Source organism: Chamaea fasciata, unplaced genomic scaffold, assembly GCF_029207755.1.
Source record: "Chamaea fasciata isolate MVZ Bird 193981 ecotype frontalis unplaced genomic scaffold, bChaFas1.0.hap1 SCAF_9, whole genome shotgun sequence".
Taxonomy (NCBI): domain Eukaryota; kingdom Metazoa; phylum Chordata; class Aves; order Passeriformes; family Sylviidae; genus Chamaea; species Chamaea fasciata.
Window position 1 is genome coordinate 17,219,456 of NW_027094094.1, and position 71,453 is coordinate 17,290,908.

Consider the following 71,453-nt stretch of genomic DNA (forward strand, 5'->3'; position numbering starts at 1 on the left):
ATGCCAGCCTTATCTGCAGGATGAGAATTCTGTGGCCACTTTCTTTTCTCACAGAGAGTGTTTGAGCCTTAACCTGCATGTATCTGCAGGAAACAAGAAAGCCCACAGACTCTCAGCCTAACCATCAGCACTGGCACTGAGCCTTAGCAGCTCACCCATTGTGGCTTGTAGGCAACAGCAAATTTGTCTGTGAGTGGTTGCCACATCCCAGAGCACCTTCAGGTCTCGTGTGCTTCTCCATACACCCAGTTGGTTTTGAGCATCAGGGAAATGGTGACATGGAGACACACCTCTTGGAAATGTCTTGTGGCCATCCCGGCTAGTAAAGAAAGAATATTTTATCAAGGTAAAGTCAAAACTCTGCAACAGGCAGAAACCTGACATGTTATTCTCATGTCACCTAGGTGACAAGTGAGCAGCTGTCTGTGGACACCTGATCTGAGCAGCATGGGCCTCCATTTCTGTTGGTCTGGGGCTTTGTACCCTGTCACTGACAATTTGTCATGTTACACGTAGATCTAGAAGCTGACCCTGTGTAACACAGCATAAAGCAGTGCAGGGAATACATTGGGATGGGGTGGATCCTAATCAAAAACATATGTGGAATATTTTTGCCCTAGTCAAAACTGTCCTGTCTGGAGACACGTCTGTCAAAAGAGAAGGCAGTTCATTAAATGCTGAAGTATCCCTGGGCTGGTGGGTCCCGGAGCCTGAGAACTGTAGGACCTGAATTCCCCTGTTTTACAGCTGTGGATATGGTATAGAACAAAGAGTTAGGGCCAGGACAGAGCTGGGATAGAAGGGGAGGCTGGTGATGGGAATCAGACACTGGGACAAATGATCCTTGCATGACTGCAGCTGCTGTCAGTACTTAGGATGATGGCCATGGCAAGACCTGCTGTTCCTTTTTTCCAGCCAGAGTGGGAAGAACTGAGAGACTAAGGAGTGATCCTGTTACTGCCCTCCCCATGCCCACTGTGAACTTGCAGCACACCCTGGCTAAGATTTGAACACCTGTAGGCCTATTTTTTAGAAGATAGTGGTTTTAAAATCAGAGGAAGTGCTTGTGGTCTCAAAAGATTTCTGCCAGCCATGCTTCCCTTTTTTTTCGGGTGCTGCAGCTCCAGGCCACCCCTGGAGAGTGTATCAGCTGTTCTGTTCAGGCACATTTCTTCCTCTATATGACTCCTCTGGCAAAGAAAGCTGTAGCTTCCTGGCTCTCAAGTTCAGGGGATTTCCAGCCAACATGGTTCCATTTAAGAAACAGTAATTAGCAGTGAAGACTTCACACCACTGTCCTGTGAACAGGGAGCTTTCACAGCTGTTTTATTTTGGTGTCACATGTAGAAATACATGGTGTGAAGAGGGATTGCTACAGTAGAGCAGCACCTAAACCTCCATATCCCACCAGCCACTGGAGCCCTCGGAGGCAGGGCTGAGGCTCAGCACTGCTTTAAGGGAAGATAATAATATCAGCAGGGGAGATGGGTCTCTCCAGAGGTGTGCCAGTGCAGAGTGCAGATCCTCACATTTTGGGGATAGCATAGCAAGCTTTCAGCTGAGATTCTAAGGGTGATTCGTTTCAACCTGGTGGTATCCCTCTCACCCTTCAGGGCACTCTGCCAGAAGCAAATGCTGTTACTGGAGCTGTTTTAATGGCCAAAATATGGATGGCATCTGCCCAAGTGATAATTAACCATGAGCTCAACTCTGCTCACAAACAATTCTGTGGAAGTTTACTTCTCAGAGAACTCAGGCTTCTCAAATGCCACTCCTGGACTAAATGCAATGCTTTTATAATGTAGCAAGCCTCAGAAAAGTCAAGGCACAGAAGCCAGTGCCATTTTATCTGTAACTTCACAACCCTCAGCTAAAGTGGCAACTTCTTTAATTCACTTTGCACAGTGATTTTTGATGTACTTAAAACTTCTGAGATGTACTTAAAACTTCTGAGATTTTAGATGCAGGGATGACAACTTTGAATTATTTATTTCATGGGGAGAAAGAAAGCATTGTTTTAGAAAATACTGCATCCAAAAACTTGCTGGGCCATAGAACTGGTTGTTTTTGGGAGGAAAGGTTGTTAGTGTTTGGTTCACAGGTGATTTTTTGAAGAGCATCCCAGAACTATTAATATAGTTATAGTGTTTGTTGATTTAAACAGAATTCTAGGATTTAAGCTCTTCACTTTAGCTCAAGTGTTCCACATATGTGCAGTGGAGTTGCTACTGAGTTGATCCACACACTTGTGGAGGATTTCTGGCTGTGTGGGTTATTGCTCTTCCATGGAAGTGTTTGTCCTGGCAGTATATTAGCTGTCTGCACAGCCTGGGCAGTATTTACTCTGATAAAGTATCTCGCTGGAAAAACAGCTGATTTCCAGGGAAACCCAAGTGTTATTTAGTCTTAACTGAAATGGGCAGTACCATTTTCATGGAGCTTCAAATATTTAAATTGGGATATTATTTTATTTTAGAATTATTTTAAAATTAATCCCTTCCTAAGGAAAGACAGAAGTCACTATCAATTTGTGTCTACCCAGGAACAAAACAATTCTCCTATGTTTCAAGGTTTTTGCATTTTCAATTGAAAGCACTTTACAACTTGTCAGTTTTGTTTCTTTAGGCCTAGAAGTCCTTTTTCACTCTTCAGAGTCACTGCTTTACTGTTACCTTGGATTTTTAAGCTCATGAGATTTTTATTCCCTTTCTTAAGACTGTGTTCATGCATTTTCTTATGTGATAAATACAGAAGAAAAAATTATAAAACACATGTTACTAATGTACTACTCAATGTTGTGGAATCGGATAAGGCTTTTTCAAATGACTGACATTACAGACGTCTTTCAAGGATGTGAATCATATGTAAACCACATGTTTCATCTATTTCAAAGATTGTTAAAGAGTAAATATTGTAATGAAATTAACTTACAATCATGGTTTTGAAATGGATATGCAAGTATTGGTAACAATATTTCTCAGAAGTTCCTTAGGTGGAACTGAGAGTAGCTTTCAATTTTGTTTTTAGGGTAGTATTGTGGTTTAAGCCCAGCTGGCAACCAAATACCACAGAGCTGCTCTCTGGCTCGCCCCTACGTCCCCCAGTGGGATGGGGAGAAGAATCAAAACAAGGAAACCTGTGGGTTGAGATAAGAGCAGTTTCATAATTGAAATAGACTAATAATAATAATTGCAATGAACAGGGAGGTAACAGGTTGAGAATAAACTCCAAGAAAGACAAAGGATGCACAACACAATTGTTCACCGTCTGCAGAGAGTACTTTCTTCATTTCTTATTTTACCTAGAGAACTGCTTAAAGCAACCACCCCTTCAGTTTGCAGCCTCCCACTTTCACTTTTCAGACAAAGTATCTTTTGGTTTTTTATCCTTCGTGGAAAAAAAAAAAAGAAACTGTCAAAAAAATGTTTTACCAAGGAAAATGTGCCCTGCTATTACTTCAATGTCATGGAGAAGAAAATTGGGGCAGAATGAGTCTGAATTACAGTGAAAATGCTGAAAGCCTCAGTCCCTGACTTCTGCAAGATTCTCTCACAGACCTCTCATGTTTTAATGTGTGTATATTTTTTTGAGGAAGAACTTGTTTGAAATAACAGGAATTATAAGGATGTTTATGCAGATGGAAAAGTGTTGAGCTCAAGGTTTTATATGTCTGCACTTTATGCATTTTCTGTATCTGCTCAAGTATTTTTTTTGTTCATAAAAATTTATTATGGAAAATTAATGAGGAGCTGGCCAGTGAGATGATACAGTAACTGTAGCCAGGCTAAAAGTGAGTTGTCAGCTCTGGACCTTCCCAGTCCAACAGGCAATTGCAGGACTGTGTGACTGAGATACAAAGGGAGGCTCTGAAAGGTTCAAAGAGATTTATTGAATACTTCAGACCACAAAAACACATGAAACAAAGTCAAAAAAAGTTCCAGAAACAGGACAAGAGGGACCTGTTGTCAGAAGCAGCTTGTCATATGGTTATGATTTACTGTCTTCTCCCAGGTGATCTGTGCAGCCTCTGTCAGCAGCAAGGCAAACAAATGGCATTTGAGGGGGCTTGAGATGAGGGTGTGGGAGGGAAGGCAGCAGTGATGAAGGCCACAGCAAGCTTGGGCAGTGGAGCCTGCAGAAGTCTGAGCAGAAAGCACAGAACACTCTTTTTCACCTCTCCTTTCACTGTGAAAGAACAAACCCGGGTCAACTAAAGGAAGTACCCAAGTATAAGAAGAATTGAACTTAGTTATTCCCAGCTTCCTAGGGAATTTAGGTAGTTATTAAAATTAATGGGATGGTGCATCTGAACCATGGTACACTGTAACTTTGACAATTCCAGTCTAAGATTTTTCAAAGCCCACCCTTTCTCCATTTCCAGGTTTTGTTTGTTTCTCCTTTTAGCCAGACGTGAACTTGTGCTTTAATATGATTTGTATGTGAAGCAAAAGTCAGGTCTGTTTAGATTGAGTACTTTGAGCTAATGATTCCATCTCTACAACTTTTAAAACAGACTTGTTAAACTATTTTGCTGAAAATCTCCCCCCATGCACACTGCAAGCTGCATGGAAGATTTCCATTAATGCTAAAAGCATGGAGGTTTGAAATGCATATGTTTTTCTTGATATAAAGGAAAATCATCCTGATAGTCTGTTACTATATAAAACAAGAGAAGCTGACTGGAGTTTCTTTTGGGTTTTGTTTGCTTGTATTTTGGGGGGGGGGGGGGGTTGGGGTTTTTTTGTGTGTGTGGTGGTAGGTTTTTCTTCAGTGAACTCCAGTTCAGAAACTAGTAACTGAACTAAATGATAAATTCTGAAAAAGTCCATTTTCTGCCTACAGTGTTGGTGCTATATGCTTGGCAGGAGACTATAGAAATTTTGCAATAACTCATGTCAGAACAGACATTAATTATGAGTATAAAAATAGTCTAGCAAATCATCCTCCTTTATTTGTGAGTCAGCTACAGGTATGTTTCCACTGGTAAATAGCTTGCCCCAGGTGTGAGTGTGTGTCTGTGTTTGGGTGGTTTTTGAGAGGCTTTCACATTTGGACGGAAGGTGTGGTTATATTACCAGTGGGGCTGTTGTAGTCCATGTGTGCTCCTCAACACCTCTGCAAGCACAGCTTGCCTCCCAGGTTGATGCCAATGTACTTCCCTGTACTGAATTCCTCGTTCCATGTTCCCCATGTCCTTTCCCTGCCCTCCCCACTTGTCTGTCCTTCTCTTTCTGCCTGTTCTTTCCTTAATGTTTTTACTACTTACTCTTTTCTCAAGCATCCTATTCCATGTCCTCTTTCATCCAAACCCCTTTTTCTACATAATAGACTTTATCTTGGCCTTCTCAGAGATCTCTCACCACTCCCTTCTTCTCAGGAAACCTTTCTTTTCAAACCAGCTTCCTTCTGCCAGCAGGGAGGTGTGTTCCCACCTGCATATATGACTAAGTCACATGGAGCCATGGCCAAGGGCAGGACAGGCATGTTTGGCTGTGGATTTGGCTGAATGAGGGTCAGTAGCAGCAAGGAGGAAGGAGACCTGTGAAGACACAACCTTATGACTTGCTTTGGTCTTTAGAAGCACAGCTACTGATGTTTTCAAGGGAGAAACCTTTCTTCTCCCAGGAAGACTTCAGGAGAGCAGTCCTGTTTTTCCTGTCTGATGGTTCCTTTTCACTCTGTGGAAGGGGACAATTCTCCCTCTAGGTTTCCAAGCAGGCACTAATAACCAGCACAATGACCAGCTCCAGGCAGTGCATACAGCACTTGAAAGGTGGATGCATCACTAACACCCCTGCTTTACGCTGTGCAGCACACTTCCTTTTTACAGCAGGAAACAAGGCTCAGCAGCCCCTTTCTCCTTGGACTGGCCTGCTGGCACACAGAGCCTTTGTGAGGGGAAAGATGGAGCTAATAATCCCTTTTAGAAGTAGGCCTGGTAAGTGCAGTCTTGGCATTCCTGTCACCAGCTTGAGGTGAGGGCAGGAACTGAAAAGCCTGAACAACTGGCAGTGCCCATGACACTTGATTACCAGCACAGCATGCTTCAGATTCCATGGCACAGTGAACTGAGGTTACTGAGAAGCTTGGCTGCATCCCAGACTTGCCCCTGGCAGAACTGGCAGATCACGTAGCACGTGTTCCTTTCCAGGACTTGGCCAGGCATAACCCTCTCCTTCCCTCACCACTTGGCTTTGGACTGTATTTGTTGTTTGTTTGGACTGGGTAGGCTGCCTCCTGACCTGTGCGTTCACAGGGTTTGATGCAGGGTGGAGCATCTATCTCCACAGTAATCTAACTCCATCTTTCCAGAGTCATGTGACTCAGTATCAGAAGCTGCATCTTTTTAGACTGATTTTTGGCCATAGCTTTTATAGGAAATAGCTATTACAAGGTTTAAATCCAGTAGACTTAAAACAATCTTAAAGCTAGCAAAATATATTTTTGCTTTTTCTTAACAGAAATTAGAACTAGAAAAGTTCTAGTGATAATTGAAGTGATCATGGAATGCTTGGGCCAGGACTGTTGCCAGTGCTACAGTACACTTTTCTCCTCGCTAAAAAGCAGCTTCAGCACAGGATTGGCATTGCCCTCCCAGACTGTGCTGTCATACCAAGCTATCCAGACTCTTCTGGAACTGAACACATTCTGTACAGGGGCTTTAAATGTGTCCTCTGCACCCACACAGTGCAGCAGCACCATGTTCCTTGTCTGTGCAGGCTAGGAGTGCGCTCCAGACCTGGCCCTGTCTGAAATGGATGTTCAAGCATTTGGAGAGTCCCTAAACACTGGGGCTAAGGTTGTGGCTGGCAGTCCTCTGTGTTACTGGTGGAAAGCAGAGAGCCAGGGCTAGTTGATAGATTTCTGGTTCATCAGTGGCTTCTTAGAAAACTCCAGAAGGCTCAAGCTAGGGCATTTCATTGAAAGCAAGCCTGATTTGATCTGTGTGCCCTGAGCTGGGGGAGTGTCACTAGGCATCACTATGTCTCTTGATCATCGCTGAACCTCCTTGTCTCCAAGAGACAGCAGATCCTGGGGGCACCTAAGGGCTGGGTGCAAATAATCCATCTGGATAGCACTTTTTACACAACAGGGACCTGCAATTTTATCTGAATTCTCCTTGCATTTTTATGAGTTATGGAGGATGGTACCATTGCTAAATAATTAGCAGCAGCAGCTTGCCAGCAACTATCAGACAAAACATAAAAGGTTTGGTTTTAGGATGAAAAGAGGTTGTAATTAGCAACTTACATTTACATTTCGACTACAGAAGTGGAGTAATTCCAGCCCAGCAGTGATGCCTGTGAACTCTTTGATTCAGAGTCAAAGGAGGGATCAGCAGGCCTGTTACAATCTGTCACCAAAGCTGTCTAAAGGGCTATGCTTGGGCAGTCAATATACAGTGCCACGGTGCATACCACAGCCCTTGGATAAAAGCAGATGGCTGGTGGATTTTTATCTTTCTCCAACGTGAGAGACAACTTTTTCTTTTGAGGATCAAAATGTTTCTGACTTGGCTCTCTTGTTACTTACTGGACATTTCCTGTATGTTTTCCTTTGAAATGCCTAGCTGCGTGCAGGGACAAGACAGATACGCTGCTTTGGAGTGCACAGGTTTCACATAATAATTTTTATGAGAGTCCTAATTGCAGATGTTAGAGATAAGGGATTGTGGAGAAGTCTGTTCCCCTTGACCCCTTTACGCTGAGGTAGTCACCAAAATCTTACCACAAGCCTTGTAACAACTGCCATTTACACCTAACGGGGCTGCTGAGTATTAAGGTTTTCTCTCAACAAAATTATCCTTCCTTTCCCCCTCATCTACATCCCTGAACATGGTCTTGTTTTGATTCTTGTGGTCCCTTGAGCATCTGGATTTGGCTCATAACTCAGGAGGCTATTTTTTTTTGTTGTGTGCTCAGAGTTGTTTAGCACAATTTTATCCTCCTGTGGCTGTAAGCCCAATTGAAAACACGTGGGCTGGTTAAAGACAGGTGGAGGCATTTCTTTTGTTAATTAGGCTTCAAATTCCATTGTGTTCCTTGTAACTAGTGGCCAGGCTCTGATCTCAGTACCACCAGACAAACCCCATTAGTGAAGGAATAACCCAGGATTTGAACTGTTTATAAACCTCACAAGTTTGTCTGGGGTTGTGGTGTTTTGGATTTTTTAGGGGTTGGTTTTTTTTGTTTGTTTTTGCCTTTCCCTTTTTTTTAGAAAAAAAATCATTGCCACATGCAACTAAAAGCCTTTTCCAGCCTGGAGGGCATGAAGTGGAATTTTCTGGGGCTGGCAAGGCTGCAGAGCCAAGGCCAAGGTGCAAGGATCAGACAGGAAAAGCTAGGGCTCCTTTGCCACCAGCATGTTGTCCTCCCTCCCCCACCAGCCCATTTCCCTTCTGTTCTACACCCAATCACTAATTTGATCTCCAAATCAAGGGGCTGCCACTTCGCACTAGGCTGGGAGCTGCTCTTCACCCCCTGTGGGCTCCACCAGTAATTAGAATAACACCTTGTGTGGTGTTTAAGCAACAAATGCCTGTTGCTTCACCCACTCTAGCTATAACTCCGCTTCACCATCACCTTTAAGCTCTGTTAAGAGGTATAGTGGGGTCAATCTTGTTACAAAAGGGAGTTACTCTTCGGCACAGTGTGTATGTGTGTCTTGAAAAGATGGCACAGAAAAAAATAGGCTTTACAAAAAGTTAAATATAAAGGTTTAGTTTTATTTCCTCCTTGGCAGGCTGGGTGAAAGCAACTGTGCAGGTAGCTCAGCTACTTCTTTGTGTGCATAGAAGACCTCAGGCTTAACTCCTCAGCCACACTTGCATCTCCTGTATTCCTGTATCACAGGGAGTTTCACTGAGTTAGACACCTTGAATATATTTACTGATTTGGCTGTTGAGTATTTGCTGCCCATTAAAATTGGCACATCTTACATGAAAAATTTAAGTGCCTCTGAGGCTTTCTTCTTTTGTCTTCAGGGTTTTCACTACAACACTGCCTGCAGGAGTGGTTGGTTTTGTAGAGAAGCTGCTGCATCACTAAACCTCCAGGGTATGGAGAGTTTTCATGGTTGCCACCTTTCTCTTTTGGGCTGGGGAGCTGGTGTATGTGCCTCTGTGCTGTAGTGCCTCTGTCACGTTCCTGAGCTGTTTGACAGGGCTGCCGTTGGCTGCCATCCCTGTCCATGGAGGCAGCAGAATTTGGAGTGTCAGTGCATGGACGAGGAAGGAAAGAAGAGTGGAATGGGAGCAAAGCTCCTTGCTTGTGTTTTGTTGTTGCGTTGGTTGTTCCCCCCACTCCCCCAAATTAAAATTAAGACCATTTGGAAATTTTCTTGGGGACTGCAGGGGTCCTTGCACTGCACCCAGTGCCATCTGGAAGGGTGACATGAGTTGTCAGGGCAGACTTCAGTGCAAGCAGCAGAATCCAAGGGACAGAGAGAGGTGTGGTCACCATTAACACTGAGATGGAGAGGGGGATACAACCCTGCCATTTGAATATCAGACTCCAAAGGCTGATGCTCTTTATGGATTGGACTAGATAAAAAGATAGCTAAAACAACAAAGTTCTGTGATAATTCACTGCCAAGTGCCAACTGAGCCACTGAGCTGAGCCAGTTTGACACAAGAGCAGCAGCGCAGTAGTGAAGGATCACAGAAGTGACAGAAATCACAGGAGGTGGGGTTTTATTTGCTAGATCAGTGTTTTCAGTGAAGAGGCCTAAAGCAGCTGTACATTTGACTACACTGACTCTTGGGGAATTCTTGGGGGCTGAGTCCTGCTCCCAACATCATGCTCAGAAGAGGAAAGAGGATGCTGAAGTCAAAACCTTGCATCCTGTTTCTTTCTGCTCTGTTACCCACTTCCTTCCTGGGCTGTTCTCAAGCTCTGGACCTCTGGCAATAATGTTAAACAAGTAATAACTTTTCACAGATATGTACCCTCTCCAGTGTGAAAGGTAACATCTTTTCCTTCCTCTACTTTCTGTCTAAACTGTGAAGACTATAGAATTAACAATCCACATTTCCAGTATGCTTACCCAGTACAAGGAGATGGTTGAAAGTTTGCCTCAAAAATACTTTTCTGTGTCAAATTTGTGACTTAAACAGAAAGTCTTCAGCTGGAGAAAAATGGTCTGTTTCCTTTAGAAATTTCTAACTGTATTCATCCAAGCATTCTAGGTTATCTTAGGCATAACATCCTTGCTAAAACACAGTATTCCATTTTGAAATGCTCTCATAGTGTCTTATGGGAGCTGCTGGCTTCATGTGCCTGTGCAGCTCTGGTGAAGGTGCTATGCTCCTCACACATGGAATCATAAGTTTTTAGAAATAAGAGGAGAAAAAAATTTCATTTAACAGGTCACCTAGACCATCTCACTGCCCTAAAGCAAGATTAATTGCACCCTTCCTCTTCCTTACATGTACTTATCAATCTGTTTCTAAGAATCTGCAACAATGTAAGCTTCAAACATTCTTAGGTTATATATGCCAGTATTTGTTTAATTACAGCTATTGTAGATTTTTTTTCCCTCATATTATTTTGAAGACTTGTGGCCTTCAGGCTTTTCTTCCAAATATTAAATACTAGTTTTAAAATCCTTTTCCTCATGAAAGGGGTGGGAGTTTTTGAGTTGTTTCTTTGGTTTTTGTTTGTGTTTTAGTCTTCTGATTATTACCACTGTTTTTGGAGAAATGTCCCAAAATTGTCTGTGTCCTTAGTTTAGTGCCTGAAACTGCAGGCCTTATTCCAGTTAAGACCTTGCCACTACTGAACAGATTGGGGGACTTTCTTGCAGAGTCTGTCGTAGGGCACTTCTTTCCCTTTCAAGTTGGCTTTTCTCACAGCAGGATGGGAGTGTTGGCTGACTTTCAGATTTTTATCCAGTGCAGTCCCCAGAACATTTGCTGCCGACCTTTTGTATTCTTGGTCATTCACCATCTCTTGATTTTTTTAATTCAGTGGGTTATTTCTGCTTAATTATGGTATTTGACCTTTGTCAATACAGACTTGCAACCAGGCAACCCACAAATTTTCTTTCTAATAATCGCTTAAATTGGTCGAGTTTTGTGTTTTGTGGTTTGGGGTTTTTTAACTTAATCACAACATCCAACCTTTATTCCCTCTGTTCCATCTCACTACTTTGGTATCGTGCTTAGGCTTTAAAAGGTAATCCCTATTCCATTGCCAAAATCATTAACAGAAACAAAGAGTAGTGCCAGAGCCAGAACAGACCCTTGAGTAATGCAGTTCTATATATCTTTGTGGGGTGAGTCTAAGCAATTTAAAACTGATCTCTAATTTATTTTTTTTTTTAACATTTTGGCATCAGATCTTGAGAAGCTTCATTTTAGACTGTGTTTTCATCACTGTTTGTGACGATGTCACCTGGGACAATGTCATAAGCCTCGCTGAGCTCAAGATGTGTCATCCCTCGCTTCTTGTGTCAGCCCCAAGGCCTGAGACAAGAAGAAGAGGAGAGAAGATCATGCATCACAACAGATCTAGCCCAACCTAGGATCATGCCCAAGGGAAACCAGGAGTGTGAAATACGTGAAATACAGCTCCCGGAAGGTCCTGCAGGGCCTCCATGACAGAGCTGTTATGGTTTCCAGCCAAATACTTTCAGATTTCGAATTTTTAGCATTTAAAAAAGTGCATCAGTAGCATTTTAGCATTTTTTTAAATGGCTAGAGTTCATTCCTAGACACTGAGTTATTATTTACCAACATACCCTGTACTGTACTGAAAAGCTGATTAGCACTCTGGCAGAGAGGGTGCTTGACACACAGGTCTGGTAAAATGAAGTACACACAGAAGCCTTTACTGAGACTCGGCTGCACTACAACAAGAGGCAACAGAGTGGTGTCCAACATTTTCCTTGCCATGAAACTGCTGATGTTCATGCACTTACTGATAATTTCTGGCTGTATCTGGGGCCCAGTGATTCCTGTGGTAGACTATCAGGTTGAAATTTATCCTGAAGTCCCATACATCTTCACTTGATGAATCCAAGCGATTCTTGAAGCAAGTTGCCCTGTCATTTGCAAGGCCTGTGCTGTAGGGAGCAGTTCTGCTGAGCAAGCAGTTAGAGGAGTCTTCAGAAGTACAGCACACATTCTGGTCATCAGATGTGCTCCTGTTTTTCTTGTTCAGTATCTGGATGTGCAGTACTTTTGGGACATTGTCAGTCACTTGATCCTGAGTTTTAATATGGAGGAAGAACAATATACCCTGGAAGATTGTTTTTCATGTATGGGGGAAGGAAGAAAACCTACTTCCTGCCCTATCAGCTTGAATGCTGTATTTCTATTCACAAACAACAACTGAAGAACAATGAATTTGAAAGCTCCCTATCAGTGTTATAACACAATATTTTTCCCATTTTTCATCTACTTGCATTAGATAAAGTTGATGCAGATATGCAGGCCAGGAAAAGGTAAACATTTTAGCTCCCCATCAATGAATTTCTTTTCTCCCTTAGACAGGAGAAACATCAGGTTGAAACAGGGGGAGGATTCATATGAGAGCTTTTGTTTATGTCCTGTATTTAACTAGTAGCCTTTCAAAGTGGCTTCTTGTAAGCATGAAGGTGTAGAAAGAAACAGCTCAAAAACAAGAACTCTTGACCATTGTTTTGACTGTGTGGGGCCAAAAGGACTGTTTGGAGAAGGGTGCTGATACCTGAATCTTCTAAGAAGAGGCAATTGCTCTCTGCACTCTGAAGCCAGGCATTTCTTGTTTTTCGAATAAACCTACAAGGGAAGTGACATGCGTTGAGAGCGTGAATGGAGGGAGATGCTCCCATGTGAATTTATTTTGCTTAGCGGGTAAGATCAGAAGAGGCCTAAACAAGGCTCTTTATTTTCAGCAACACTGATCATCTGCTTTGAAGTAAGATCCAAAGAAAACATACTCCTGCCTTCATCCCAATTAAAAAGCAATAAAAACTCTCTTCAGATTTTAAATATTGAAGGTAGGATATCTGCCAAGAAATCCTTTTCCTTTCTAGAGGGGCAGATGTCAAATATTGTGAGGCCACTGCATCCTCCTCTGGTGTCATCCAGCATCACCCAATTGAAGACAGTCAGTCAAAGTTGTGCTGCCTTAACGCCTGGCTCCTTGTCTGGCTGTGCCATTCAGATGTGCAGCTCTGCAGAGGTCATGTGCAAACGCAGTATTTAGAGATAATGGCCCAAATTCATTCCAGCAGTTTCACTCAGCAGATTATATGACCTCCTGCCTTTTGGTGCTCTTCTTAACCTTGATAGTTCCAGCAGCAGAAGAGCAGTGCTCTGTGCAGACTGGAATAATTTGGGTGATAGGAAGGGGCAGTTGACCTTAGGTCACTCTAACCATTTTCTAATGCCTAGCACAGCTGAGAAGAAGAAAAATCATTCCTCCAGGTAAAATAGGGCAGTTCACAGAGGGAAAAAGCCAAAAGCACTGTTTTCCACACTGTTACATCTATGAGATTGAAACTGGCCCTTTATCTACCAAAATATGATTAGAGATTCAGTTTTAGTTACCAGCAACTTCTCCTTTCTGTCCTGGAGTGTTTCTATTCTTGTATCTGGTTTAGTTTCCCTTCCTGCCGCACATATTAGGATCACCAATGAGAATATAAAGGATTTGCCTGAATAAAAGAGTGAAGAAGTTGGTGGACATAAGAAAAGGGGCTAGGGAAGGAGAGAAAGGAATTATAGGAACAATCTACCCCGTTGTCATGGAAGACAAAAAAAAAAAAAGAGAAATGTTTATCTTCTAGTTTCTGTGACTTCGTAATTAACCACAGATGGATACATAGGATAGTCTTTGAGGTAGGACTGGGTCCCACTGCAAGTGAAGCACTCTCCCACTGTTTCTTTCCATCTCCTGCCTCTCTTTATGGAGGAAGAAGAAAGCAGTACAGCTGCCCACAGTGGGATAAGTCAGTAGGATGGAGCAGCACAAAGAGGCAGCCAGAACTCTTCATGTTGTTGTTGCAGAGGTGTGTAAATCTATCTGTTATTTATCCTCAGCTTTATTGGTAGCAAACTCACTGGAGACAATGGGAGAGGACCGAGTTAAAGCCAGTCTGGGGGGGAAGGCAAACAAAAGACCACTATTGCAATTCTAAATTAATTCCTAACAAGAAACGAGATCCAGTCTGATCATGTTTTCTGAGCCCCTACAGGTTTTTTTTTCAGAGGTTGGATCATAAGTTGCTGCTGCTGCTTCAGGTGTTCTGAACTCAGTGAAGAACAAAATGCTACAATAAATCTACTTGATCTTGTATTATGTGTTGGACACAGATATTGACAAATCAATGTATACATTTAACTCCCTGACTTCTAGAATACAAATCAAGGCTTGTTCTTCTATTTGGAGCTGTCTTTACAAGTTCCTTCAGGAAGGAGGAGATGCAATTGGTTTCTTCCCTGTCCAGCCTTCTCTTCCCCATGTTAGAAAACCCCAGTTCCTTCAGCCTCTCATATTTCATCTGCTCTAGACTCCCAGCTGACTTACCAGCTTTTCTTGGGACTCCCTGCAGTTGTCAGTATCTCTCATACAGGGTGACACACAACTTCAACATATTCCAGCTATTGATCCTGACCAAATGACATCTGAGTTTTGCGAAGTTTGCCCACCACTTGCAGCATGAGAAAGTCTGCCACGCTATTGTCTTCCTTGTCCTATTCTACCTTATGTTCTCCTGATAATAAAATATTGAGGAAACCTAAAAAAGATAGTTCTGTGTGACTTTTTTTTTTTCAAGTTACCACTAGCCTCTGCCCTGATAGTGTCACTATCTTGCATATCTCTACTCCCTGTGGAAGGGATGAACCCTGGTGTTGCCCTGAGATAAGCAAGAAGATTATCAGACCCATAAACTGCATGGGAGACCAGGAAGCTGTTTGGTCCATGCATTCCTCTTCCCCCCAGGCTACTTCTTTCTGGAGGAAGCCATTGATCTTTGGCAGGCAGACACGGTTGGGCATTCAGTCAATCTATCAGTGACAGACTAACATAAAACAGTGGCAAACTGCCTCCAGTGGTTTTGGGGAAGGGCTCCTTGGCTGGAGAAGCACAGATTCAGCATTCATTCATTCATTCAAACTAACTTTTAAGGAATTTTTTTATTACAGGAAACAACAATGATAATAATCTGGGGAATCTCTGTCAAGAAAGAGCCTTTGGATAATCTCAAGAAAAAGATATCTAGGCAGGAAGTCCCACTTGTTTTTGTTCATTTAACAAGATCTTACAGGTCTCCAGAAATATCTTTTCATTTTATTCTGAACGGAACTTATGGTGGAATGCACAGTGGTAGCTCAATGTTATTTAATTCGACTTTGCATAAATTTGAATGAGCACTCCAAGGAGAGCCTGAAATTTCAGAGAAACCTAGAGATGATAGACAGCAAAGTCTTCCTGATATCTTTCTTTTTCCACCCTTGAAAGCTGAGTCCAAATTGCTTTTTCTACTGGATATATAGATATATAGTATTTTATCTGGTTTAGTTTTATGTGTTTGAAGCAGGGAGATTATTCCTCTGAGTAACATCAACAAATTCCTCCTGACAGCCATGATGTCTTTTTAATTTCCTTTCTTTATCCCATTTTATTCATTTTTCTGGCACCTCAGTGAATTTGCCGGTCCTCCATGGTACTTGCACAAAAGCATTCAATATCTGCAAATGACTACAGTGTCTCCACACCTTCCCTAGATCACTTTGTCAAGCTAAGCAGCTCCAGCCTCAATCAATCTTGCAGCTCCACCACAACCACCCCTGAAGGATTACGAGATCAGTGGCTTTACTAGTCAACATCTTCTACTTCCTACACTTCTGGATTGCTTTTACTGAAGTTTAGGTCCATCCTTCAGAGGAAAGCATTGGTCAAATGTACTGAGCTGTGTGTGGCCATGCATTGTCCCTGCTCCCCCACCTTTGGACAGGCTGCACACACAGAGACTGTAGGGACCTGTGTTTAGGTCTGAGCTGACAGGGTGAGATTCTGTGATGTGTCTCCAGACAATACAACACGTGACTCCCATCCTTGGGAAGAGCTGCAGGGCAGTGACTTTAAACCACAATTGTGCCTTCCCAGCCTCAGACTACTCCAGGAGCTGGAGAAAACTGTGCTGTAGCCCAGGCCAAAGCTGAGGCAGCCTGACTGAACACATCTTCCAGACCAGCATGTAGCTCAGAATCATCTCAGCATTGTACACAGAATTTGCACACCAGAATTTATCTGTCATCCCCAGCCTGAAACCCTCTGTGGCAGATCCTGGAAGACAGCAGGTGTCCTGGGACCACAGGCCTCCCCCACTGGGGTGGTTGTTGGCCCAGTCATACTGCTGTGATCCTCTGTAGGATGTAGAGGTAAGCACAGGAAGAAAGATCTCACCCAGAGTTATTCCTTGTTTGAGTAGATGCTGTAAAATATCAGTATAGAACTCACTATACTATCACCTGGCTAAAACTGGTATTTATTAACATGATCTTCCCTGATCTTCCCTCTTCCCCAACAGCAGGTTTGTTGCTTTATTCCACTGAACTCCCCTTAGATCTTTTGATTAGGAAAAAAATGCTATAAACATTGTAAAGCCATGTCTGGCCAAGGACGTTTAAGGAGATATTTCTGCCCAGCACACACTTCTAATATCACGAAACTCATCTGAGAAGTCTCTGTTGCAGGAGCAAGTTTTGGGGCTTAGTCTCATTGTATAAGCAAGAACACAGTAGAAGTGTGTGTCTGGTTGGACTGTCTGGGCTAGAAAGAGGTTGTGTTCCTGTGACCAGCTGAGGGGACAGTAATGCAGCCCATATGGCAGAGGATGAGGGAAGCTGTAAGAATTTAAACATGTTTTATGCAGCACACTAGCTTTTCCCACAGCAAGCAAGGGCGGGGAATCAGTAGGATGAAGGCTGAGGAGTTCCCTCAGCTGTTAATTTGTTAATAGAATGAAGACATTTTCTGCTAAATTGATGGGTAGAAGTGCCGCCATATTTTTGGTGAGTTTGAGGAATGGACTGATCAGGAAAGAAATTCCTATTAACAAGCAAAATCATACATGTATGGGCAATTTCAGCCAGTGATGCTGGTAAACAGTTATTTTATGTCTTGGCATGTTTTTCACCTTTTAACTGCGACAGCCACAGTCTGGTCTGTGTACACAGACACACATTTACATATTGATTAATGTTCTCTGCCTATGGACTGAGCGCTTGGTGGCTCTTCCCCTTCAGCCACTAAACTGCCTGTGCCTGTGATCAGAAATAACATCAGAAATAAAATGGTATCACGTTCTCACTGCACATTTGCAGGAAAGAAACTGGTTGCATTACAGGGACCTGTGGGATCAGACTCCTTGGAACATGAGATGTGTGTGGGTGAACTTGGCCAGTGAGGCAGCCAAGAAGACAATTTACTAGCCCACCCCTGAAGAGCATGATGGGACTCCAGAGAATGGAATTGGAGGCCCATACAAATACTTAGAGAAGTTATTAACTTTTTGGGGGTATTTTGGTGCTAGAATTTTAAGCCTCATATCAATTATCCTTCAGCAAAGAGCATTTTACTATGGAAAAACAATTACATGCATAGTGGGAGCTCTCCTGACTCTAAACTGAGGCAGCAAGGGTGTTAAAATTTTAATGAAGACCTTTGTTTCATGCAGGGTTTCTCAGGTGTTTAGTTAAACCTCTTCTAATAAAAAGCAAACGAAACCTAACACAAAGTAAAACTGTATGCCAAAACCTAAGTCCACCCTGATTTCAGAGAGAGACTGACAGGGCCAAGAGACAATCTAAGTCAAGTGACTTTGAGTCTGTTTGTTTTCAGTGGAGTTTAGGAAGTGTTGACTGTCCACATTACCTCAGTACCGCTCAGGACCTAGGACTATAGCACTTACAAAAGTGTGTATCAGGGCTTACAGTGTCTAGTGGAGACTTTAAACCTCCTGGCTGGTGTGCTCTGCTTGCCTGATCTTGCAATTCTTCTCCAAAATTCATATTTCTGGCCTTCCATCTCGGTCATCTTGAAGAAAGAGGAATTTTCCCTTTGGCTCCAGCAAGGTGTATATGACATTCCTTACACAGAAAAAAATTAGAAAAATAAGTCAAAAAAAATTTCAGGTCTAATGTATCCATAATAAGGAACAAAACCCAAAAAGGGAAGAGCTAATACATGGTTCATTTGTTTGTTTGTTTTCCTCGGTTATTTGTAAGCAATAGGCTTCACCAGCATGCTTTAAAAACATTAGATGCTTCTGATAAGAGTCTGAAGAAACGATTCAGGGCTCTGAAAGCTGGGGCACTTTCGTCATATACTCTGGGTCATTGGCTCATTGAAGTGCCAAGGGAAAGAGAAGCAATTTGAAAAGGGTAATGCAGAAATAACTCATGGAAATATGTGCTGGACTCACTTTGCTGGGATTCAGACAGAGGCATTTCCATTTCCGTTTCCTCCCTAATCCTAGATGATGATTCATGTAAAAGCAAGGCATGGGCTGATGGTGGTATTTGTCAAACAAATCTCTGCAGTCTCTCCAGCCACTGTGTGCTCAATATTTTTAAGTTTTGCCATATCCAAAGAGGATAGGGCAATTAAAATAATTGCGCACCTCTGGGAAGTAATCTATACCTTGAGGCTTTTGAGGAAGGGAAAATTCCACAGTTGCACCTGGTCAAATGGTTACACATGAAGGAAATGACCCCTTGACCCTTTTAGGTGCTCTGAACATAAAACTTGTTTAACCCTCTCTTACCTGCTGAGCTATAAACAGTATTACTGCTCACAAATCTATGCACCCCCATCCACCAAAAAAAAGTGGTATTTGACTGACCTTAAGCCACAGGGATTCTTCTGGGTGGCATGAGAAAGAGCTACAGAAATTAAAATTGACCTTATCTTGACTGTACTATACAGTCAGAAACTGCCTACTCTGTTTGTGGGTGCCGGATTTAGCAGGACCATTGGGGAAGTCTTTGGGGTGAATACAATGCAAACAGTGCAGAATCAGCAATGCTACAGCCATGCTCTTTGTCATGATGAGAGAGAGGGCTGTCTTACTACTTTTTTTCCTGTATGATGTTACCTTATTGTCAGGATTTTTTGTCTTTGTGTGGCTGAAGGCAGCAAACCAAATGGTCATTCCATTCTGAATGATTTCATCAATAGTTTATGGCAGCACTATAACTATCACAAAGCCTTTGAGTGAAAAAGCATTGTCACGCTTTGTTTATTAAGAAGATTTACATTGGTAAAAGAAGGTCCCAGAGGGAGCTCAGATTTGTGTGTGCAACACCTTCCTTCTGGCTCCCCATTGTATGTGACATGGGAGAGGGTTGCTGTGCACTCTTCCATTATTACTTCCACTTTGATTCCTTTGTATCACCTCCAAATTTGACCTGAATTGTCTGTGAAGTTAAGGGTAAGAGTGGTATCATTCATAGATTGGTGTAATTCATCACCTGAATGTGAAAGAAGTAAAGAGTAAAAATAAAAAAATATGTGAAGTATGCAAAAGATGCCTGCCAGAGACAGGTTTTCTGTCTGAATCGATGCTTTGCTTTGCCCTAGATATATAATGAGTAGTTTCCCTACAGGCCTGGGCTGTAGGTAGGTGATAAGAGCATCATAAGAAGTCAGTCTTATACTAGCTTGTACATCAGTCTTTGAATTTGGCCTACAAGGAGATGTAGGAACTCTAATTACTGATTACTAAAAATTAAAAAAAATGTAAAGAAAAAGCCCCTGTTCTCCCACTCAGCCCAAACATATGCCTCAGAATAAATATGAATAATGAGGTATGATAGGGCAGCAGTCAGGAGAGAAGCTGTGAGGCTGTGTCAGCCCATCACAACCCATTTGTGAGGCTGGGCACTGGCACATCAGGGTTACAGGTCTGCAGTTTCCCATGGGATGCGCTCTGTTCTCAGGCTGCAGGGGAAGAGCCTGCCACTCTGGCAGCATCAGTCCTGCCTGCTAGATGAAGACCCTGTCACTATGCCATTAGTTCTATTTCAGGGCACATTCTGTCTGCTGACATGACTTGTCCAGGCACAGGGGATCTTGAGCCAAAAGCAAAACTTCCTGTCCAGGGGAATCTTTCATAGAACAGATATTTTAAAAATCAGCATCCATTCCCACTGCAAGGCTTTCCCGCTACAACCTGCAGTGACACCAGCTGCAGCACCTGAGAAGAGCACTGGATTATAGGAAGTGCATCAAAGCTGAGGGGGAGCAAAGTGGCCTTTTCTGTGCATGGCAAGGTTTTCAGAGCAGATGGCACCTGCTGGGAGCTTCAGGCTTTAGCAGATAATTACCAGATCTCCCTGGTTCTCTCTTCTAGCTGAGTATGAGATTACTGACTGAATTTGGAGTGGCCACTGTGTAATGGGCATGATGAGCAAAACTGCAGCTGAGTGTGATTGGGCTGATCCTTGCCAAGTACAGACTTCTCAATGCTCTACAGATGTGTAGCCCCTTCTTTCCTGGGCAGCCTGTTCCAATGCTTGACAACCCCTTTGGTGGAGAAATTGTCTCATATCCAATTTAAACGTCCTTGGCATAACTGTAAGCCATATCTATCTGGGGCTGGTACATCTTGGTTAAAATCAAAGAGCATTTTGTCATAAAACATTTTAAAATTATAGCTTATTTCATATATACCTCTCAATTGTGTCAGGACAGTTCGAAGAGAATGTGAGGGAAGATGTGAAGATTTTGAATGTGGTAGAGATTGTTGCATCTCAGGTGAGAACCAGCAATTTTACCTGTCTCAGGGCCGAACAGTGTCAAATCATTTTACAAAACGTTCTGTGCCTTAGCACAACATTGTATAAGAGAGACAATGAATACAACCAATTAGCCAGAGAAATCGAGCTATGCAAAGAAGTGAGCACCTTTGTGGAATGGCAACGTCTTGGGTGCCTTATGGGTCTCCAGTTGGAAGAACATCTCTCCTTCATCAGTAGGGTCAGCTGGGGTCACTGCCAGTCCTCCTTCAGCTGATGTCCAGTGTCAGGCAGGAGAGAAATGGTGTGAACCAAATGGCTCGGCCTGTATTAACAGAGAGGAGAACATGGGCTTTGCACAGCCCTCATTTGTTCTGCATTTTTACAGTCCAGTATTGCAGACTTGGAGGGGTTTGGAAGATTTGGAAGGGTTTGAGAGGTGCTTTCCCAGAATTAATTCCTCACTCAGTGGGAGGGAAGAAGATTGAACTCTAGCTTGTGTTTGTTATTATTAAACATCTCTTCCCTTTGATATGCAGTTTCAGTTCAGAGGTGAGGGGGTATCTTTTATGTGATAACAAAAAAGAGCCCAAAAAAGGAGAAATCTGAAGACCGGCATTTTCTGCTTAAGTGAGCCCAAAGCATCTCAGCTTTCATAATCCCCTCTCTTAGTGTAAGGGAAGAAAGAAAAAAAAAAAAAAAAAAAAAAAGGTAGCAGCAGAATATTACATACCTGAAACCCATACCAGGTTCTGCTGTCAGAAAAGCAAAATTTAGAAGTAAACACTCACATTTCCACCAGGAGACACTAGCTGTAGCACAGACAAGGAGCCAGGCTTCTTCACATCCCCAGTTCCAGTATCATCTTATTTTGCTGAGCAGGGATCTTTCCCAGCTTGGAACACAGACACACCAGCTGGCTGGACTACCACTGTGAGTGAATACATTTGGAAATGGCTGTGCTATCTCAATGCCTTACGAACACATCAAAGTGTGCTGCAAGCACAGCTGGGGTTTGTCTCCCTGCCTGCTGCCAGGAGAAGTTCCAGCTTCTTCTCCTCACTCTCTTTATCCATATATATTCCCAGTCCTTCCTCCACCCTTCAAAAACAAGCAAAATGGTGTATTGTTAATGATCTTTGGTTTAATAGCCATGCTATTACAGAAAATCTGAAAAGAGAGAGTTCCATATGCCAATAATCTGTCCACCAATTCTTCTCTTTTAGTGTCAGATGAGCATGCAAACTATTACTTTTCTGGTTAAATTCAGTTCTCAGGCAAATAAGAGGCCCTGACTAGAGCTGAGGGATAGTGCTGGCAAACAAAATGAGAAAGGACGAGGCGTTTCAATCCCAAACTTCATACTTAGCAAGTGATATCACCTTGGGCTGCTGACTGTGTTAGGATTGGTTCAGCAGCCAGGCCTGGGGAGGAACAGGATAGCTGAGCATCGGGGGATTCTGTTTTGAACCAGGCACGGAAATTTTCAGGTCTCTTGTAAAATCTGTTAGCACTATGGTGCAGATGACTTCCTGTAATCTTTGTGACACAGTTTGTGCTCCAAGCTCTGGAGAATCTTTTTGTCCAAAATGCTTCCCTTGGTGGATTTCCAGTGATGCAGCTGGGAGGCAAACCCGGTCCATCTCACTGGTAACAAATATTATTGCAGTCTCTGTTAATTCATGTTTCCTGTGTTAATGATTTCTTTCCGACAAAGTGCTCTGAGAATTTTTTCTTGCAGCACAAAGAGATGAACGCCCCCCCCTCCCCCCACTGCCTTGGATCTGTTGCCAGTTTCTGCTGAGACAGAATGAAGATGGAAGCAGAAGGTTTTTGTCATTCTGAATTTCTTGGACAGTGGTTTTTTAGTTTTTGTTTTTGCTGTTCTCTGTAATGTAGGATACCTTTTACCCATTTGGAATTCAAGCATCCCTGTTGCCTATGCTGGTGATCCTGCTGCCTCCAGCTGTGAATCTGCAATACAAACTATTTACAGAATTAAATGCTGGAACCAGGAGTCTTTAATTGCCTGCAGATGCATCTTCACCCCCCCAGCAGCATTAGACAGATGCCTAAACTATGTAAGCTGGTGCAAACTCTAAATTGATCTTAAGTGCCTAGACAGACCTTCCTGACACTAATCTTTGTCTGGTTCTAAAGTAGTGAGGATGGTTCTCTGCCCTCAGACACCCCTCGTCTGACCAGTCATGGAGAACAGTGCAGACAAGCCCTGGAACAGAGGCATGTGTCTTCGGAATTGGAGCGGGAAGATCTCCAACTCCCAGCATACACAGCTGTTTTGACACTCATGAGGAGCCTTTGCCATCCATGACCATCAGCCATTCTGGCCCAAATCAGGTTGTCAGTTTGATTATAATCACAGCCATTAAGGGAAACATTCATAAATTTCCTATTCTTGTAACCAAGGCTGGCACTGATGTTTAAGCCCCAGAGCTTTGAAATCAGGGCTGCCTTCAGAGCACTCTGAGAGTAGATAAAGAGATGTCAGCACTTGATATGCTGTAGTAACATTGCTGTGGGTTGCTCAGAAACATCGTAAAGTTCATATTTCACAATCATTAGCCTCAGCAGTGCCCATCTGTTAAGCGTTGGTAACAACTGAAGTGTTTCATAGCAGATGTTCTCCCTGAACAAGTGCCTGCACAGAGTTTGCTGATTTCCTGGATCATAACTGTTTATCCCAAATAACTCTGCACATAATTGTCAGAGGTCAGTTCAGAATGAATGTCCTGTTTTCTGGGTTTACACTGGTAAGAGCAGTGCAGAGCTGCACCCACTGCACTTTAGCCCTGCTCTCAAACACTGGTACAAATCAAGAAGGGAGTCAGTGGAGTGTAAAACAGATGGAAGTGAGATCAAAATAAATCCTTCCACTTTTACTTCATAACACTTCAGATCACAGATGAGAGCACTGGGATGCAGACGAAATATGACAGGAGGTTACTTGAACATCTGGAGTCTAAACAAATGCCTCTTTATACAAAATAACATTTAGCAAAAAATGCCTAGAAAATGTGAAAACTGGACCCAATCCTGGTCCCATGGAAGTGGCTGCCAACACTCTTGTTCACGTCAGCAATTCTGCTCTGATGATATTACAAATGTCATGTCTGAGTTACATCTGATGGCAAATGGAATTTTAAAAGCTTTCCCCAAATCTTTCTGGTAGAATTGTCTTTGCCAAAAAAAACTCTGCAAGGATATATAAGGCAGGAGCTAAATGTCCAGTATTTGGATTCTCTCTTCAAAGCCACAAATATCTATGTGGCATTGAAGTTGCCATGAGAGAGACTGGCACTTAATTCTGCTTTTTACCTTTGGAAATGTCCCATCTGATTTAGGTTTTGACATAACTGTAAAAAGGCCGCGGCAGTTTAAGGTAACACTGTTGTCCAACCATTTGTCATTGAATCTCTTTCAGTGAGAAGAGATTTTCTCACAGTTATCCAGCTGTGGAACAGAGCTGGTTGAGCACTCACCGTGATTGAGCTGCAACATCAAGCTGCTGCTCAGGGATGGCATGAGCTGATCTGTTGGCTTTGCACTGGAATTGATGAATAGCATTGGTTGAGCTGTTTGAGACTAAAATAAAAGAGAATGTCACAGACATTCTCTTTTATTGCTGCTGCATGTCAGGGTCTCTGCAAGTGACATTTCTATACTTACCCAGATAAGAACATCTACACAGAGAGCCAGCTTCTTTGGGAACCTGGTCTCTTCAGTTCAGTTTGGAAAAAGATGAGAATAGGATGAAAACAGAAGTTAGTTTGTATAAATTTTTTGGAAAGGACGTTATAAAAAAAAAAATCTTTGGATAACACAGGAGGAATCTGGAATTCTTGATAGATGATTAGAGTGGACAAGCTCTGGGTATACCAGTGTGTGTTTATGGTTCGTATAATGAAGGACAAATAGGCAGCCCTGCCTCTTTCCAACTGGAAATCTGTGTGTGATTAAGGAAGGGAGATGTGCTCCCTTCACTACCATTAAGTAGATTTCTCCTTTATATCACTGTCATGGGCCGGGATCTGATTTAAACCACGTGCTGTAGCTAGTAACCTCTGATAAATCAGCACTTTGTGTCTTTCCAAGGTGTTGTCTGTCATTGCAAGGACATTTAACAAACTGCCTGTGTGGGAATTGCTTGTTTAATCTAAAGCAGAAATACAGACATCTTGGGGTGGGAAGGCAGGAGTGAGACCAACAGGACTCATAACAAATATGTGAAAAGTATTAAAGTAGTCAAGACCTTCGACTGCAGGTGGTGGTCTGCATGCACATGTAGGGGAGAAGTCCTCTGTATGGAATGTCTGATAAACTGTGCAGGTGTACCCAGCCAGACCACATCAGCTGGGCTCAGTGCTTTCTGCAGGGTGTGGGGCATGCTGACAGAGCTTCCTACAGCTTTACACCACTGTGTGGCACCTTGCTGACCCAGCTGGAAATGGGAGCCTAACCAGAACTACCCCAGCTTTGGTGATGGTCATACTGCTCTTTTGGGTGCTCCTGGTATTTTAGTCAGACTATGCTGATCTTGTAAATCTTTCAGGCTTGGGTGGTTGTTTGATCTTTTGGTGGGATTGGCAGGGGGATTATACACTTAAAATTCACAGATATCTTTTTCATGTTGCTGCAGATTTAGATAAAGAAATTTTATGAGATTCAGATTTCAGGCAACTTTAGATAAACAGTATTCCAAGCTGGAATCTCAGTTAACTCGTGAGAAGCAACACGATGGGGCATCATAGGATGTTAGAATAATTTGGGTTGGAAGGGACCTTTAAAAACCCTAGTCCAAACTAGGGTCTTTAGTCCAAACAGAAATAAATAGGGACACCTTCAATTAGATCAGGTTGCTCAGAATCCCATCCAACCTGACCCTGAGTGTTTCCATCAAGGGATGGGTCATCTACCTCTTCTCAGTAGAGTGAGAGTGTATATATGTATGTATAGAAAATTAGTGTGGACAGTTGGGATTTTTTTTGTCTATTGCCTCTTCAAATGTAAAATACTCAGCTGTGATCCAAGGGGAGTAGCTGCTTTGTGTTCAGGTGCAGCACAGGGGAAACACATGCCTGCTCCTTAGACAGCTCCTTGGTTGTTCATTCAGCTACAACTGCATCTGTATTTTGCATTTCAGCAGCTGACTATTTTAAGCAACCAAACTTAAGTGTGCCAAAGCCAGAGAGGGCGTCACTAGAAGAGACATGTTATGTGCAGTGTGTGTGTGTTGTTAAATGCTGTTAATTGCCTTGGCTGGGCAGCCTGCTGTTCCCTGGTAGGTCTCTGCTGGGATCCCAGTCTTTGCTCCTCTTCTGCAATGGAAACATTTCTCCCTTATTTATTTTTGTGTGAGAAAACATGTTTCCATTCTGAGCCTCTAGATACCACTCGAGTGCCCCCCTGACCTCTCCTCGTGGGCCCAGCCCGTGTAAATGACCAGACGAAGGAATGTGGATGAAGGAAGTGCTATAAAGTAGAAATATTGCTGGCTCGTAAATTCCCTCCAGCACAGCAAGTTTTCAAAATAAACAGAGCTACAGTCACATAGGACAGCATAACTCAGCGGTGCAAAATTCATCACTGGCTTTTGCAAAGGAGGGCAGCCTGACACCAAAATTTAACTCCTCCAAGAGTGCTGTCTGCCCTGGCAACAGACCTGCATTACATTTCCATACAGACTTCAGCTGTCTTTGTTCTCCAGGTTATTCCCCTTTTCAAAACTTGTGCCAGGCTAAATCCAGGGTGGGAAGCTGAACTACAGTTCTTACACGAGTCACTGGAATTTGGTGGCCTTCCTATCCTCTGGGTGACTTTTATAAAATTTCACAAGTTTTGATATTCCTGTGCTCCTCCAGCCTGCAGCATGAATGTATCCATATCTCCAGTACCTGGGAGCCCAGCCACGAGTACTGCCTCCTGCAGGATGCCAGGATTGCCAAGGTGTGCTTGGTGCCTTCCTGCCCCTGCATCTGCTCAGCTGGAGATCACTCGTGCTTCTGCCCCAGTGACACTTCTGTGTCTGGTTATAAGGGCTCAAGAGCCCTTACTTCTGAAAACAGTTTGTCCACGTGCCAGGTGATTTCCAGGTGTTTGAAGAAGCAGCTTATGCACTGCACAGATTGCTTTTAAGTGCAATATTCTGGTGTTTGACATGCCATGAAAAGGAAAGTTTCTCCTTGGATTGGGAGCTTTTTGAAGAGAAAGGAGCTTTCTCCTGACACACTCTGAGAAGTAGTGCACAAATGGCCATCTGACAGCTTCCTAAAATCCATACTATGTCAGGAAGTGGGGTCAAACTGAGATTCCTCAAAACAGGATTTTAATTTTGGAACATAAGTACGAGCACATATCTCAGCTTCAGACACCAGTCCACTCAGAAGCCTGTCTTAGGGTTCAAAGCAATGGAGTCAACATGACTGGCTAGCAGAGACAGACTTACTTTTCAGCATTTTTTTGCTTGACATTGGAGATTTTCAAAAGTTGAATTTAAGGAACTTTTGATGATCTTGTTGAAATATATTCCATTTTGACACAAAACATGCTGCCTTTCCACTGAGACCCAGTATCCTCCTGCTTTTCTCCCCCGACTCTGCTGTTCTTATCTAAAAATAATTTGGTTTGTTTATTTAGTGGAAAATTGAGTGTTTCCTAGGGCACTGAGACTCTTTTCTCTTCACCAAGAGCTCAAATATCTACTGAAAAAGCTTTGATGCGAAATTTTCAATCAGATTCAATGAAAAAAGAGATGATGGAGGAAATGATGACTTTTTTTTTTTCTTTTAAAGAGCACAAGAGAGTTCCTTAAGATCGGTTGTGGGAATAAAGAAGAAAGTGACTGCCTTTGATCTGAAGGGAATCCTATAGTTTTCCTGAATTTTGCCAGCTGCTCCAGTTCTGTGCTTCCACTCAGACAAAACCCTACATTATGATTGCGCCTGAAACCAACGTAAACAATTGTCTGCCCTTTTACCCCTGCTGTTAGAAGATGGAGTGTCAGTGGAGCTGAGAATTTACTCAGTACATCTAAATGAAGTGTAACCTTCCAGAGTTAGATGCCACCAGCTAGATAACCCTGTTCAAGTGGAAATAGATGAAGGATGACACTGAAGATTGCATGATGGGGCTGTAGCTGATAGTCCTGCTTGTGACTTCTGTGCTAACTGCACTGGACATGTAAACACCAAAAGGTTTGTCATTACCAGATCTAGAAAAATACTCAAAAAGACTAGCTAAAATTTTATCTGTAAGTGAGGGAGCAGAGTTTCATCATGCCATAGATGGTATCATGCAAGAACAAGTTATTGATAAGTGGATGAAGAATAAATTGAGGGTGCAATTAAGAGAAAGTCCTTAACATTTCAAGCGAGCTTTGAAAGACTCTGTCAGCAGACTGGATTAAAGAGGTGTGGAATAAGAGGGTGATTTGTGTGATTATGGGATCTCGACTGAGACCAGAAGATTTTTTCCTGTATTGTATAGCCTTGGAGTCTGCAAACCTTGATGTATTTTTTAACCTACACAGTTTTATAACTTTTAGAAATTAAATGTTTTCTATGAAATTGAGAGGACCTAGTACTGGCCACACAGAACTGCTGAAAGAACAGTCTGATATATCCCACAGAGTAAAGGACACAGACCGCAGATATTTCTAAGTCCTCCCTCATGAGGACAAGATGGCTTGGACAGTATCTTGTTAAGGTGCAGGTTTCATGTGCCCAAGGACATTGCTAGTGCTTATGCATCTCCACTGGCTGTGTGGGACCCAGTCCTCTAAAAGGTGCTTCCAGGGAAGTGGAGCATGTGGGAAGAGTGGGTTGAGATAAAGAGAAGGCAGAACAGAAGCAGAGCAGGACAATGAGGAGAGGAAAGGAAGGGAGAAGTAGGGAGCTGAAGGAACAAAAATTTAAAAAAATGTGGAAATGAACTAAGAGTAAATGTATAAGATGAGCCAAGGGAAGGATGAGAGGGTGGCAGAAACAAAAAAAAAAAATAGGGAGATTAGATGGGCTAAATGTGGAGCATGCCATAAACAACCTCTGGGCTTGCAGACAGTGGAAATTATGGAAGGTGACTTCTCTGAGTAATTTCCTAGTGCAAGTACCAGGTAGCTCTTGCTCACCTGTCTGTGCCACTGCCTCACAGCAGTGTTCTACCTTGATGCTTTGTGCTGTTTTCCCTGATGAGTGTGATCCTCTCCTTCTCTCTTCCAGCCTCACAGCCCTAGCAGAGTAAATGTTTGGGAAATTCCTTTTCCTCTTGTTTTGTAGCATCTGGAGTTAGGGCTGAATACAGCCCTTCAGGCTGGGAGGTTTTGGAAGGAAGCCCCACACTCACTGGGCCCTTTGCCAGTGAGTTAATTCTTTTTGTATTGACCCTTCTAGAAGCAGCAGTCCCAGGCCACCAAGGATCTGATAGCCTTGAACTCTCCATGCCTGAAACTGCGCTTGCTGCTTTTTAGTGCTGTTCTTTTCCCAGTAACTTTCCCCCAAGGAGCCAGGCAGCAAAGCAGGGGCAGTACAGATCAGCTACATCAGTCCTTATTCTCTCCATCAGTGCTCTGGTGCAGCTGTCATTGTGTCAGTCAGGACAGAAGATGTAGTGCCATGTGCTTCAGCCCCTTTTGTTTTCCAAAGGCTGGAATGCTCACACCAGACAGCTGGACCTGGCAGCACTCATCTGCAGCGAGCAAGATTTGGCCTTCCAGACACTGCTTCACCCCAAATGAAAGGACACTCTTTCGGCAATTATTCAGAGGAACACTTTGCCTTGGTTCTTCCATCCGTAAAATGCGAATGAACCACCAGGATAGAATCCTCTGTGTGGGATTTGGATGCCTAGATATAGGCTTCTAATGCTGTTTGGATCAGCTCACATGTGCAGCGTGCCTGTCAGGTGATAAGAAGCTCATAGACCCAAGTATTTCTGAGATGGAAGCTGGAGGCCAGCAGGTACCGCACAGACCTACAAAGAACATTGCACAGCAATGTCTACATAGACATATATTTCATACAGCCAACCCAGCTGCTTTCTTCTTCACCTGTATTGTAGACAACTCTCAGGCAGGTTCATTCTCATGGCACATGTTTGGAGGAGTGCAGAGAAGCATCTGCCACCTGGGTTTTTCTTCCACAAATAAAAGCTAAGCCCAAGGGGTTTTATGGCCTTTAAACAACTTACTCTTGCTCCTGCGCCGCAGCTGCAGGCAGTCCACCTGGTCAGGGTGTTTGCTAGGGAGGAAAAAGCTACCTTCTGTGGGAGATCTGAAAAGCTTTTGTTTCCACATCAGATCTCCTGTTTGAAAGTGCATGCAACACGTCCAAGAAATGTAAAAGGGAAAAGTACAGCCCCCACAGAACCAATGAGGCTGTAAATCCAGAGAAAATCTTCTTGTGTCATTTACGAGCCAGCACATCAGATACTGGCCTCTTGTGCAGAGTGTCTTGGTCCAGGCACATTCCTTCTCCTCATTTCCTCAGTTACAAGAGAAGGGGATGTTTGCTGTGGTGTTATTCTGGGAAAGGGGATTGCAGAAAAACAGGATTTATGTCCTTAGATGGGCACACTACAGAAATTAGTTTTGTTCTTCTTCGCATGAAGAACTAGTTGGCTATAATTTGCTAACTGGACATAGGGGGAAACAACATTATAACCTCACAGATGTAGCATTCTAGGACTGATCTTTCAAGCCTAAAGTCTCTCTTTGCTCTGAATTCCCATTCTGATGCCTGCTGTCGTCTTAGTAGCTCTACCATTTGGGCTTTTCCAGTGAGGTTATTGATAGGTACTTTATTGCACAGGGATATTGCCATGAGCTCCTGCTGGGCAAGGAAGGGACAATATTATTCTTGTTTCCAGGTGTTCTTGACTTTATCTTCAGGGCAGACATTTATTATTCTGTAAATTCCAACTGCAGTTTTTCAGATATTACAGGAACTAAAAAAGGCTGTTTGTAATCAGTGTGGGGTGGGGAAGAAAGCTGGATTTTGTTTTTTCAGGGAGAACAGTACAAAATTTTTCAAAAATCAGAGTCTATATCCACAGTTCTTTCTTTCTACTGAAGTTTCTGATTCCCTGCTAAAATCAAATGATGCGAGACCTGCTTGAAGCTGCTGAAATCAGTGGGATGTTAGGAGCTTCACATCCTTCTTGGAGCTGAGCCCAGACTCTGGGCCATGTACCGGGAGGGCTTGCTGCAGGGAGCTTCAGCCAGGCTTGCCCTCCACTCTTGAGCATCTGCTCTTCAGCATGGTTGGAGAGGGGACTCTGAACTACACAGACCTTTGATCTGAAATAATGCGGCCTTTGTACTGCTCTCATGCATCTTCCTCTGCATCCTTTGCATCTGTAAATGTCACAGTGGCTGTCAGCTGGTTTGCTCTCTCTGAAATCTCCCTGTCCTGTAACACACCAAGCTCAGCTCCCACACCAGACCTGCCCCCAAACACCACTGAGGGAGCTGCCAGGGCAGGATGAGACCACCAGGCAGACCTGTGTTGGGCACTTCACTGCTCGTGGGGAATGTCCAGCTGTGAGGCTCTAACAGATGTTGACACCTCTGTGCTGTGTTTGCTCTACAAAATGGGAGCGGGGCCAAGGATCAGTCCCTCCACCTTGGATACACTGTCAGAGCTTTGTGTACATGCTAAATTAACACACACCAAAAAAAGTTGTAGTAAACTGTGCTGCATATGCTGGGGAATTGATTGTATGCATGTGTGAAGGGGGTGACTATGCCAAGTTTAAACACCTACTTTATTCCCTTGTGGGAGACTGAAGTTCTTAGAGCTTAGTTTAATGTATGTGTCACATTCTTAGGGCTTAGCTTAATGGACATGACACAAAACAAGAAGGTGGTGCAGGGGTTTAAATATATATACACGCATTTTGAGCTAGTTCTTTTTCCTAAAAATCAGAGAAATTACTGTAGATTAGAGGAAATGCAAACTGTCTGACATTTTTTCTTCTAAACTGCCTTGTTTAGATCTCAGTGTTTTTTACTGAATGAAGCAAGTTCTGAAGAACCAGTTCTGAAGAACCAGGCATATAGTTATGAATATACTGATTTTTCTGAGGTTAGTAATTTTGAGAAATTCCTATAAATGAGATTACAAACCCCTACACAGATGCTTTTGTCAAATGTTTGCTGTTTGCACATTCGTGTTCTGATCTGGTCAATTAAAATCGTGGCTAAACTTGTTGACATGAAACTCAGTCTGTATGAAACTCTAACCTATATGGTCTTTGCCAGGGTGAAAATGGCATGCAAACTGCTTTTGGTGAGCTAACAAAGCCACAAAAACTTAAAAGTATAAAACCACCTACACAGTAGCCTACCTCAGTGCCTTTTTGTGAACTGAGATACAACAAGAGCAACATTTTTAAAACTCATGATATAGGACAATGAAATAACATAGACATTTATCATTTATTTCTGTGGGTCATAGAGGAAACAGAAACCATCTCCAGAGAGGAATATTGTAAAGTAGTAAATTAGCATAAATAGATTTTTTACGCTCCAGAAGGGAGGATTTAAAAGTAGAGACATTAGGAAGGAAAGACTTCTGATGGTAAGTCATATTGGACTATAGAAAGACCTCCTAAGGGAAGAAATAGAAGCTGAATCTCTAAAAACTTTTAAGCACCAACTGAACATAATGGCAATAAATCTTCAATCAGAAACAGCCCTGCACTGTGAGAAAAAAGGGCTGTATTTGCTTTACTGTACTTCTCCAAGTCTTGTGACTGAATGACTCTGATGCTCTTTGTGGATGGTTGAAGTTTTATAAGCAGCTGGGGATCCATTAGCTTGAATGATACTCTAGGAGTACCAACTGGCCTTGCTCCCTCTGTGTTTTGGTATGAATGTGATAATCTCCTGAAACATGTATTCAGGCCCAAAATGCTGAAGCAGAAGAGAAGTAGCTACAGCCACAAGACCAGAGCTACTCAAAGGAGGAGAAGTGACTAGCTGATATTTCATGCTGGGGGAGCGGTGGGTCACGGCTGTGTCCTTCAGGGACTCATTTCTGGCCGAGTGTTTCCCTCTAAGTGAGCAAAGGTTTAGGAGCTGGCTTTGAAAACCTCAGTTATGCAGTCAGCTATTGGTTGTAAGATTCAGGAAAGCTCTGAGTAAAACATCACTCCAGCAAGTGAGTGAATTACTGCATTTGGTGTGTCCCAGTCTCCACACACCAGTTAGGCCTGGACCTGTAAGACACATGTTCTTGTCATGTGAGTGACATATATCTTAAGTGATGTTAATGATTGTTTATTGCAAACTAAACATTTTTGCCATCTGGCAACTTTACACAATGAATGTCAGAACAGTTCCAGCAAAAGAAATATTTCCATCACCAGAAACAATCAGTTTGCTGGATCTTGCTTCAATGTGAGAGTAATACAGCTGCTTATAGCCCAGAGAACAAATCTCTAAACTAGATTTAATTTATCTGCCTAATCAGCAGGCAAGTATTTTCTGAATACGCTGCCCAGGCTCTAATGCCTGGCTCTGGGCACATATTACACTGGCTTTTCCCTCGCACATCTTTTTTTTTTCCCTTGGTCATTTTTTATCTTACCAATTACTCTGGGCTTTTATGTGATGTGACTCTGTGGTTATTTTTGTCTTTTATGTAATGTCTTCATTTAATTCTGTGGTTCCTCTTGCCCAAAATGACTATATTCACAGTTTTAATTGGCTCTAGGACTTTTGCAAAGCAACAGTATAATAATGGATTTTTTTTTAATGTATAAAAGGGTGCTTATAAAAATTCCAATTTTCAAATTTTTCCTGAATATTTTTGCAGAAAGGAGGAGGTTAAGAAAAAGTGGGAAAAAAGAGGAAGAAAAAGAAAACGGGAAAGAAAACGAAGGGAGAAAAAAAATAAAAAGAAAAAGAGGACAAATACAAAGGAGAAAGAAGAAGAGATTTAAAAGCCGAAAGCGGGGTAGAGCTGGAGTGTGAGGGGAGGATTTCCCGGTGTTTCTCCCAGCCGGAGCCGCTCTCCAGGCACTAGAGGGCCCCCCAAGACACGCAACCGGCGGAGCCCGCGGCCCGGGCGGTCGGGACCCGGCTGCCGCTCCGGGCTCGCACCTGCCGTCCGGTCTGAATCGGGATCCGGGACCGGCTGTCGCCGTGGAGTTTCTGAAGCCTTATCCCTATTTGCTTTGCATAGCAGACCTGTCTCTGAATGTGTGAAGGAGATTGGTTTAGGATGAAAAAAAGTCATAAAATTGACTCCAGAAGGGCACATAGTCTTCTTGCTAAATAGCAAGTCAGTTCTTAGGACAAAACTACAACTAAACTAAAACAAATGAATAAACAAACAAACCTCCCCCAAAAAACCAAACAAACAAACCAACCAAACAAAACAGAAACAAAAAAACCCCACCCAAAACAAAACACAAAAAAAGCCAAACCCAAACCTTCAAATTAAATGGAATAACTGCTTTTTTTCTGGAGATCTGTTCTTACTGCACCTCGCAAGCTGTTAATATTGACAAACCCCTGGTCTTTGTTGAGGAAGAATGCAGCTGGAAGGTTTGTTTCAGAGTCTGAAAATCCCCAAAGTCTGTAGATATTTGGGTTATGGTGTTTTGTTCATGCCTATCTAAAAATCAAATAATAACAGAAAAAAACCAAATCCCTAGAGGCACGTGACTCATATTTGATTAGTCAAATGAAAGCCTGTAAGAAATGAGATGGGTGTTGCAAGGACTGCTGACCATTCTGACCTGAACACTGGGCTAAATCTTTTCCCTGCAGACTCTTAAACCGTTTCGGTTCTAATGCTCTGGTTGTCTGTGCATCACTTTCCCATGGAGAGAGTATAAAGGCAGAGCTGAGCTTGGCCCTGGCCAGACCTCCCAGGTACCTCCTCTTGCTGGGAATACAGAACCTTTACTGCTGAGGTCTGGGTTCCTTGCAGTGGCCTGCAAGCTCAGTGAACCTGAACAGTCCAAGCGAAACCCAAGCAAAGCCACACAGTTTGAAACACTCTTGGAATAAAATCGCCTCTGTGGTGTCAGCTTGGTGCTCAGAGGGAGAGGCAGAACACGGCAAACTTGGCTCTGTTTTACCCCAAGCTTTCAGGAAACTCCTTGCAGCGAGGCCAAGAGCTATGTTCGTAACAAAACCTAAACCCAAGCAAAATTTATCACGTTTTGAGTTTCTTCATGAAAGGTTAGACCAAGTTGGGATGTACTCTGCTGGGATAAAAGAAGAGATGGAGTCTGCCCTTAAGGGCCAGTTTCATATCCACTGAAATCACATGCAGAACTCACAGGGAAGCAAGCTTAAACTTTTAAATACTGCTACAAAAGCAGCTACCATAGTTCTCTGTCATTCTAGTTAACCATCTATAAACAGTTACTCACTTGACCTCTATTTGATCTCTCCCTCTGCCCTCGGAGGAATCTTTCAGGGCCAACATACATTATGGATATCTCTGTGTACATGAATGTTGGAGGCTATGTTACTACTATGAGAACAGATCTCTTGCAATTCTATCTGAAATCTGGTTGTTTGGGGAAACTGTTTTTTTCTTTGTACAGGCAAATCCAGCAAGTGACTTCTCCTAGTTTATACTGCTCTGCTGAAAATACTTAATTACTATAAGTCCTGTTTGCCACAGGACCTTTGTAAAGGATGATTTTGGAACCCTGCCATGGCAATAAGGAGGGAAAATAGTCTTAGCACTTGAAACAAGAAGGTCAAAGACAGGAGTCAAGAAAGATTTTCAAGCCACACTACGGTTGTCTTTTTCTAGCTGCTGCTTGAATGTGCAGCAAGATGACAAAGTCTTCAAGCTTCCACCTGATTAATAGTCTTAGGGGGAAAACATTCTGTAGGAACATTGCAAGAGTAAGACTGCTATTTAAAAAAAAAAAAAGAATTCTTAAGCAAAACAAAAATGACAGTAAGATGGAAATAAGTTAAGGTCGTATAGTAACTAGAGGAAGAATTTTATATGGATGCCTTGGTTTGGTTGGTTTTTTTGTTGTTTTTGATTTTTTTTAATATGATAAAAAATTTCAGAGTTAAGTTACAAAATAATATAAATACATAAAAATATTGAAGCACTTAAAATCTCCAAGTACTCTTAATTCTGCACACTAAAGATAGAATGCAGTAGCTAATATAAATTTCAATATTTTAGCATCTTTCATTTGCTTCCTGTCACAATATCTTGCTATAAGGAAATAAGCTGTATAAACATGCTTTAAAAAACATAATCTTGAAAAAAAGAGAGCTGCATCTAGAGATGATACTAAACTGCTGTAGTTGTTATTGTGTGGACTAGTTGATGCCCAGACAGAGAGATTTTGTATCTTTATTGTGCAGTCCAACAACCTAATAAATACAGATTTCTAAATGTAATTTTCCTTAGCTCTATAACCCACAGGAATGTATTATAATGTATTTTTCTTGAAATTGTTGAGGTGCAGTGTTTATCTTAACTCCACTTAAATATAGATTCTGTGTGAACACTATGGCCATCCAAAAAAGTGATGCATTTAGTTACAGATAATAAATCCAGGAAACTTTAAGGAAGATTTCAGTGAAACATGATTAGTGAGAACAAAGTGAAAACAAGGTTACTATTTTCCAACCTGAGGACATTCAATTTCATTCTTGACTCACACAAAATTTTCTTGATAATAGGTTGTATTGGCCAGAAATTACTGGTTTTAGACATAATCTATGGGAATTTAAAACAGTTTCAGATAATAATGATTTCATTGCTGTGTTATGCCAGTCTAAAATTCTAAGTAACAGAAATGTTGCCATCTCCTCATTTAAGAGGAAATGTAATTTGATACAAACACACTAAAAATTTGGAATCTTTTATTATTAGAAAAGGCTGTCTCAAGCTGTGTTGAAGTCAACAGTAGGTCTATTTAAGGTTTCTGAATTCATCCTTTCTTTGTTAGCATTCAGATAAAAGATTGAATTTACTGGCTGTTGAGGAGTTCTGGCTGCAGCTGGTTGGGGGGAGAAGGGGGAGAGGGAGGTATTCAACCACCCAGATCATCAAGGGATGTAGACTGGATTTTTTGAGCATTCAGATAAACACTGGTCAATTCTGTGGGAGTTAACATTATGTTGAAACGAACTTTTCAAGGAATTTAACACTTGGCAAGTCATTTGACTTGCCTTTTAGATGTTCAGTTCGTTCAGATCTCCCTGAGTTCCAAGTTCTAGTTTGGGGCGAGGGGCAAACCACGAGACTTCCATTGAGAGGGGTTTTTCATGTTTTGTTTTGTTTCGTTACTTTATACTGCTTAAATCTTAAGGTCGTAGTTGTTGTACTGTAGGCAGCAGTTTGTACTTGACGGGAAGAAAAACCAAAAAATCGTCGTCCATTAGAATCGCTCGGAGTTTATTCAGACGAGCTCGGTTGTTGCCTGGAGACCTGTTCTTCCCCCAGGAGCAGGATGGCAGCCGTGGAGCCGCGGTGGCAGCCCCGGTGCGGGGCTGTGGGGTGCTGCGGGCTCCGTCCCTCGCTGTCCCCGCTCGGCTGCGCTCCGACCCAACACGTCCCCTCCGCTTGGGGATACCGCCGGGACACGTCCTGTGCTGCTCCGGGAAATCGCCCTGCCGAAATAACCCGCATCCCGCCCTGGTGTCCCTCTCTGCGCGCTGGGGAGCCAGCTGTGGGTGCGCGCAGGGCGGGCAGGGACACAGCGCGGAACGCCCGCGGTTCGCCCGGCAGCCGTCGGGCTGGGGGTCAGCACTGCAGGGTGGCCTCTCCGCCAAGCTCCCGGGGACTTCACCAAGTACCTGGACCCCCCTTCCCTTCCCCGCCAGGATCCCCCTCCCGGGCTGGCTGGGGGGCGTCGGGGAGGCTGTGGCGGGATGGTGCCGGGGGCGGTGTCCCGGTCCTCCTGTCCCCTTCTCCTCGGGAGACTTCATCTGCCACGCAGAGGCGGCTGCGGCTGAGGGGGAGCACAAACGAGGCGCACGGAGATCGAGGCATCCTCCTGCCTCGCTGCTGGTTCACTCAGCGATCCCGAGGTGTAGAGAGGAAGCCCTTTCATTTGCGTGCTGTGACTCTTCTGCAAAGCTCCGAAAGTCTGTCCAGACATTTCCTAGAACCCAACTCGTTTTGACCTTCTGTTGCAATATGCCTGCATGTCTTGGGATGTCGAGGACAAGACTGCTACAAAGATTTGGTTCTGATTTTGTTCCACATTTATCCAGTCTCTTTGATTAGATCCTTGAGATGTTTCTCTCTGTGGCAATAGAAACAGCAAAGACACGCTATTGCTTTAAGTGATATTACTCCAAGTAATTGTGACTCTAAGTGCGGTGTGGACATAACAGTGTCTCTGCTAAGTGCAGTGTGTGTGTCCTCGTGTGCCAGTGGGAGCACTGGGGGGACAGCAGCACTCCTAGCAGTGTTTGCAATTACAATGAGCTTCTCCCATCCCTGCAGTGTCACAGCTGTCACGGCAGCAGTAGCCAGGGTCACTGAACTGGTTACAATTATTGGTCCTTTCAGTGCATCAGGTTTGTGCACTACTGTGCTACCTCACCTAAAAGAAAGGAGGGGATCCGGGACCAAGATCAGCCTCAACAAATTCAGTGCTCTTTGGTAAGAAGGGGCTAAGAAGTACAAATAACTAGATCTAGGGAGTTGGATGTGTGTCAGGTAGGGATCCTGTTCATCACCAAGCATCACTGCAAGCATTTCTTCTGGCCTTTAGAAACAATCTTTTCTCAGTGAAACAGCTACAGCTTAGCAAGATGCAATATTTGAACTCCTGTGCCCAACCTCGTGGGCTGTGGCTGAGAGAATTAGCAGTTACACGGCGTACAAAACAACCATGCTGGTGCTTTTGAAGGCGTCATGAACCTGTCCTTTAAACATCTCCACACAAGGGTTAGCTGTACCCACTCAGCCCCACAGTGGACCAACCGAAGGTGTCTGTTTAAAATACAGACAAGGAGTCCAAAGTGAATCAAAGCTTCGATGTTTATTTTAAGTTTTTAATGCCAACAAACAGGGCCCTATGGGCTTGGGCTGCAGACAGCATGAACATACTTAAGTCAGTTGCACTTGACAATACTGTAATTAATAGCTGAGGGCAAGCGACACCCCCGAACCTCTGAGCACTGCAGGGCTACCAGGGCTTTCAGCCGAGGTGCCAGGGAGCCCAGTGGCATCTGCAATACAAAGAAAGTGGAATGTTGGCAGCAAATGCACTACTGGGTGGATTTAACACAGGGAAGAGGTGGTGTTTAGGGGCAAACACGCCAAAGGGTAAAAAATGAAGGCCTCTCTCTCTGTCCTCTCTCTCTCTCTGCCTTTTCTCCTCTCAAACGCCCACATAAACTTCTGGGAAGATGCTTCTTATGAGGCTCTGTATGCGATGCCCAGGGCGCCAGTGTAAATTTAGATTCGCGCCCACGAAAGTGAAGGGGAAGTTTTCTTCTCTTCGCGGTGTGAACACTTGAGGGATGCGTCCCCCACCGCTACCCCGGGTCCAGCAGCTCTTGTTCAGGAGCCTCCGAGCCGGGGTGCCGGGGTGGCACAGTGTGGTGTGGAAACAACTTTCTTCCCCCGGCTGGGGCTGGACGGGGTGGTGGTGACGCCGGTCACCGCCGCAGCCCCGAGCCGCCGGTGCCGCGGGGGACTCGGTGCGCGGGGCTGGGGGGGACAGGCGATGTGCCTGGGGAGAGGCTGCCGGGCTGATGGAGCGAAGCGAGGAGCCCTCGCTCTTTTGGTTCCTTTCCAACCATTTTTAGCAGAGGAAGGATGTAATAACATGCCACGGGCAATAAATCACAGTCTGGCTACTCCCCCTGGCTCTCCTCCCCCCGCCCCCGGCCCCTGTATAGCGGGAGGGGCGGAGGGGCCGCCAGCAGAGCGCTTCAGCCGCCGGGACGAGCAGAGCAGTGCCTGCCCGCCTCCTCCACCGCCCCAGCATGGACCTCCGCGCCCTGGCGCTGCTCGCCTTCGCCCTGGCCGTCATCTCCCTCTCGGAGGGTAAGTGAGCTGCGGGGCCGCTCCTGCCGGGAGCGATGGTCCCGGGAAATCCCCGCTTTCCCCTCTCCTCGCAACTGCACCGCTCTCCCGGCTCGGGCTCTGGCCGCCGCTCAGATGTGTCTGGCGAGCCGGAGCGATGGCTGCGCTGAGCGGGAAGCAGACAAGGCTCCTATTCCTCCATCCCTCCCTGGCTTTTTTCAAGAAGCTGGCCAAAGCGGTCCTCTCTGCCAAACTCGCCCCAGATTGAACTCGTCTGGGGAAAGACTTTACACAGCGCTTGGTCTGCAGGGAGGTGGTTTGGCTGCAAAATATGCATATCGACTTTCCCTCTAACAAAAAAACCCCAATCCTAAAAGTTACAAAAAATTAGAAACAGGCGGTTGTTCGGTTCCTCTTCTGTCCCCTGTCGTGATCTATCTTTCCTCAATCAGGGCAGAGCTGAGCCAAAGCGGTCACTCGGCAGGAATTTACCGCACCCCCGGAGCGCTGCGCGGGGAGGCTTCGGGGGCGCGGGGAGCTGCCGTGACGGGAGGTTTGGGGCATCGCGGGCTGGCGGCGTCGGTCGCAGTCACATTCTCGCTGCAGCGCCGTCCCACAACCCGCCCGCCCCACGCCGGTCCCCGCCGTCCCGCGGGTCGCGCCCGGAGCCCGGTGGCAGCGACAGCTGCCTGGCTTACTTTGCTAGCTGTGCTCTGTGGAAGCCTCCGCGTTCGGACAGCCCCGGAGACAGCGGCAACCCGCGCTTCTTGCCCCGCATGTCGCGGGGAGCCCTGTGCCCCGGGGCTCGGTACAGCGGGGACCGCGGGCGGCAGCCGCGCTCCCCACGCGTGGCGGGGCGAGGGTTCTGACCTCAGCCTCTGGGCATCCTCCGGACGCTCCTCGTGTGGCTGGCAGAGATTTGCCATCTCTTCTCCCCTCGCCAAAAGTCCTCTGGCTGGGTTTTCACACCTCCGATCCCTTTCTGTTCTCCCATTCTGGCCAACGAAACTTGGGTGTTCCCCACCCGGGGAGGCAGAGGATGTGCCCCCTCCGGTGACCTCGTTGTTTAGGGTGAGAGAGTTAATTTTCCCCAATAATTTCCCCCATGCCTTTCCGCACAACAGCCCCGTCCCGCTGGAACACGAAGCCGGCACTGCCCTGGGGAGGCTCCGACGTCCCGGGCAGGTGGGCTCCGGCCCCCGCCGCGTTCCCCGTATCCACCACCCCGGGGCTGCGGGCTGCGAGAGCGGCAGGGAGCGAAGGCAGAGCCGGGGGACCACGGGTGGCTGTGCCAGCTCCAGCCCCTGGCCGCCAATGTCATCAGCTCCCGAGCGGCTGGGGCCGCCGGTGCCTGGGCACCTGAGCGGACTTCGCTCGTCTCTGCAGGCGAGTGCGGGTCTGGAGGCGCAGGAGGAAGGGACCGAGGTTCGGGGGCTCTCCTCCCCCTTCCCTGCCGCCGGCAGAGCTGCCCACCTGCAGCTCGGCTTGTTCCCAGCGCGGCTGCTCTCCTTTGCTGGCAGCGGGTGTCTATACCGGTCAAACCGTGTGGGGACCTGGCTACCTAGAGAAGAAAATGGCTCACAAGGCCTGGAGAGAAACTTAGCATAAGGAAAGTGACCCCACCATCATGTGGTGTTAGGACTGGAGGTTTTTGCCTACTTTGCATGTCATGTAGTGCTCTCACCCCTGATCCAGATGAGGGCTGGCAGGGCTGCCTTGTGCTGGGGGACAGGTGAACTCTGAATTCTTCTTAGTTACCTGGTAAAGCTGTGTCTGTCAATCCCAGCCTCACTTTCCAGGGAAATGGAGCTGTTCTGCACTGAAAAAGTTACCAACCATCTCCTGATAATGACAAATGCACCCTAGAACAGAAGTAAAATGATGCTTCCATCAAATGTTTTGTCTGTTCATGTCCATTCTGCTTGCCTGGATATAGCTTCCCTCTCTATTCAAGCATCCAGAGCTTCCTAGTCCACACAGTAAGTTACTGATAACTTTGCAGCAGAACTGGCAACTCACTTCTTCCCTTACTATCCAATTTCAGTGTGGGTAAAGAGAAGCAGATCCCTGTGGGATGGAATAGGTATTGTCCAGGACTGACATGTGGCCACTCTGTGAGAGCATTTTGTGTGTTTGTCTCCAGAGAGAATTTGTCAGCAAAAGTAGGTGTTCACAGCCAACAAAACTCAGCTTGAGTTAGAAAACAATTAAACTATTTATTATTTTAAGAAATTCCAAAACACAAAACCCCCAGACTCCTTCAAACTCTTGTAGTCGAGGCCAAAAGAAATGTTCTCTTTTTGTCTAAGTAAAATTAGGCTGAAGGAATGACATTGAGATGTCAAATTAGCATCTGGCTGTTCTGTAACTTTTGACTCTATTCCTCCATTTTAACCAAATGTGCCAGACAGATAAAAGTCTCAAAAGCTTTGTGTGCCGTCAGTTATATGTTTTCATGCAATAAGGCAACAGATTATACTAATTTGCTGTACTGAGAGAATGGCTTCAGCTTGTGCTCAGTGTTTGATAGATGTCAGAGAACTCGCAGTACAAATTGGTAGATTAATTAATCAGCTTAGTCAGCTCTAATGTACATGCAACAATAAGTTTCAGATGCTGAAAGGAGATAAGGAATGTGTTTGTCACCCTCAGAGTAAGACCAGAAATGTTCTCTTCCTAAGTTATGGCCTTCAAACAGCCCCTTCCTTCCTACTTCCAGAAGACAGGGGTTCATGTGGTGGAAGATGCCACATGCACCAGTTTCCCCTGATTTTCAGCCTTGTTGATAGCACGGTGGGACAAGGGGCAGTGGCAGGCGTTACTGATTCCCTGTTGGTCTTACAGAGAGCTGACCCAGTGGGTGCCTTTGCTTCCACTGCCTGGGGCTCAGTGCTTGCTCCTGATGGCTGAGAAAGGACACAAATACCAAAGGGATTCTTGTGTTGAAGGGGATTTGCCATTTCACCTCATACTGGGCTGACAGAACACTGAATACTGGGGCTTCCCCTCTTCCTTGCTGTGTTAGATGCCTTTTCTTGGGCAAGAAACAACTTCGGGACTTATATGTTTAGTCATGGTTAAACTTTCTCTGCTCCTCATTTCAAATGGTATGGGATTGAAAATCCCACTTCGAGTCTGAGAGAGGACAGGATTGCATTATCAAATCATGGATCTGAACAGTTCATCTCTTGCACATTGTTTAAGTTAAAGCTGGCTTAAATTTGGTTGGGACAAGCTTGCAGAGACACTATCACTGCAGCTGTGCTGCGAGTTGTTGTATGATTGTATTCAGTTTCAGCCTCCCTCTCCAATACAAATTCACAGATGTGTAGCTATCAGGCACAGATTTGCAGGGGAAAATCCTAGCGCCTTCCTCACTCATTTCCACATTAACACTAGACAGTCTAATCCATGTTCTTGAGGCTCACTATGTAGCCCTCCTTCCTCCTCCCCCTGCTGATTATTAACTCATAGGTGGAACCACTGTTTGGAGTGCCAGAAAACTGATAGAAAAGTTCTTCAATTTTTTCAACTGATAGTCTAGATTCTGGTGTGAATCAGGAGAAGTTCTGCTCCCACTGATAAATTCCTCTCCTGTGGGATCTGATTCTTCTTCATCTCTTGGTAGAGACACCGGGGAAAAAAGGGTTCCCTCGTCAAGACGGGCCAATTTCACCATGCTGTCTCTGGTTATGTGTTGCTAGAGACAGGCATCGATAAATGTGCAATGTATGTAGATCTGCTGCTCTTGTAAACCTGTCTCTTTTCGCACCTTCCTAGACAGCTGTTTAGGAATTCCAAGCCTTTCCCTTGCTCTTTATCTCCCCATTTGCCTTTAAAGGGAGCTGGGTTTGGATGCTGCAAGTATTCCTGTGTGGTTAAACAAACAGGAATGGCAGATTGCCATATGGGATCGCTAGCCTTGTCAGATATAGATCTGACCATCTACAGCATGAGCCAGATTTTAAGGCTTAGGTGTATGAATTTAATTCCGCCCAGAGGCTGAAAACAGCTCCACTGGGAAATTCTTTAAAATCTTATGCATCTCTCAGACTCCCAGGCAAGGCTTCTGTGTTTGTATTTTATTGTGCATGGAGCTTTAAAACTTACACTCCGAATGAGTTATGTGAACTTGATTGCCAGTAATTAAGTTGTCCCATAGAGAAATTGGGTACCAGAGGCTGTGGTGGGCGCCAGGCTGCTTTTCCCAGTCCTGCATGCATATACATGGCAGATTTTTAGCCTAGGGGGTTAAACTTCATTCTGTCCCTAGTGATGCCAGTGACAGAGCTCTCATCCAGTCTGGTGGCCCCTGAATAGTGTATTGAGGACGCTCTGGCTGATAACTGTCTCCTCGATTGCCTTACTTAGCCGCGGGCTAGAAATTCAAAAGACTTCAAATGTCTTCTGTGAAACCGCTGGGATCTCGCATCTCTGAACCGCACCTTCTTCTGAGGGTACCTCTGCTGGGAGTGAGGGCTGGCTGCGGTGGGGAAAGGTCAGCTGGGCCCTGGGAACGCCTGCAAAACCCGAGCTTTTCTGTAGCCACTAAGTCCCCTGTGAAAAGCCTGCACCTGAGCCGAGCCGTTTTGATCTGAACTCCCTGGAATTCGTCGCTTTCTTCTGGCTACCTTCTAATTTGGCCTCGGGTCAAAATCGTTTGAGTAGAACAACACCGCGAACAAGTGCCCCCTCTTTTGGCCTTTATCTTGTCTAATTACCAGGAGCATCCCTGAACAATGGAGCGGCTCCTTATTCTAATCTCTTCGATTTTACTTATCTCTATTTTCTCTCCCTCTTCTTTTGTCTTCCAAAATCCCACGCACCCTTATTGAAAGGCTGGGCACTGAGCTGAAGGGATTGTGCTCTGAGCTGTGGGCAAATGCTTTCCCAAAGCTACAGCTTTTCTGCTGCTTTTTTCTTTTCTTTTCTTTTTTTTTTTTTTTTTCCACCTGCATATTTGGAGGACACTTCTTTCTCTGAGCCCTGATCCTGTGAGCCCTGATGGGTGTATCTGTGCTGCTGAGCGGGAGCAAGAGGTAACGTGTCCTTTCCCTCCCTTTGTCCCGCAGAGAAACCCGTCAGCCTGACTTACCGATGTCCCTGTCGATTCTACGAGAGCAACGTGGCAAGAGCCAATATTAAGCACCTCAAAATCCTCTCCACACCCAACTGCTCACTTCAGATTGTGTAAGTCTCTTGCTCTTTTCAACTGGGTGCAGATCTCGGGTGTCAAAAAGAAGGGTCACAGAGTTGGTGCCTGCTCTGGTGATTGAATTTCAGTCTGCCTCATGCCATGACTCCCAATTCATCTCTTCACCCCTTGTGTCAGACAGCTGGTTGTTTCCCAGCTGTGTTCTCTGTGATCTCCCTATTGCTGTGTGATCCCATGTCCTGTTCCCCCGTGCGTGTGTGAGCAGGAATGTCAGACAGGCTGTCCACTGCCTTGGATATGGAGCTTCACACCTTGGGGTAAAAAACTTCATAGAGGTCTGAGTCTTCAAACGGGTCACTTCTGCATAGAGTGGAGCTAAACAAGCAAAAGGAATTCCTGTAGTTCATGTATCCTCCACGGGAGGTACAGACCATAGAAATCTGATGGCCTGATCTAGGGATGCTTGCCTGGCAGGGACTGACTCAGTAAATTGCAGCAGAACAGAAAGATGGGTTCCCAATGGAAAATAATCTCTTTATTTTTGCTGGAAAAGCAACCCTCATTTTCAGGAAACACTGGGATTTTGTTTGTTTGTTTTCATAGATTTGTGTGTGTATGTTTTAGGAAGGTCTTTTTTGTTCACTTCTTCATGGGTGACCCCCTCTCAAAATTCAAAACCTTCTGAAGAAAAAAACCCCAGCATTCAACTTTTCATTGCAGGGGAACCTTACTACTCTCTACTTCTGTTAACCTTTATAAGAGGGTGTCAGGGACTAGATTTGTTTTCTGTGCAGTGATCCCATTACTGTTTCTGTCTTTGACCCATATGTTGAGCCCTTCCTCTTGCAATTCAAATGCTGCAAAAATCAATTTTTATCATCCAAAACATTTTTGCACTCAGAAAACTGACACGGTTTCACAAGATTGCTCAGGAATGTACGTGAGTGTGTATCCATTCTTTATTAGTATGGTTTTTTTTCTGTTTTAAACCACTCTGTGTTGATCATACACACTTTATCATTGTGCTTCTGCATTATGATTTGGTGGAGGACAGTGAGAAAAATGTAAGCCTCAGCTGAGAAATAATTTCTTTCCAGAAAAATGGCAAAACCAGCTGTGACTAACTGCGATCTCTACCTACGAACAGTTTTGGTGGAGAGCATGCAATAGTGCATGGATTTGTGCTCTGGGACTGTCAGTGATGTCATAAGAATCCCAGTGCTAAGGCTTTTTAGAGGATTTGGAGTTTTCTGGAGTAGTTTCAAGAAAATGACAGCATTTAAGACAGGATAGAGTATATATTTATATCTTAGTTAACATAGGATAATAGTAATTAGAGATAAATAAGAGCATGAAATGCTGAAATAGAAACATCTCACATTCTTGCCCATTCCTGACCCAAATGTGTTTGTGGTACACAGAACATATGAACATATAGCTCACCCTCTTTTTGTTACTTTGACAAGTAAGGTACTTAAAATATCCTTCCAAATACCCTTGAAACATGACTTCAAACTACATCTTTATCAAAACAGGAGCTGAAATCAATCAAAACTAACACATAAATTTCTCATCTTGATTCATTTTAAGCATTGAACAATGAAGGTGTAAATAAATTAAAAGCTACCATTTTCAGGAATAGAGAATCTAAGTGAAACATATAAGATATTTTGTGGGTTTTGTTGTTTGTTTGTTTTTGGTTTGGTAATTTTTTGCACAAGTATATTTTCCTTTTTGGTTAAGGGGAGTTGTACCTGAACAAAAAGCCTAAGAGCAGGCTTTTGTCTTTCATTGCATTGGAAATCATCTCTCCAAATCCAGTGAGCTCCTCTGTCAATATCTACTTCTACAAAGTCCACACTAAATTCCTTGGTTTTCAGTACAGGGAAATGAGCATTTTTTGCAAGCAGACACCTAAATCAGTCCAGGTGAAACACTCCATACCATTTCCTGTGTCCCTTCCTTGCACAAAGAGCAAGGGGCTGACAGGCTCAGAAATGAATGTCTGAAAATGTCTGAAGAAATCAGGGTCTCAGTATTAGGTGAGAGGTAATGTTAGGTGAGAGGAATTGTGTTGAATGTGGCTGGAGACTGGTTTCGTGTGCTTTTGCTTCTGTACCCTGTGAGGTCAGCTCAAGAATTCCCAGGCACTGCTAACATCAGCAAATCCATTCTTACACTCTGTTGGTATCACTTAACTGGAAATGCTCCAGCTTGGCACTGCTGTAAGGGAAATATGAATTAGACCCATTCATCTCTTTCCTGGCGCAGGGGTTGCAGGATGGATCCTTGATGTGTTTATGTTACAGCTGTGTTGTTGCATAACTTCAGACCAAGGAGCCTTCTTGACCTGTTATTTCTTACGCCATCATTTTATATTCTGCAGATTTCATTTTATAAAGGGAGGAACATTATGGCTTCCATCCAGCAAATGTTTAAACAAATACTGAACTTATTCGTATGGACGCTTCCACACAATTGCTGTTCTCGGCACTTTCCCAAGGCAGGCAGGCTGTTAAGACGGAAATTTTGGAGCAGCTGGGGCAGAGGCAGAGTGCTGCAGGGAATGTGGGAAATAACTGCTCTTGAGAGGTTCTGAGATCCCTGGAGGGTGAGACCTGTTAATGAAAGCTATTGATGAAAAGCTATTGATTGATTGTCCTGTTTCTGTATGGAAGATTCGGATAGCCCAAATGTCAAATTCACAGGGAATTCAAATTAGCTAAAAAGTTTGCTGTGGGAAGTGCAGTTTGGATATCCGGGAGAAACCCCTCAGGGGGTTTCTTGCCTTTGTTTCCAAAGCTAAGTGAGTACATGAGGGGAAACTTGCCTCTGGCACTATGGTACTTTCAGTTGTCTTCCTCCTGGCAACCTGTTAATTCAGTCTTGTATGAAACAAAAAGCTGAGAAGTGACCACACCCTTTGTTTCAGAGCATCTAAGAGGTGTCTGTCCTCAGAACATGTGAAACTTCAGTTTCGGGTTGAATCTGAAAGCCAAGCCGTTCTTAATCAATTCCTTGCAAAAATTGCCTATATTTACCACGTCAGTATTTCCAAATGATTTTTTTCTGTTGTTGGCACTGAACTCATTAACAGTCCAGGTATGAATTGGAAGTCTTAGATTCAAATTCTGTGTGTGTTCCACTCTCACATAGTTCCCAGTACAGACCACAAGAGCCTTTCAAAGGAGACAGATGGTTTCCAGACCAGGGATATTTATAATAGGTGACTCAAGGCTGGGAGAAATAACCTATCCTCTTAATGGGTTAACCAAGAGCAGCACTGGCACCCAAGGAAAATAAGGCACAGGGGTGGGAGGGTGGGTGTGGGCTGAAGAGCTTTGCACACCAGACTCACTCTGACTTTTCTCCTTTGGCAGTGCAAGGCTCAAGAGCAACAGCAAGCAAGTGTGCATTGATCCCAAGTTAAAGTGGATCCAGGAATATCTGGAGAAAGCTTTAAACAAGTAAGACAAGAGACAAATGGACTTAACATCCTGAGCTAACATCCTGAGTTATTAAAGGGTAGAACATTAGGGGCTGGCTTGTACCATGTGGACAAAGTACTTGTGGAATCAGATATTGTTTCAAAGGGTTTGGAGTTGACCTAATTTGTATTAAAACAACAGTTTCTAATATATCCTAGATGTTAAATTAAGAAATTTGCCAGTGTTTGAGGCAAAAATTATGCTAATGAGTATATTCTGGGGTCTCAAACTCATCCTCTTTTAAAAAAAAGCTGTTCTCCCAAGGAAAAAATCTTCCTTTATGCCCTTTTTCCCCAACCAAACTACAATTACTTCAGAATCTATATCATTCTGGTGTCTTTGGAGCCCCTTCTCCATGTTACAAGTGGGTGTCTGCTTGCACAGGCAGCTGAGGCCTGGGATTCTTCATGCTAAAGATTGTTTCTCTGCTGCCCATTGTGGAATGCTGTTAATGTTGGCCAAGGCACTATGAGCTACCATGGATAAGCCTTTCCCACAATACCAGGGGAATAACAGCCATACTTGGCAAATTTGGACTTTTTAAATCCATTTTTATTCCCCTTGAAAATGGTTGATCATGTCTACTTTGAGGTGGACTCAGCCCATCTCTGTTTAATTTTATGCTGAAAAGAGCAGCACTGAGCACATTTTTGTGCTGAACTGCAGCGGGGGGCTCCAGCCTTCCAGCACTGAAAGATGGTACACACCAAATGATGGTACAAAGCATTCCTTTGTTTGCCCAGACCCCTGGGCTGGGCTCGATCCAGCAGCAACATTTTGGCCAGCTAGCCTACCTGTGCACTCAGTATCCCTGCCACCCTTGCCATCCCATTCCCACCCCACAGTAACTGCGCTGTAACCCTGCTGAACCTTGTTCCCCCACATCTGTAGGGTGAAGGCAGGGCTGGAATCCAATCATGTGCAAAACCAATGGATTTTTGGGGAAGCTATGGCCCCAGGGCAGATGTGAGGCACAGGTACCTGAATGCTCTCCACTGTTTGCTTCGTAAAAGCATCTGCTGAACAAGGGGCAGAGTTAAAAAAAGAAAAAAAAAAAAAAGTCCTCCTGTGTTTTTACAATAAGCAAGAGGGAAAACACCACCAGAAGTACAGAGATTCCTCCATGTGTCCCTTTTGGGGACTGCACTGGGGCCAAGAGCGTGGAGGTAGAAGGAAGGAAGCCAGCTAACAAAGACAATGTGATTCCAGCCCTGACAACTCCTCCCATCTCATCTGATGCTCAGTGCCTTCTTTGCTGCCAGCACTCAGCCCTTTTGTCCTTTGGACAAACTCTCTGCAGAGGTAATCCAGGTTAATGCTGCCCGAATGGCTCTGGCTTTAGGCACGATGGAACCTAAGAGCAGGATGTGGCCCATGCTGAATATCCTAGGGAATCTGAGCTACTTCGTTTTGTAAACTGGAAAAATCCTCAGGCTCCTGGTTAAGTTTTTTTTTGCTATCATTCCCAACCTGAGACTTAGGAGGCATTTTACAAATCTGCAAGGTTGGGCAAATATCATTATGTGCCTGTCTGACTTAGGGGAGCAACTCAGCTGGAACCTGTTCTGCTCTCACTACTAGTGAAGATCTGAGACCAGCTCTACTGAAACCAGTGAGTCTGCCTGATCTCCAGCCAGATTCTGGGTTTTTTCTACCAAATGCAGAAGCAATTCTGCCAATTTGGTGGGTTCATCCTGGTTTACATTGAGTAACAAGAGAGAATTTTGTCCCAGCTCTATGAAATAAGATGACAGAGAGCATATATCTCCATCACCTAAACCTGTAATCATGGCATTGTGTTCATTTTCCAACTAGTAATGCTAGCACCAGTGGCATTTTCATGCTCCACAGACAGTCAGGGCTCTGTCTGTAGCATTTTCACAAGGCATGTTTTTGATATATTTTAGTGCACAGCTTTGACTTCTTCAATGAAATGTACTTTGGAATATATTTATAGCGCATCGAACAATTCATATATTTGAATTGGAGCCATATGAATGTTGGTAGTTTAAAACACCGATATCCCTCTACACTACTAACAGCTTGTAAAATAAATCTATATAGATCTATAAATGTTAATGTAGCTATCAGTTTCAATCAGCCATATATTATATTTTTTCACTTGTACCGAAATTGTATGAAATGTGACATTACCCTATATGCACTAGCAATAAAAGGCTAATTGTTTCATGTTATGAAAACCCAATTGTACATGGGAATTTATTTTTCTGGAATAAAATCAATACGTTTTGTAGAAAGGGCTCTTGTAATTGCTTAAGTAGAATCCAAACTGTGAAGACATCTTAATTTATACCAGTACTTCAAAATGAGAATATCTTCAGTGTTATAATCTGCAGCTAAGGGCAAGGAAAAGTTCTTAAAATAGTAGTCCAATACAGTCAAATATGAAATCAGAAATGGTTTTTACTAGGGATTTATTTTGCTCACTAATTCTGCTTAGCATTTATTATTGCTTTATATTCATCACATCTCCATGTAATATACACATGAGACATCAGTAAAACACATTCAAGCTGTCAGGAATCCAAATTCCTTAACTGGCTTTAAAAATCATTGTGCAGCTGCTGTGGCCAACATCATTCAACATTCATCCATTTTATAGACATGGGGCATATCAGTCCTTTCATGAAATAGCTAACAATTCCTTGATCACTTCTGCACAATCCCAGTCATCATTTACGGTACATTGACTCCCTTTCCCTCCTTCCTTTGTACAAGAATATGCAAAATCAGGCCTTTACAGAGTTAACAGAGCCCATCTTGTTCACTGTCATGTTAATACAGTCCCACTTTAGAACTTCCCTGCTTCAAGATGCCGGAGTTCATTAGGCTCAGTGGCTACTACAGACACACAGGAGAGATTTGGTGGATCTGGAGAAGATAAAGTCATGGGGAAAATCTTTCCATTAAGCCAGCTGGGAGAAAGGAAAAGAAACTGAATGCGTAGGGGCTGGCTGTGTCGGCAGCGAAGCCCTGCTGCTGCCTTCCAAACCCTGGTGTGTCAGCTCTTCCAGATTTCTAACCTATTTTGTCCGTAATGGTTGAAATACAAGATGCCAGAACAACTACCTGCCAGTATTCCACCGAGTGTGTGCTGGGCCAAGGCCCCACACAAAGGGGGACAATGTGGGTGATTATCTTTACAGCCTTGTTTTAAGGCACCAAATGCCCACAGACCCCCCCAGAGTAGCCGCTGGTTCTTGCTGATGTCAGCAGAAATACAGGGTGGGAAGCCAGAAATCCAGCCCCCCCTCTGCTTCAACTGTACCTGCCTCAGGGAGAACTTTTTGGATGGTGAGGCTCCTGGCTGAGAAGTTCTGGAAGGCATTTGGGGAGGCTTTGGCATTTTGGGTAAAAGGGTTGTTCTGGCCTCAGAGTGTGCAAATGTTCTTCCACCAGGACACTTTTACTTGCCTGGCATTTCTCTCAGGCAAAGGTTATACGAAAGGGGATGTTACATTTGCACCTGCCAACGAGATATGAAAGGACCATAGGGTAAATGTGAATGAGGCCTTTGTATATGGATAATTTATGGCAGTCTTTTTGTATTTTTCTTTTAATTTAGACCACGTCATCGCACTCATAAAAAAAAGCAACAGAAGAAACGGGGCCCACTCTGCCCTTCCCGTGCAACACCACTAAAGTCTCCAGGGAGAAAGAATGGTAGGAGGCATTAGTTTCTGAGCTGGGACACCTCAGGTCGAGTCCCTGCTCTTCCACTGACCATCTTATGGGACCTTGGGCAAATACATTAGCCTATCCAGACCTCTATTTCCCCCCATATTTGTTGAGGATAACATATCTCCCCATCCAGCAAAGGAATATTATATAGATAAAACTCTCTCAAAAAAAGGGGAAAGCTTAGCTACAACAGATGTGGGATGACTTTCCCATTTTAAAAATGGGAAAATGGACACACAAAGAGACCAAAATAAGCCTGAAGCAAAGACAAAGTCCAAAACAGGGTAAAGGTTTGGGCCTTATTTATTTTAGCTCCAATATCAAACTGACAGAGTTAAACTACAATGGCTGTGAATTTGTCACTGGTGTTTTTTAATGAGAAATGCAGCACCATGTGGTGACAACATGATGTGGTGCATGGGTGACTGGTGGATGCCTTTCCTATGGGAGATGCTAGGGGAGTCCCAGTGAATGGTGGTATATATGCCAATGCTCTGGATGCCCCAGGTTTGTTTTTTCTCCTCACGAGGGTGGTTTGTCCTGCCTTTCTGCACCAAAAGAAATAGGGTTACTGCTGTGGGATACTGGAAAAGAGATGTTCAGAGGAAAAAATTTCCTCATGGTCTAGTCATTGTCGTTGTGCCTAGATGAGTTTTATGAGACTGCCTTTACAATAGTCACAGTCTCTAGCTGTGGTCACAGAGCCTTAGTTGTCCAGCAGGCATTAGAAGGGGTGTTTAGCAAAACGTGCTGAGACATCTGTTTTGCAATACCTGGTGTTTACCCTCTGACACTGGTAACTCAGTGTTTTTGTGACCTCATCTAGGCTGCAAAAGGCCAGTCAGAGTGGAGCAGGAGTAGGGGTCACATCAGACAAAACCTGGAGGCCACCAGCACAAACTGGCTCCTTGTTCTGAGTGAATCATACACACAAGACACTTGCAGTTTGCTGTGATGCCTAACCCACACTTTCCTGGGTACCATGCTCACACTGAGCATGGGAGACTCCATTTGTCTGCACCCCACTTGAGCTCCCTTCCTCAGCCCTTCAGGCCTCACAGGTTTACTGTGCAGTGCCTGCCTGCCCTGCCTGTCACCTCACCTTCCCTGGGCAGCTGGTCACCACAAGCTCTGATGTGGTCCCCAGCTGCCCACACCAGGTGAGGTCCCAGGGCAGGGAGGCTCAGGGCTGGCTCCTGGGTGGCAGAGCACTGGCTGCCTCTGCTCTCCAGCCACCCCACCATGGAAGCCGAACAAGAGCAGAGCACGGGCTGCCCTCTACCTTCCTCCATCCTCACCATGACCTGGCACTCTCTGGAGCTGCAGTCCCTGATCTCCATCAGAGTTGTGGGATAGGAGCAGATAGAGGAGGCATTCCCAGTGCCACTTGCTCCACTATGGGGCTGCTCACAAATGATTAATCTTTCCTTTCCCTGCTGTATTTTTTGCCGAGTTTCTTTACCCACCGATAATTCTCTGCTCTGGCTTTCAAGTCCAGAATAAGCTTTCTAGCCAGCCTTCCTCCTGTATTAGTTCTGGACACCTTACTAACTGTGATGAGCACAACCTGCCCAAAATAACACCCACTGCTGGGTCCCAGTAGCTCCTTGTGGAGAACTTCTCCCAAAATGTTCAGCAATTACTGGTTGGAGGGGCTGCCTTTGGGTTGGTCCAGACACAGATTTGCTGTTTGACTAGGCCTGATAGCAAAGCTTTTGCAACTGAAATAAACCTTAATAGTGTTTCACTTTCTTCTTCATCAACAGGAGGTTCAAGATGTAAGAGGCAAGCATTGTAAGCCGTCTACAGGATTTCTTACTGTAGGACCCAGGGAGCAGATAACCAGTATTAGGGAATGAATACATTTCACTGCTAACATGCAGCACAAAAGCAACGCTTCACGCATTTCCAAAGGTTTTTTTTCTTGGTTATTTTTCGTGGTTTTTTTTTTGTTTGTTTGTTTGTTTGTTTGGTTTGGTTTTGGTTTTTTGGGGGTTTTGGGGTTTTTTTTTGTTTGTTTGTTATTTGTTTTTTGTTTTTTTTTTTTCTTCCCTTGCACAAATTGGCTTGCTTTCACAGTGCTATTTTTATATAGTAAGATGTAACTATTTGAGAAAAATATGAATTTATACAGGTTGGTTTATTACCTAGCACTGGGGGCAGATACCAATTTAAACTAACCCTGTTGTTATATAATATTTTATTTCCTTTGTTGTGTAGAGGTCTTGCTTTATTTAACTTTCTTTTGGTTCATGCAAGTCTCCTGGAGTGTTAAACCTAGAAGGACATGAACTGTACAGTGCAATGATGTTGTGTAAGTAGTGGTGGAACTCCTTGCCTCCAGAAGTCATAGAGGCCAAGAACATAGGAAGGCTCAAAAACATCAGACTGATGACAGTGGACAACATTACCCTGAGTGGCATTTACAGATATTTTGGGTGAGTGATTAAACTCAGGGCTACAGGGCTATACTCAGGGCTAAAGCCCTTCTCTGAAGATCAAAAACCTTGCTGACAGCTGTGAGCAGCTGGATCAATGCACATCTGGTATTGCAAGGTGCTAATACTTGGTTTGTAGTAGTTGTGTGTGTTGGGAGCCACAACACAGTTCTGATGTCATCTGGCATTTCCTATGTTCCGGTGTTTCTGATGATAAATTTAGCAAAAAAAGGAATGGGTTATTAAAGCTCTAACCACACGATTGTGCTGCAAGTTGCTGGAGGAGTCAGATATCATGCCATGCACCAGGGATCTCCTCCCACCCATCCACAGGAGGTGACTTCAGCCTGCCTGTCTGGCTTTGCACTGAAGGAGGCTGAGATTCATTCACCCTTCACCAAAGGATGCTGTAGCTGGGCTACTGAACAGTCATACCTGCCTGAGGGCAGTTACATCTCTGATTGCTCTGGAGATACTCAGAAGAGGATATCTGGCCACATCTTGGAGAAGAGAGATGCCTGGGGCAAGAGAGGGTTTGTGCAGTTTGTGGGAGGAGAGGTGTGGGAATGAAGGCCAACACTCACACTTCACCAGCCATCATGGGTTTGCTGGTGAAGAGGATAGCCTCTGGAATTCCCTTGGTAAAGCACAGCCTGGGACAGGCATCACTCCTTGCATCAATCCCCTTTCTAGGCCAGAAGTTTCTTTCTCCTTATTCCTTCCTGCATACACAATATCTGCTATATGGTATGGAAAGACATCTGCAGCACTGCAATAATCATGTCATGCTGTGCACTGAGATCTGGGGGAAGCACATTTGTGCAGCACAATGCTTGTGTTTGTATGTATCTGTGTTTGTATTGTAAACAAAAAAATGTTGCGAGATTGTCTTTTCTGAGCTGGTTGATTCAAAAGAAATCTTCCCTCTTCCCTGCAGCCTGTGTCAGGAGCACTGAGAGGGGTGTTTGGTGTTTTACATTCCTCTTTGTGGTAGGCATCTTTAGTGCCAAAGAGGCACTTTGGGTATCCAGGGACTACATTATTTCCATGTGGATTCAGGTAAAAATCTTGTTTTTTCCTTTCTGCAAAACAGGGCTACTGCAGAGAGGCCTTCAGCTGGGAACACCTCACCTCATTTGCTTTAAAGCAGAAACAAACTGCTGTGCCTAAAATATTTGTGTTTGTAATTTTGACATTCCTTCTCTTGTTATCATTACCAGCCTGGTGCTTTAAGTATATTGTGTCTCTCTTTTGAAAGGTCTGGTACCACTGTACTTGATGAGAATTGGAGTTTTGATTTAATGTTAGTAGGATCAGATCCTCTCCTGGGAGGGGAAAGAAAGAAAGAAAGAAATTTTGTGAGAAAATCAGAGTTTCTTCTATGTTCCCTGGACTATATTTGATATCCTAGGTTCCATTCCCTTCCCACACCTGCACCTGCATTTGCCAGTGGCTTGCCAGAGGTGGACATGTGAGTGTCCAAGCCAAGAATAACTGCAGAAAAAGTCACCCAGGAAAGTGCATTCTTCACACATAATTCCTTTCAAAGAGCAGCCTGAGGTCTGGTTGATTCCCACTGAAGTAAATAGAGAATGAAATAATCCTCTAATTTTGATTCAGCAGCCTGCCTTGCTCACGATGATAAGGGGTCATGACCATTTTGTTTCCAGGGGAAACATTGGCATTCTGGTGAGAAGGCGGGGTGGGTAGTTGAGACTGCCAGTGCTCTGCTGCAGTCCTCATTAACAGGGAGTGCACCTGGGGTCAGCGTCAGCACCAGCAGGGACAGGTCCCTGGGAGCATGCAAAGCCCACATGACAGCCTGGGCAAACACTGCTGTGACAGGAGCACTGAGTGGGCAGTGCTGATGGCCAAACCCAGGGAGCTGGCTCTGGATGGTATAGCCAGGCAGTGGAGGTACTGCAGGAGAGGGGTCTCTTGTCAGCCTTCTCCTGTAGGGGCTGCAGGGGTAGACTGTGCTTGAGCAAGGGCATCTGCTCCTGGGAGAAATGCATGAGTAGCAGCAGGAGGAAAGTGCACTCCATGCAAGGCAGGGGAGCATTTACAACCAGGTGTTTGTCTGGGTGCTTTGGGGGCTGTCTGCCACAACCCACACAGGGGCTGGGCCCTGACACCTCTGTGCTGGTGATGCTCCAGTTCTCATATATCTGAGACCACTCAGGGCATGGGGCTGCTCTCAGACACCAGCACTGTGACCCTCCCTCACCTCAATTAGGTTGAGCACAGTGTGAATGCAAAGGTGACACAGACCTGGCCAGAGACTTAAGTGAGAACCTTTCTAAAGCTTTCTCTTGCTTTGGACCAAAATTCAGCCTTGAGTGGGAAGCTTTGCCATTAGCCTGGCGTTATTTGCCTGATGCACTGGGGAAAGCAGCCATGCCCTTTGCACCAGAGGGATCAATCACTGGCCTGCCCCAGTGCACCACACCTTTGTCCCATTCATGCCACGACCAGAGCAGGCTGAGAAGCAGCACTGGCAGCATCTCACCTGGGGAGAGCACTTGGTTTTCCCTTCTGCCTTTAACTGTTGACCAAAGACAGAGTCAGGGAAAGAAAGAGTGCGGAGATGGGAGTGAAGTAGGGACCACATGTGAAGAGGAGGGAAAAGAGGTAACACTGAACCGTGCTGAAAAAGCAGCTTCCATGAATGTGAAATCATCATGTGGGTATTTTCAATGTGCAGCTGTCAAATCCCAATTTTAAGAGTAGATGGTATTTATTGCTGTGTCAATTTTTTATTTATACTAGCTTTATACTTTTATGTATGAATATCTTACCTGAATTCTGCCTGAGGAAGAATGAAATGAAGGGTGACTTTGATGTGGTTTTGATGAAGGTGTTTGAGCAGAGGTGACTGTTTATTTTGCAGTGAAAGCTTTTTTCAAAGTTAAATATACATACACATTTTGTTGAAAATGCAGTTCCTATAGAATATTTTGTTGCCATTTTCCCTTTATTAACCTCATTTTCTCTGGCAACTTGTCTTGAGTGATGTGATTTATAGCAGTCAAGGTTTTTTGTGAACTCATCCCCTAGAATTTGATTACTTTTCCTTTATCAACATCCCACTAAGATAATCCTTGTCTGAAAACATGAAACTTTGATTGCCACAGAGAAGAAAACATGTATTATGATAAAAGAGCTGCATGAACCTCCCATCTTCCATTCCTTAAGAACTCTGTGTTGTCAGAATGTGGTAAATACTGTACTTTATATTTTTATTAAGTAAAAAGAAGTATCTTCCCAAATAATGTGAAAATGGTTTTGTATTTGTGTTCCTGTAAGGCAGCTTTTATGGAGGAGTTATATTATGCTTTTGAAATTACTCCTTTCATAGAAAATTTTGAAAATAAACACTTTTATATTGTTGTAATTTCTCACATAAATGTGTATGCACTTAAAATTTTCTTAATAAAAATGTATGTCTGAATAAAGTTTTTGCTTGGTTCTATTTTTTTTCCTCCTCATAAATTAAACAGTTACAAAAACTCAGAAAAACATTCAGATGTAGTTTGTGTCCAGTTTCAAGGATGCTTCCATACAGCCCCAATGCCCAGATCCTCTGCAGGGAACCTGAGGTAAAGGGCCCATGGGTCTGGCAAGGAGCACCAGTTTGGAATGTGCCATTTTCAAAAGGTAACCCTTTACCATTTGTTCCCAAAACAGAAACCCAAACTTTATTTATTGTTTTTAACCCTTTTCTTCCCCAAACTTGGCTCCTGCAGCAGTTTGACTTCAGTGGAACTGAGAACTGTGAGCTGGTTTTCTTCCAGCAACAGAGATGCCATCATCATCTGTGCTGAGGAGGGGATGAAGGTTTCTCTGAAAAGCATGATGGGTAACAAGGGATACATTTGACAAAAGACCAGATGTGAACAACACTGTCCTTGGGGCTGCTTTTCCCAGGGCACAGCAGGATCAAGACTCGATTTGGGGATAAAAAGAAATTTTTAGAGGCTTGTAGAACTGACCTGAGAGGCTGCAGGTGTAATCCTAACTTGGATGATGTGGTAGGGCAAGTGCTGTGGGTTTCAAAAGCACAAGTTGAAAATTGGTCTTTGGTCAGTGCATGTCCCTGTCTACAAGTTCTCATGGCAAGGTCACCCTGCCCCTTCACACTGCCCTGCTCAACATGCCAGTCCTCCTCTGTACATTGCAACACAGGTGAATCCCAGCACTGTACAGCTCTGGCTGGGGCAAAGTCCAGGAGTAGGTTAATATAACAGTGGAACAGTGCTTGAGCTTTTTCGAGCTTCTTTCTTAGTAAATATTTCTTGACCAAATTGTTGCAAAGAAAAAGGCATGCAAAACAAAAAAGGAAAAAGGGGACTGATGACCCCTTTGCAAATCCATCAATTATGTACTGAGAGATTTATGAAAAACTAGCAGGTAATCGTGAGTGCAGATGGTCAGTGAGGGATTCCCAGGCCACTGCGAAATGCATTGGAAGTAATTAGCTACAAAATTACACATTAATATTAAGCCTAGGCCCCGTGTTCTGTGGAGCACTTTGCTGTACATTTCATCAGGTCTTTTCTCTCAAATGTGAAAGTTTTGGTACTTTCCTCCTCAGCAAAGCATCACAGCAATGTGTCTGTGTACCGCCCTGGAACTGGAGGTGAGCCCACCTTATTAGCACATCTGGCTCTCTTCACAGGCAGCTTTCCAGTATTAGCAAGCTGAAGGAAATCAGCTCAATTCATGGCCTCAGCCATCCTGACACTGATTATGGGCTGGATTGATTAGGTCCTGGCATGGTGTAGGTCAGAGGACAGCATGGTAAATGCCTCTGCTTCCTAGGAGCACTGAGGATGTTGCCAGTGAGGATGGTACCTTGGATGCTACATAAGGGTCACTCCTAGCTTCTAGTGAGCATTTCCCTGTTTTATAAAGCTGCTTGCTCTCAAGTTGTCCCAAGAGTCTTTCAGACAAAACAAATATGTAGCATTGAGACTAGCAAAGGCAAAAAAAAAAAAAAAAAAAAACAAACCAACAAACCCCCCAAGGTCTAGAAGCTGAAGCCAGAGAAATTCAAACTGAAAACAGATTTTTAAGTGTGGAATTGATTAGCCTTTGGAACACATTCCCCAAGAGAGGGGGAAGGAAAGCCCTGATCCTTCCTATGCCTTCCTAGCAAGGTTGAAGGCCATTGTGTGTTAGCTGTACATACCTTGCTGGGCTCTCAGGGGACATGGGGTGAAGATCTCTTGCCTCTGTTAGCAGTAGGGTCAGACACGATGAGCTGAAGATCCCTCTGGCCTCAGAAATCTGTATGCAGAAAGCCCCAGTTCCAGGGGAGCATTCCTCAGCCTGTGTTATTAATAACACCTGCATACCATCAGCCATCCCATCTCCTTGGTCCAAGGCTGGGGATGACTCCAGCTGTTACACAGGAGACAGATTTGGGGTAAGAGGCTTCTATTTCTGGTCATGAAGGTTGCCTTCCAGCTGCAGCGGCAGAGGCATGGCATTGAGAAAAGTCTCCAGCCCTGTCCTGGGTCCATGTACCCCCCAACTTTGGAAGGAGAGGTTTGCTCACACAGGTGCCCTCTGGATCACACTGGTGATCTTTCTTGTAGGAATTCCCCAAGTTTCTGTCTTTGTCCTTTTTGCCTCTCACCCTTATTTTTCCTTCGTTCTCTCCTCTGGCTCTTTTGGGGACCTCCTCTTTCCTCTCTTTCCCAGCTGAAGGGGAAAAACCTTGGTGATTTAAAGCCATTCTCAGCACCTTCCTCCTCATTGTTGGTGCTCCCTGGTTAGGGCCAGGCATCCATTTCTAGTCTCTGCAAGAGGTGGAATGACATTTCCGTTCTGTCCTTTGCAGTCACTGTATCAGAGCAGGATCCAGGGTCCTTTTGGAGAGGAGCTGCATGACTGCTGCTGTGAAGCTGTTTGTCTTTTATGCTCTTGGGCTCATTCCCAACTGTGAAGTCCAATTTGTCTTCTGTGCCTGCACCAGCAACACCCTTTGGCTCATCAGCACGTCCTCAGCTCAGATGGCTCCCAGCTCCTCCTTCTACAGCCAGCCATTCCTCACAGAAGCTGCCAAGGAAAAATGGTGACCTGTGACTGCTGCCCTCCCTCTGCCAGCACAGAGCGCCAAACCTGGACACATTGACCTTGTGAGCTGGCAGAACCAATGTGCTGCTTTAGGCTTTCAGCAGACCCAAGTCAGACCACCATGGCTGGAACAGAAGGTGAAGTCCAGCCTAGTCTACTGAGAGGTGGAAGAGCACAACCTAAAAACAGAAGGACAGAGGTTTAAAATGCTGCTGTAGCTCACTGAAATCTCCAAAATGTGTGTGATTCTTCCACCCTAAAGATCCACAATCAATTCCAGCTGCCTAGCATGCTGCGTGATTTATTGCCGTGCCTGCAAGATTTTGGCTGTGGTGAAACATGTTTGTGCATTGCCTATAAAACAGCAAATCTGAAGAAAGGACTTTCTGGATATGATTCAGAGTGTGTAACAAACCCCACATTGCCAAATCCTTCCATGCAGTACCACAGCAACGCAAACAGACAATGCAAGTTTAATATCTAGCACACTCTATCTATTTTGCCTCTGAGCACCAGAGAGAGAGAGACTTAAAACACTGCAGACTATTCTATTCCTACAGAAGGGTAGACTACTTAAGGAAGCAAGTGCCAAGCCCCATTACATAGCCTAGTGCATCTTTTCTAAATTAAAGCCTTTCCACAGGGCAGAGCACTAGCAAAATAGTTCTGCACAAAATATGTGGAGAAGGAGAAAAAAGAGAGAAAAAATATGTCTTTCTTTAGAAATGTAAATACTAAGAATGCAAATAGGAATCCAACTGTCTGTGCCAGATCTATAGCCACAAAAGCAGCTGGATGACTACCATTCATGCAAAGTGTCTATATTCAAAATTAAGGTCCTCACAGTAACTCAGTGCTTTCTGCAGCCTGGTTGTTCCAATGATTCTCCTACAGGCATTATTGCCTGTTAAGCAGTCTACCCCAACCCAGTTACTGAGGGATTGGTACCATCCTCCCCACCCCCTGGGACCTCCAGAGCAGACATCTGGTCTTGCTAAGAATGGGGGAGGGAGATTCCAGGACATTTCCAGAATGTATGTATTGTACAAGCCTGCAAACTCCTACCCTTACATGTCATCTCCCAGTCTGATTTTCTTTCAGTCCATCATTATTTTAATTCAGACAAGGTCCTATTATGCAGGAGTTGCACAAATACAGAAGGACAAAGAAAGTCCCTACCTGATAGATTTCAGGGTTGAAGATCTGCTCTGACAGGCTCTTAATCAAACATACATTTTGCAAGGAATGCAAGGCTCTATCTCTTCGTTGGGTGTTGGAGAAGTATCACACCAGACGTGGGATGCCTTGTCAAGCAAGTAAAGAACTACAGTTCATCTAATTTCACATTTCCCGCTTTCAACATGTGCAAGATTTGGTTAACAGAAAGTTTTTCATTTCCTTGGAGAGGTGGAGTGTTGTAAAAAGATAATGGAGAAGTGACAAGGAGAAACAAAGCTTCCCAGTCATTCAGTTACTGAATAAAGCCTGGAGAGGGATGCTCTGCAGGCAGGAGATGAGTAGGTCTGAGCTGTGCAGTTCTCTCCACACAGTCCCCACGTGCTTTGTTCCCATGTGTGTCCTAGCAGCGCTCACCCTGTGTATCACTCGCTGCTTTGGGCACCCAGCCATCCTGGCTCCTCCCCTCCTCTCCCTTCTCTGGCCCTCCCTCCTTCCTCATCTCTGACTACTTTAAGTTTTTTCTTTCCTGCTGCCATGTTTTTTGTTGCTGACTTTGGACATTCTTTATGGCCTTTCATCAGGCTTCCCATTGCTCACACACTCTGCATTGGTTTGGCCTGCTCTGCCTTTTGTCTGTGCAAAAACAAAGGCTTTATCTGTTGCCCAGAGACCATGGTGACTTCAGGGCTTTCCCAGTGCCAGCACCTAATTGCAAACAAATGGAAGTCCTTGGTTACATCAACAGCAATACTGGGTCTTGGGTGGGAGGGCCTGATTCTGCTCACTCTGCACTGTGGGACTGGTGAAAGGCTCATGATTTACAGCAGTGTATCTCACATTGCCATCTGGCCTTCAGCAATCTAGCTGGCTTGAGAGACAAAGCAGAAAAGCCACACTCACTCGTGACATGAATCTCTCTCATGTCTGGTTTTCCTTAATGTCAATGCATAAAGGGGAGTTGACTGCAACGAACAACCTGTATACCCCTTAGAAAATCCTTACTGAGCACAGAGGTAAATGGCACAACATTTCCACTCCCTTTCTGCCTCTCTTTGAAACCTTCAAAGGGACCATCCCTCCATGGTGATGACTGCCAGAGAGGGGCATATGGAGCAGGGCACTCGGCTGGAGGCGTGTGGCTCCCATGCTGTGCACAGGCATGTGCTACCCAGGGCCTAGAGCTGCTTCAAAACTAGATTTTCATCCAGAAGAAAGAGGGAGAGATTCCCAATACTCTCACAGTTGTTAGTATTCCAAAGCAGGGCAGAAAAAAAAATCTGAATATCATGTTTGCTAGTGGAATAGACAGTTTGGAAAGGATTCTCTCAGGAAATGACAAAGTATTTTGTTCTGCTCAAATTGACAGACAGTTGGCTTTGCCTACATGTCACAGTGACTGATATGAGTTGGAGTTCCAGCAATCCACCCAACCTTGGATTCCCCAGGCTAGCCTACATCTCCTATACTGCACTTCTTCATGGCCCGTCCGTGACTTATTGGAACATGTCAGCCAGAAGTGTTTCAAGGGGTTCATAATTTCTTCACAGCACCAAGCTCATAAAAGATACTGAGAACATGAAGCAGAGTCTGGGAGTAGGTAAATTTAATCTGATATCTTTCTATTATGATTTGATGCCCAGCAGATGTGTACAAATTTCTGCAAACATTCCCTGAAAAACTTCAATTTCATGAAAATTATTTTTAATTACATGAATGCCCCAGCACAAAATTCTCAATAGTTTCTAAATTTTCTGAAAAGTTATAAATTACCTGCTGTTTATTGGGGGTTTTTTGTACTCTTCAGCATATATTTGACTTAGCCGCGAGCAGATAAACAATGCCAAATCTTGCCAGCGTTATTTCTTCTTCTTACTCTCAAATGCCTCCTTTCCCTTGCAGGCCTTCCCAACTTTGATGTGAAGTACACATTTCACTTGAACAAATCACTCCTTGTTCCTGTCCCACTCCTCCACCTGTGCCCCACAGTACCTGCATGGGCTTTTTCTGGGGGGCTGCACAGGCTCATCCCAAGAAGCAATCCCACCACCCTGCAGGAGGGCAGGTAGCAGAGAGAAAAGAGGAAGGATTTTTTTTGCCTGCTGTCTCGCAAACAGATCTGGATACAATTTTTTTTTTTGTCAGGCTGATTTTCCTGGAATCCAAACATTCAATGGGAACATGGCCATGTTAGTTAAACTTCAGTGGGAAAGTCCGAGTGTGCTGAGGTAACTTTTTCATTTTCTCCCAATAGTTCTCAGTTGTTTCATTTCCATAACATTGAAACCTGTAGTTCTGATGAGGTAGAATGTCTTGTTTTGACTTCACTATTTCAAATATGATCTAATAATGTAACAGAGCAATGCAACATCAAAAGTAGATGTTTTTTATCTTTTGGAAATTAAATATATTCCCAAATCAAATAATTCTTCTGTAAATAGTCTTCCTGCAAGAAGTTATGATGACTGACTTCCCCTGAGTCAATTAGTAATAGAAACAAATGGCAAAACATCAGCAGTACTCCGGAAAAATTATTTCTTTTCTTGATCACTTCTAGTGGCCATGGTTTGGGAGAGAGGAACTTTAGAGGAACAGAAGACCAGTTTTTCCCTGCAGCCATAGCAAAACTCTGAGGGACCCCTGCAGTGCTGCTGGAATCTGTCCCTAGCAGCAGGGAGCCTTAGTGGTTAGAAGGTGAAGGTATGAGAGTGCCCCAAAATGATGCTGTGCCTGAAAACCATGGAAAGCTATATGTGCAGCAGCCAACCTGGATGAGTCTTTCATGTACACTTTCCTTCAGGGGCTGTTCTGCGATGGGTTTGAATTAGGCTCAAGTTATGAATCTATAAATGTGGTATTTTTTGTCATTAGGCCTGTTTTGTATTAAACTTCTACAGCTTTTTCTTCCCTTGCCTCCCCTTCCCCCCTCCAGACTCCCCCTTTCTCTCTGTGTGTCTATCTCTCACCATTTTGGCAGCTGTGCACTGCCTTGACAGCATCAGAAGAAAAGGTAGGAGAGTCAGGAAAATAGGGGAAGGATGAGATATTCTTCTGCCATCAGAATATTTGGGGTCTCAGTGGTGAGTGAACTGAAAGAGTGGAGAGATATTAACCAGAGGAAAAAGGCAAAACCTAAGATTACAAGTCTTGTACATCTTAGATATAAGGAAGAACATCTAGAGGCAAAAAATAGTGGAGATGTCTTCTGATTTCCTGATGGGGAAGGAACCCATGTTCAGATGGGGATGGAGTCCATGTTCAGATGTGCATGGTACATCCATGACCTCTGGTCCTTACTGGTCTGTAAAGTCAGGACCCAGACACCACAGGAGCACGTTCGGTGCAGGATGGGCATGTGGGTCACCCGTGGGTGGGGATTTTTCCCATTTCATCACAAGCTGAAGAAATAGTTTTTAATGCAATTTTATTCCGAACTGAGAAAAGTGTATTCTTTTATTTTACCTGTTTCCTGAATTTGCTGTATCTGTGAAACTGCTTTGGAAGCACTATATCTATATAAGAAATGGATCTAATTCTTGGGGTTTTCTGACACAGAGAGTTTATCTCTAGCACAACTGTATATGTTTTCTCATCTTACACACCAGGCTCTATAGAAACAAAATCAGATCCAAGTGCCTGCTAGTCTTTTTGTCCATCTAGAGAAAAAGGCTTAGAAAAAAAAAGGCCTAAACAGTTTCAGGTATGTGGATTTAATGACATGGAGAACAAAGCCTGTGGAGTTTTTTTGGATTATGCTCTATAACCAAGACTAGAACTTTGCCAAGTATCCTCCCCCTGGACTTTTCATCACTTTGTTTTACTTGTTACTTCGGACCTGTGGATCCTAACTCTTTGAACACTTGCCTTCAGAGGAATTAAATTAGATTATTAGTAGCTTTCATCCTGCAGTCCCAGTTGCTCAGACTTTGGCAAATGTCCTTCCACAGAGGAGTTACCTTTGTGACCTGCAGGGTAAAATGCAGAGAACACTGATGAGACAAAGCCCACATTAAGTCACCATGATGAGTAGCTAAACAAACCATTAGAAACGAAAGGTTTGCTGTTTCTCAAGCACAGAGATGTGCCTGATCTCCAGGGTGGACGGGTGTCATCACCCTTCTCCACAGCACTGGAAACAGTGCTCAGCACTGAATCATTCTCAGCAGATTGTGCAGCAAAATATCCCGGAGCATGGATCATTCTGAGGGGGGAGGTTGTGTGGCTTTGGTGTTTGCTTTTCCTGCTGTTTTGTTTGTTTGGTTTGGTTCTGTATTTATTTATAAGGGAGAGTTTTGCTATAGAAAAGAGGCATTTCTAGGTAGGTGTTGTTGGATTGCAGTTAGGGAAGACTCACTTCAGAGATGTTGGGATTTGTTTAGGTGGTTGCCACAAACCAGCCAGGATTTGTAAGAGCCCTGCTTCTTTCAGGGCCTGAATCTTCAGCAGACTGCCAGGTCAGGTCCTAAATGTCTCTCTGCATTGTTTTATCACTTCTAATTAACCATAGTTTCTCTCCTCGCACGAGTTTCTAGGGAAGATGAGATCTGCTTTTCCAATACATTATCCAAACTTGCGTAAGCAAACCACTTTAAAGAATTGTTTGAGGAAGTAATTTAGGAAAACTCCTACAGAAATGAAGTGCTGGGTGACTCCCTCAGTGACCAGCACTCTACAGTGCTGCAGGGCAGTGGAAGCCTGTGCTCCCTCAGAGATATCTTCTCCTGGAAGCTGTCCCAGAAGCAGGTGGGAGCACGCAGGGTTGTCTGGTAAAGGTTTCTTCCAATTCTTCACAGTTCTGGAGGCATAAATCACCAAAGGCCCCTTTGGTAGAGTCCAAACCACTCTGCTTCAGACAGGTCAGCTGCACCCACGCTCCCAGTGACATCTTCCATGGCAGATTTACCCATCAGCTCCTTCTGGACTCCCCTGCCACCAGGAGGTGATGCTTGCAAACCTGGGATGCTGCAGAAGAGACAGCCAGCTCGGATGGTTGGAAGGCACAGTCAGCTGATCAGACTCCTTGCTTTGCTGAGTCACCACACAGATATTAAGCTCTTAAAATCTCCTTTATGTATTTCCAGTGGGCTGGAACACCACTTCTCATTCCCTTTGTAGAACTACCCAAAAGCTCATGTTATAATGAGGCTGTTAAGCATGATATGAGATTGGAACTAACACAGCACAAACCATCAGCTGGGCACAGCCCATTTCCTATTCACTGAAATCCAGGGGATATTTACTATGGCCTCTCTTTTTTCCCCCCCCCCTAGGCAGAAGAAAATGAACAACTTTGCAACAGAATGCCTGGTTGTTCTAAAATTTATTTGTAATGTCACCTGCCTGCAAGTGCTGCCATGCCAGAAAGGGTGCAGACACAAACCAGTGGGCAAATAAAAAGCAGAGGTTTGGGTCCTGGGAACAGAAATGGAGACCAGCCCTTCTCTTTGTTTTCAAAAGTGCAAACGTCCCTTCAGGGTGCCTGAACTAAACTCTGCAGAGCAAAGGACATGGCTGCCCAAGGAGAGCAGCATTGTAGATATGCAATAAAGACTTGCATCCAACTTCCAGGTGCTGGTGGTTGTCCCTGGTCACGCCCAGGTCTCTGTTCCCATTTCAGCACAGACCCAGGTGTTGGTTTCTCACAACAAGCATCTCCCTCCAGGCACCCAAACTGGGATGGAGAGACACCCAGAACTCTCCTTCTGTCTCTCCTTCTGCACAGCCACAGCCCATGCAGCACTGAGACCATGACAGCCCTGGCAGGGGCAGAGCGGGGGCAGCAGGCAGCAGGTGCTGCACCATGAGTGGGATGTGACAGGGCAGGGAGAGCAAGGAGCTGAGCAGGCTACAAGTAGCACAGGAACTGATTTTTCATTTGGCACATTGGTTTTCAGGTCACCCTGTAGCTTCAGTTCAGTTTGTTCTTGACTCAGCCGGCCACTATGAACACTGAGAAAATGAACCAAATAAAGAAGCAGTTCTATGTATGCATATATATATATATATATATATATGTATGTATGCATATATATATATATATTTATTTTAGCTGGGCCACTGCACAATTCAACACTCACTACCCACTCAGTTGTAAAGAAACAGGAAGCTATAATTATGCTGAAAACTTTTCTAAGTTAAATGTGTGTATAAAAGTCATAGGTGTATTGATACATACATAAATGTGCTTGTATATGTACATTTGTATTTATTTATGACATATAATCCATTTTACATGTGTATAAAAGATGTGTGTAAAAGGCAGCCAGCAACCTAACAGGCCAATAAAATCACACCCCGGGTGTTCCAGCTAGAAAGCATGCGGAATTTTATTAAATCTGTTGAGCTTGGCATGTAAATCACCCCTTACCCAGTGCTACCCTTAATATTAACCAAGAAACAGTGCTGCAAAGAATTTGAGATAGTTTAGTCCTTGTAAGGGACACATGAGAAGTATATGAGCTCTTCCAGTGGGAGCATAGAGGACACTGCAAACACCCAGGCAGAGCTTGCTAGAGGTCTGCTGGAAATTAAAGGGTGCTCTCACTGGAAAACTGAAGCTGTGTGAAGATCAAAGCCTTTTGAGGAAGCAGATTGATTTTGGCAGCATCTTCCCTTTGGGAAAAGTGAAGTGAAATGGCTGGCTTGGAATTGTCAGCCATGTCTCATTCACGCTAGTCATTCAGTGCCTCACATAGTTTTCTTTCTTGAGAGACTTTACATCAAGGCTGTGGCCAGAAATTACACTGCAAACTAGGATGGGGAGACTATCTGTGACTGGATTCAGTACCTCAGGACCTGGGAACTGCAAAAAAACCACCAGGTTTGCTGCAGAACAGCCAACAGCAAACAGCTCCCCATTGCTAGAAAGGTGTCCATAATTGATTTCTCACTGTCCATCATTGTTTTTTCTCACAGTAATGCATGAAACTAGAAAATACCAGAGTTGCCTGGAGAAGACTGCATTTCTCAGTTAGGCTCTAACTGATAAGGCATTTAAAGAACTGTGTTATCCACATTTTTTTAAGAGCTTACTTAGCTTAGTAGTAAACACATGCTGTGGAAGGCCATTATTTTACAAACCTATATGCACAACTGGTACCAAATGGACTAATTATGCTCTGAGATATTTTTCATGTGTGTAAGGAGCAATCACTATCTACTAGCAGAACCCTGTGTGGGCAGAGAACTACTGAGTTATTGCAATATTTTGGCTAAGCTGCACTCAGCTGTTGTTTCTCAGGTTAATCTAATCATCCTCATGAAGTTCACACACAAGAATTAGATTCAGACACAGCCTAGTACAGTCAGGCCAAAGAGATGTTCTCAGACTATATTCTATTTCCAGTTCTGGTCTGCCCTGCACATGTTCTAAACAGCAATCCTATTCAGCTTTTTCAACCATTCTTTTATCCTTCCTCCATTATAGGTTTGACAAAATTGCTGTAAAGGCCCTGAATGTCCCCAGCATTGCCCTCCCATTTTTGGACTGTAGGCTGGCATGCAGAGAAAGGAGGAGAGGAGCTGTAGAGAGAGCTGTAGCATGTGACCTGCACTTGCAGACCTGCTCCTGTATAGGTGCTGCCAGTTGGTCTGGGGAATGATTTGTGCCTGCCAGGGCTCTGCTGTGTCACTCCCAGCCACTGGCTGGAGTTTCTTCTCCTCTGGGGTAAGTATGTGTTGGCAACAGCATCCGTCCCTCAGTGCTGCAGGGTGTCACTTGTCCCTTTTTCAATGAACACTACTAAAGCATGAGATTGAAATTATCTACACGCTTGGCTGAATCCAAGTTTCTGATGAAAAAAAAAAGCAAATTTCAAAAGTTCTTCAGCACTTCGGGTTGCCATTTTAAAATTAAAATACTTTCCTTTTCCCTGTTAAAGGAGCCTAGTCTAAGATAATTGAAACAATAAGATAATTTGAGAAAAAAACAAATGGTTCTGTGATGATTATCTTTTTTTTTTTTACTGTTCTATTACAGTTCAGTTCAGTCCAAATCAATTATCTCATCCCTTCCCTAAGTTTCCTAAATCAACTGCCAAAACCTCAGTTTCTTTCCAGTTACTTTCCATCCATACTCAGTCAATATCCTATTCCTGTTCTCACCACTTACTGTTTATTGAGGCTGGATCACTTTGCTCCTCCTGTGATCTATGTGTCCCTGCACCACCATCCTCCTCAGTTTCCCAAAATGGTTGTTTCTGAGGTTGAAGTCTTTTTAGTATCTCTGCTTTAATCTGGATGTCAAGCTAGGAGAGAGTGTGTCCTCAGGAATGGCAGTTCACAGGAGATCCTTTCACTTGTGAGTAGGGTAATGGCCAGGTCCTCAGCTGCTGTAACCTGGAACAGCCTCAAAACCTTCACGTGGGTCTGAGGTGTTTTACATGCCTCTGAAGAGGTGGTTCATCCAGAAAGAACACAAGATACGCTACAGGGGTAGAGGTGAGCATTGTCTTGCCTGTGGCTGATGTGTAGCCAGCTTTGTTCTGTCTATCACTTTTATTAGACTTGCTTTCCTCACATGCAAACCTCTTGCAAGCCTTCTATTTGGGTAATCTGCTCTTCATCACCCTGTGTATTTCAATCCACATATTTACACGACTGAGACTATGTGAGAAATTAGATCCACATCACCCCACATCTGTACTCCCACTCTGGAAAGTATTTCACTGCTGGGCTGTCAGGAATCATTACAAACCAGAGGAGCAAATACCCTCATATGAATGCCTTCAACTCGCCTCCAGGACCAGAGATGATGTATGAGCTGTGATAGGCTCTCTGCTTCCCCTGATGCTCAGAAACACAACTCCTCTCTGGAAGGAGGATGCTTACTGCTTAAACACATCTGCACTCACGGATCAGAGAGTGATAAAGCCCTAAGCTTCCCATTGCTGTGAGGAGTTCCATGGCCTGTGTAGAGGTATGACATAGGTATAACCAGAGGTATAACCAGTGCTCCCAGTTAGGGGCGAACAGTGGTTTGTGAGGTACTGCAGCAGTAAGTCCTGGCCCTGGCCTGGCCTGATGGATAGCATCTTGCTTGCAGAATGACTCTGTGGGCTGGGGGACTGCGCTCACTGCCAGCTGCGGCACTGTGGCTGCTGGGTTTATAGGGTGTGGTGTGATGGTGTCACCTGGCAGTGTCGGCTCTGGCACACACACACACCGCAGCTACTGCTGCCCATCAGGATGCCTCCCAGGGCCCTCCTGCAGGCCTTCTCCTTACCTCCAGGGTAAAACATGGGTGACGGCATGTCCTCACCTCACAAAGGTATTAGGAGGATAAATGCCTTAATGCAAGAATGCTAAAGCACCTGAGTGTTTCAAACACATGTCACTTCTGTCGAGACCCAGCTGAGCAAGGCATGAAAATGATGTGTGTGACTTTGAAATGCACGAAACCAGTCCTTAATTTTTTGCTTTTGTTCTTCCAGGTAGTTTTTGATGGGTAGCATCCATCTCAACAAATCTTCTTCTCATAACTGTGTTTTAAAAAGAAGCCAATGGAAAAGGGAGAGGAGACCCTGCTTGGTTAGTCCTCAGTGTCCACTTCTTCAACATGGACAAATCATGGAAAGGAATTTTCAAAGCAAGTAGTATTTTTAATGGAATTTCAATAATTACTTTCTTGGTAGAAGGGCAAAAACCCATAAAGCAAGAAATAAACATCCATCAAAGTGTTTCATCAGA

At 44.2% G+C, this 71,453-nt stretch overlaps 1 protein-coding gene and 1 long non-coding RNA gene across 5 annotated transcripts in view; one reads left to right on the forward strand and one right to left on the reverse strand.

The window, feature by feature from the left end:
• Positions 1-39,641: 39,641 nt before the first annotated feature.
• On the forward strand, positions 39,642-55,365 carry CXCL12 (C-X-C motif chemokine ligand 12). 2 transcript variants are annotated; one of them, XM_066191255.1, is made up of 5 exons: positions 39,642-39,747; positions 44,799-44,916; positions 48,262-48,348; positions 51,956-52,053; positions 53,838-55,365. In XM_066191255.1, the coding sequence occupies exons 1-5, from the start codon at positions 39,687-39,689 to the stop codon at positions 53,867-53,869; spliced, it is 396 nt and encodes a 131-aa protein (XP_066047352.1). In that variant the 5' UTR covers positions 39,642-39,686; the 3' UTR covers positions 53,870-55,365. The 2 variants fall into 2 exon arrangements, with proteins under 2 accessions (XP_066047352.1, XP_066047353.1); XM_066191256.1 differs by lacking the exon at positions 51,956-52,053.
• A 16,020-nt stretch (positions 55,366-71,385) lies between these two features.
• LOC136293675 (uncharacterized) overlaps positions 71,386-71,453 on the reverse strand; it is a 2,125-nt gene continuing 2,057 nt past the window's right edge. For all 3 annotated transcript variants that reach the window (XR_010722217.1, XR_010722215.1, XR_010722216.1), the window contains exon 3: positions 71,386-71,453. This exon is cut by the window's right edge and continues 867 nt beyond it. This is a non-coding gene — a long non-coding RNA (uncharacterized lncRNA).

Bases quoted from the DNA above. Each gene is read 5' to 3' on its own strand.
- CXCL12 (XM_066191255.1), top strand. From the start codon at position 39,687: ATGGACCTCCGCGCCCTGGCGCTGCTCGCCTTCGCCCTGGCCGTCATC. The intron at 48,349-51,955 runs GTAAGACAAGAG...CTTTTAATTTAG, and splicing joins CTGGAGAAAGCTTTAAACAA to ACCACGTCATCGCACTCATA. The intron at 52,054-53,837 runs GTAGGAGGCATT...CTTCATCAACAG, and splicing joins GTCTCCAGGGAGAAAGAATG to GAGGTTCAAGATGTAAGAGG.